This window comes from Peromyscus eremicus, chromosome 9 (genome assembly GCF_949786415.1).
Source record: "Peromyscus eremicus chromosome 9, PerEre_H2_v1, whole genome shotgun sequence".
Lineage (NCBI taxonomy): Eukaryota > Metazoa > Chordata > Mammalia > Rodentia > Cricetidae > Peromyscus > Peromyscus eremicus.
Genome location: NC_081425.1, coordinates 74,393,318 through 74,465,139, shown reverse-complemented (window position 1 = coordinate 74,465,139; position 71,822 = coordinate 74,393,318). Strand labels below are relative to the sequence as shown.

Sequence of the window (71,822 nt, the reverse complement as noted above, 5' to 3'; positions counted from 1 at the left end):
TTAACAACTGACTAGGAGAAGGAAGGGGAGAGAATACATACTTATCTGCATGCATATGAACAAGTACCTGTGGAAGAAAAAATCAGGAACTAGCAATACATGCCACCTCCGGGGACAGAATTGTGTCACTAGACAAGAGATGTAATAGGGAATGCTTACTACATACCCCCTCACATTTTATCCAAATCTATATGCAAATAGGTTATGTGAATAGGTTGCCATTGCTACATTTAAATAAAACAAAAAAAGATTATAAATTCAACAAGAATAAGACGACGTAGCCCGAGCCAGAGCCCCCCCAAGCCAGCTAAAGTGTCAGCAGCAGGGAGATCTCTCCAGAAACTTCCGGTAAGACTCTGAGGTCAGCGGTGCCATGAACTGCTGCTGCCCAGTGAATTCAAGGTGCTCTCTTCAGCCTAAGAAGGGCAGGACTGGAGGGTGTTGTTCTAGGTCAGAAGCGAGCCGGAGGCCATCACTGAGCTGGGGTACAGATGGACTTACAGTGCCTCCAAATGAGAATTCATGGTTGCTTAAAGCCGAAGGTGAGGACTCTTTGGAAGCCTATGAGACATCTTGACCCAGTTGCAGAAATCCTGTAGGTAAGAATGTCATACTTGGTCTGGGGAGGTGGCTAAGTGGTAAAGAACACTTGTTGATCTTGCAGAGCACCCAGGCTGGATTCCCAGCATCCACACGGAGGCTCACAACTGTCTCTAACTCCATTCCCAGAGAATCCGACACCCTCTTCTGGTCCATAGACATATGTGTGAGCAAATACACATACACATAAAATAAACAAATCTGAAAAAAAAAAGGCACACTCAACTGACAAGGCCGCAGGAGGACTACGACATTACATTTCATACAAACCACAAATAAGGTTGGTCTTCTCCATTTACCGCTTCCAGAGCTGCAGATTGAACCAACCTTGAACAAAAGTGTTTGTAGACATGACCCCTGAGACTAGGCACATACAGTCTCTTTGTTTTGTCAGAGTTTCCTTAAAGCAGAGGACAGCAACTATTCTATTACAAGGGAGACACTATTGTAAGCCATCTAAAAGTGGCTTAAAATATACAAGAGGGGCTAGCGAAATGGCATAGTGAGTAAAAGTCCTTGCCTAAGGATCTGAGTTCAAGGCTGGCAGTGGTGGTGCACGCCTTTAATCCCAGCACTCAGGAGGCAGAGGCAGGGGGATCTCTGTGAGTTCGAGGCCAGCCTGGCCTGCAGAATGAGATCCAAGACAGCCACCAAAACTACACAAGAGAAACCCTGTCTCAAAAAACAAAAAACAAAACAAAACAACAACAACTAAAGGATCTGAGTTCAATTCCTGGGACCATATTAAAAATTGAGGTTTGCTAGCTCAAAGCTGTACGGTGGGAGGTAGAGCAGAACCTCCAGGGAGCCTGCAGGCCAGCTAACCTGAGTATGCTGAAATGGTAAGAAAGATCCTGCCTCAACAAGGTGAAAGGAGAGAAGCAATTCCTCCAAGTTGTCCTCTGACCTCCACACAGGAGCCTGCACACACCCACACACAATAACAGCAGCAGCAGTAGTAAAATTACATGGACATGAGGATGTGAGCAGGTTAAATATGACTATTATACCATTTTGTATTAGATACTTAACTGCCTAAGAATCTGAGCATCTGCAGGGGGTCCTGGAGCAAACGTTCCTGTGAGACAGAGAGATGGTTGCAATTTAAAAGGTTTAAGGGCAAGGAGAACGGCTCAGTCAGTAAGGCACCTGCTGTGCAAGGGTAAGAACCTGAGTTCAGATCCCCAGAACCTGTGTAAAAAGCCTGGCATGGTAACATGAGCCGTTAATCACAGCACTGGGGAGGCAGAGACCGGAGTAGTTCTGGGGTTCCCTGTCAGTCAGCCTAGCCAATTGGTGAGCTCCGGGTTCCATGAGAGACCCTGTCTCAAAGAATAAGATGGAGAGTGACTGAGGCCGACACCCCCCAACACACTAAGGCAGACACACACACACACACACACACACACACACACACACACACACACACACACACCAACCTCTGGTCTTCCTACCAAGCGCACATGTGCACAGTGCACACATATACCAACATACGTATGCACACGAAAATGTTTAAGGGGTTTTTGTTTGTTGGAACGTCAAGTCGACCCAGGTGTCCTGAATTACGGTGGGCTAAGGCGCTTCCAGTGAGTGGCCTGGGGCAGTCTTGAGCTAGCAGCGGAGGGCAACAGGGAGGTGGCCTGCATGGGGGTCAGTGGTCACAGTGTACCAGCTCAGAGGACACATGCTCCTGACAAGAAAAACCATGGAGACCAGTGACAAAGTTGCACCAGGTTAAAAATGGGTCTCTGATCTCTCCTGTGGCTCGGGAGTTCCTCCTGAAGGTAAGGTTGGGAAGGCGCTCAACCTGTGGGATGGGGTGAGGAGATGGACAAGCCAGGGAAAATGTTCTCCCACCTCAGGTAATAAACGTGTTCCTTTCCCCCCAAAATACCGTTAAAAGATATATACATATTTTTTTAAATCTTTAAAATAAAAAAAAAATACCTTTAAGTTGACCTCCTGCCAAAGTCCACATCAATTATACAGGTTCAGTCAGGCGGATGCTCAGGAGGGGATAATGTTACATCCAGCTGGGCACTTTGTAGTTAGCACAAATGTAATATAACGCGCAGCGGAGTTCGTCAAGTGTCTGTCTGGATTTTCAGTTTTCATTAGTGCCATAATTAAAACCACATTTTCAGCTCTATTACCTGTAACAAGAAAGGAATGAGAAATGAGGTTGTCAGGGTCAGGCTTTCCCAGCTATTTATCCTGAGGATCTGCAGGCCACAAGCTGTTGAATTTGCTGTAAACCAGAGCGAGTGGCCCAGTGTCGCACCCCGACCCATCCTGTGTGGCTTGGGAGGCACATTTATGAGGTCACTTCCTTTGCGTGGCCACTGGGCCTTGATGTCTACAGTGCACACACAAGGCAGGCAAGCCCACATTCCACCACGGTGGTGGAATTGGGCCCCTGCAACTGGAAGGGGCTTTTCTCCCCTCAACACCCAACTGGAGGCAGGGGCTGAAGTGATGTCTCGCTGGTTAAGAAAGTGTACTGCTCTTGCAGAGGACCTGAGCTGGGTTCCTAGTGCCCATGTCCAACAGCTCATAACCGATGCCACTGAGGTCTCAGGTACCAGCACTCACATGCACATGCCCACACACATATACATAATTAAAAATAAATAATAAATATTTTCCTTAAAAAAAATCCAAAATTATAACAAGAAAAAGAGCGGGGGGGGGGGGGGGGGGAGGACTCAATTGGTCCATATATCCTGAACAGTCCCAGAATATCTAGTCCTCAGACAGACCTATTAAGGACAATATCCTAAAACCATAAAGAGCATCAAACATCATATAGGAGAGGGCTAGACTGGGGTGGGAATGTTAACACACACACACACACACACACACACACACACACACACACACACACGCATCCCACCTGCAACCAGCACACATATGCACACATATGTCCTTCATAGAGCCCACCCTGCATGCGGCAAACCCTGTCTCCTGGCCTTCAAAGCAGACCTGCAAGCAGATGCCGGGATCCTGGCCGCTGTCCACCACTGCACTGGTCCCGCTCGCCCTCACTCCCTTCTCCCCTCCACGACAGCCTGTTCCCGGCAGAGCAGCTGGCCCCTGTCACTGTTCTGTGCGAACCCTCCAGTGGTGTGGCCCCCACAGTGGACGCCTGGGCCCTCACAGTGAGTCTGGAGGCCCCACCCTCTCCCTCTCTACCACGACTTCCCTCATTGTACCGCCCACCCGCCCACAGAGCCCCTTCCTGGCCATCTCAGGTACTCCGGCTGGGACTCCTCACTTCCTGTTCCTCGGCCTGGAATTCTCTGGTATCTGAAGACTGCAGACTTTGCTTTACTGGACATGTCTCTTTCCTTCTTACTGGGAAGCCTCTCTGACCATGTTGCTTCATGGCACAAGCCACCAGCACCCCGTGCACACAGCTGGGTATGGCAGCCTCCATTTCCTCTCTTGCCTTTATTTCTTCCTAGACATTTAGCGCTCTCTGCTCCACCATATACTTATTTATTTATCTGTCTGTCTGTCTGTCTGTCTCTCTACTCCCCAGAAAACAGATTTCTTCCCAACAGCGCTCCTTGGCTGTTTGCTCATTGATATTTCCCCAGTACACAGAGCCTGACCTCGATAAATATCCAACAATGTCACGAGAATGAACTCGAGAGGACTAGTCTCCACGATGGTTACCTTTCTCTGGGTGGATGGTGACCAGTCCTGCCCCAGCCAGTTAGAAAGTGCTGAAACCAGCCTTTCACAGACCTGCCATCCCAAAGGCGGATGGATGTCTGGTAAGCCCTTGTTCTCTGGGTAAACCTCAAGGAGTCTGCCATGTGTCCCTCCCCAAGAGGCCCTCAGTAGCACTTGATGGGAGACACAAGCTGGACTTCCACATCTGTGGGAGGAGCCCTGACACCAACAATACTGTACCGACTTGGATGGTTAATTTGAATTCTTCTTGGCTGGGCCACAAACCCTGAACCATCGTCAAACATGATTCTGGATATCTGTGTGACGGTGTCTTGAGAATGAAACCCGCACTCAAATTGGCAGATTTTGAGTCAAGCCAGTTGGCCTCTGGGATGTAGGCAGGCCTCATTTAATCAATGGAAAGCCTGCATAGAACAAAAGACTGGCCTCTCTTGACCAGAGGGAACTCTGCTTCAGAGGGCATTCAGATCTGACCAGCAGTCCTGCTCATCCCTGGCTCTCCAGTGGGCCAGCTCAGAAGCTTTGGATTCACCAGCCTCCATGACCATGCACGCAAGCTGATTCCTTACAATTCATCTCCATTTTTGTATTTGCATACCCTCCTGCTTCTGATCCCAGAGAAAAGCACACCCATGTACCAGTGCTCACCCAGTCGCTCTGCTTCCGAGGATATCCTGATGACTACTTCCCTTGCCGAAGGTCAAGAGAGAATTGTGTCTAACAAAAACTGTTACTTTCCTGGTTTATTGGTCAGCCTCGTGTTACCTATAACTAAATGCTTGGGTCAATTAACTTGCAAAAGCTCCTTTTGGCGGTGAAAGTTACAACTCAAAAACAAGTGACTTCATTGTTGTGGGCCTCGGGGAAGAGCAACGCGTTGTGGCAGGATAGACAACAGAAAGCAAGCGTCAGAGTGGGCCCGGGAGACAGTGCAGTGAGGACGGGCTCTCGGCCTCAGGCCCGCTGAGTTAGACTCCTGTGTGATGGGAGACCTAGGTCCTGCAAGTTGTCTTCCGACTTCCATGTACACACACGCACGCGCGCACACACACACACACACACACACACTCACACATGCACACATGCATGCACACACATACACACACACACACACACACACACACACACGCACACACATACACACACACACATGAGAAAAAGAAAGGAGGGAGGGAAGGAGGGAGGGAGAGGGGGAAGAGGGAAGGGGAGAGAGAGAGACAGAGAGAGAGAGAGAGAGAGAGAGAAATAACAACTTTTTTAAGAGGCCAAGCTGGGATTCTATATTCAGAGGTATATCCCCAATGACTTGAGGACTAGACCATTCTTCCCAAAGATCCCTTCTGTTGGGGAATACTATTTTAAGGTGTGTTACTTTTGTTTATGTTGCATTTGTTTAACTCTGTGAAGCTGTGTTACTTTGCCTGTCTAAAACACCTGATGGTCTAATAAAGAGCTAAACGACCAATAGAGAGGCAGGAGAAAGGATAGGCAGGGCTGGCAGGCAGAGAGAATAAATAGAAGGAGAACTCTGGGAGTAAGAAGGTAGTCAGAGAAGGAGGACTCCAGGGGCCAACCACCCAGCTACACAGCAAGCCACAGAGTAAGAGTAAGATTTACAGAAGTAAGAGAACGGGAAAAGCCCAGAGGCAAAAGGTAGATGGGATAAGTTAAAATTAAGAAAAGCTGGCAAAAAACAAGCCAAGCTAAGGCCAGGAATTCATAATTAAGAATAAGCCTCTGTGTGTGATTTATTTGGGAGCTGGGTGACGGAGCCCCCCAAAAGAGCAAAAACAAACACCACCACCCTTCACCTCCTATTAGTGCCACCTAGAGGCCGAGTCCCTAACCCATGGACATCTGGTGGACGCTAGTGCACAGCGGCTTCAGGAGGAGGAACATATTTGTTTATGATGCCGTTGTGAGCCATTTTAGTGGGAGCAATAATGTAACTGCAGCTGTCCCACGCAAACACTGCATCGTGGCTTTGATCTCATGTATGACTGAGTTTGAGAGGCTGCAGAGGAGCAGTAGTTGAGAGCAAGGTTGGTCTGTCAGGACTCTGGCCAGGCCAGCTGAGTCAAATGCACCGCCTGGACCTCTGTTGGATGTCTTTTACAAAGGATACAATCGTAGGAACTATCTCTGAGGGTCTTAGCAGACCCTGTGGAGCAACACAAGTGAAGTTCACCTTATGCTTGGGTCTTCGCAGAGAATCCTGGTTTTACTTCCTGTTGCATCATAATCCAGCCCTGAAAGAGTCTTCTAGAAACCCATGCAATGCTCTGTAGTTAGACTCTGTGGGTTGCAAGTAAAAAGCAGAAACTTCCTGGGGAAGAAAGGAAGCGCAGGGAGCTGGCGGTGGGGTGGATGAGAAGCTGTCCTTTTGATGGACGGAAATGAGGATCGCAAGCCCCGCCTACAGACTGGTCTCTTCTACAGTAGCTCACCAGTGGTCACATCCCACGCTGATTAGTTCCTTATGTTACAAGGCCCACTCATTTTATTGCCAGGCAGGCTGTGAGGGAACTCACATGTTATTCACGGAATAAGAGAAAACGTGTTAAGTAAATGGCCATGCCAGAAAAGTAACAAACCGGGTTTCTGGTCTGAGGAGTTAAAGAGAGAAGGAAATGGATTACAAAGAGCAGATGAATGCGGAAACAAGGAGTGAGTCTAGGGATGCCAGGTTGGGAAGAATAGGCAGAAGGGAAGGACTTTTCTTTCAGTTTTTACATCCATTTATTTCTGTTGTGGGGGGAAGTGGGAGTCTGCGTGTCACAGTGCACACACGGAGCTGAGAAGAAAGCTCACAAAAGCCAGTTCTCTCCTCCTCCTCGTACTGTGTGGATCCCAGGGACTGACCTCCAAGTCACCACGCTTGGTGGCAGTTCTCTTCACTGGTCATCTCACCACCCAGGAGTGACTTCTTCGTGTCACGGGGTTACTTTAAAGGGCTTGCTGGCGGTTTGCAGTACTGCCAATATGCTAATCAAGTTAGACATTTCCAAATGGGGAGTTTCATGATAGGTGAAATTATACCATAATTTAATTTTTTAATTAGAAATGTCTGGCTGTGGAGAAACGTATTCAGATGGGATAGACAAAGAGGAAAAAGAATAAGGCATTTCTGAGAGGTTTCTATGAAACTGAAGACTAAGGAACTGGAGGGAGCCATCCAGCTGGGAGGGTGTGCAGGGGAGCTGAGTGCTGGGAACGAGGAGCAAGCGCTGGGAAGGGTGGATTCCATGTTCCTCAGTTGTCCCCAACAGAAAGGGAGAGGGAGGGAGAGAAGTTATAGTGGAGGGAGAAACTAGGTCCCCCACAACCCTGGTAGGTGCAGAAGCGGGAAATACATCCTAAATAGAAGCTCTTGTGGGAAAGAATGCCTGTTTCCCTCCCCCACTTTTGAATGGCCCCTTGCAGTTCCCAGCATGCAACTCATGGCTCCCAAGGACAAGGCAGGTACTATAGAGATCACTCTAGCAGCCCAGCCTTGCCACTTTGAACGGAACTGTAACCAGAAGTTACAAATAACAAGATAACTTTATTATAAGGAACAAGTAATATGCAACAATGAGTTTACTGTCTGTCCAAAAAAAGGGGGGGCACCATATCTTCTCCCCATCTAACTTACATAGTAGTAAAAAGGTACTCCTTTTCCAGTGGCAGTGGTGATGCTATTATTAAAACAGGAGTGCCCTCTAGAGGTGAAAATCTAGATTGCAGCTTAATAATAAACGAAGCCAGGAACAGAATTTATTAACAGTCATTCCACCGTGGCAAGCCAGTTCCTCTGTGTTCCCGAAAGCTGGAGAGAAATATATAAAGGAAGTAAAGTTTAAAGCTTTCTTGTACAATTATAATATAAACAGATTCATCATCTCCCCTCTAAACTGAAAGGAGAAGGGAGAGAGGAAGCGAATGAGGGAAGAGATTACTGACCAATATTCTACCTCACAATGTAACTGTAAGGAAACAAAATGTTGCTGAATGTTGTCTCATGTTTGGCATAATACAAGGTACTTTAGAAATGCAAGAATTTGTTATCTAAACTAACAAATATACAGGTGTCTCGGCCCCGGTGACAGCGGCATGAGACCCAGGTGAGGATCAGGACCCCACCCAGCCAGCCACAGTGTGAGTGTGTTTGAAGATTTGATAATATTTGGGGGATGATCTTGGGGGGAGAGAGAGAGAGAGAGAGAGAGAGAGAGAGAGAGAGAGAGAGAGAGAGAGAGGAGATGGGTGGAAGCATGAAAATATGCTGTAAGGATAAAAATCTCCCCCGGGGACAGATTTTTTTCGAAACAAAAAGTAGCCAGGGGCAAGTATCTAAGCAACACAGACACACACACACACACACACACACACACACACACACACACACACACACACACACACCCTGCAGCTCCCTTGTCCTCAACATCCTAGGGAGGGGAGGTCTATTTGAGACAGAGAAAGAGAGGGAAGATACGCTGAGCCTCTAAAAATGGCACAGGAGTTTGTAATGGATCTCACTCCTCCAAAATATCCAGTCCACCTTAAGTACCAAAATAGAAAACTGTCCCTGAGAACCACGGGTGTGTGTGTGTGAGGGGCGGGGGCGGGGGGGGGGGGCTGTTAAACTCCATCCTGCCATTCTGTATCCACTGATTGATAGCCAATACACACTCAGGTCTACTCACTAGACAGACTATGGTCCAGCATTCCTGCTTGCTCCATCCTTAAGTAGCTTTCAATGCCGGCCTGTCTTCTCCGTGTTTGTTTTGGTTCCCCCCATCCACGTGGGAGTCCACGGGCTTTCTCGCTCACTCATCATCTTGCCTCCTGCTGCTTCAGCCAGGAATGAAGTAATAATTCACCAGCTGCTGGGGTTCCCATCAACCCGACTGCGCCGTGCTGGCTTCCCAGCTCAGGCATTCCAGGCTTGAACTCCATGGCAGAGCAAACCCTGGGAGGGACCTGCCTCACGCTGGTTTCTTTGACCAGTGATAGGCTGGAAATGGAAGCGAGAGAATCCCCAGAATGGCAGCACCTGGTCTTCTTTCTCCGTGTCCATGTTCTTAGGACGCTCGACAGTTTCTAGGCTGCATTTCAGCCTCAGGCTTGTGGGGGTTTTCACACGGCTTAGAAGAAAAGTTGACTATTACATAGAAGCTTGTTAATACATTCCTTAAAAATAAATCAGCAGGATGGGAGTGTGGCTCAGTGAGGCTCTGGGTTCCATTCACAACGCTGAAAATAGGGCCTGGAGAGATGGCCCAGAGGTTAAGAGCTCTGGCTACTCTTCCAGAGGTCCTGAGTTCAATTCCCAGCAACCACGTGATGGGTCACAACCATCTGTAGTGAGATCTGGTGCCCTCTTCTGACCTGCAGGCATACATGCAGACAGAACACTATACAGAATAAATAAATAACCCTGAAAAGAAAGAAACCGAAAGACAAGGCTGTGTGTGGTGTCACACACATGGAGAATTGAAAGTTCAGGTTCTTGGTATGTGGCTAGCCTGGGCAACATAGGAAGAGCCTGTCAAAAGTAGAGAAGAGGAGGAGAGAAAAGGGAAGTGGAAGTGGAGAAGAAGGGAGGGGAGAGAGAACAAACGGTATCTCAGTAGTAAAGCCCTTGCCTAGCACATGGACCATGCCCTGGGCTGAGTCCCCAACATTGCGAAGGAGTTAAGTAAATAAACTATGACTTCTCTTTTCCTAAAAGTAGCCTGCTGTGGTTGCCTTGGAAGCACGGCTTCTGTGTGAAGTTCACGTTTGTCTGGGCTGAAGGGACCCGCAGCGCCCCCTGTTGGTTGTTTAGTGCCAGCTCCTCTTCCACAGAGGACACAGGTTCCGACAGTGGAGCATGTGCTTGTGCCCACAAGTCCCCAGAACAGAAAGGCTTCCAACTGCTTCACTACCATGATATAGTCACAAACAGATTTTCAAATCAGAAAAATCTGCTTATTTTAGAAGAAGAGGCAATCCTTTCTATTATAATAGAAAGTTTAACGTCTGAGATCTAGACATTATCACCCCAAACCAATGAGACGTCATTTCCACGGAACATTCGGGACAAGCCTGTGCACACTGTGGGAGCTGGGTGTCTCCCAGAGAAGACACGATGATGCCAGAGAACACTTTTCTGTTCTTTGATATGATGTGTGTTTTTGTTGCATGGACTTGACGTGGGTCTTGCTTTATTCAGTCTTTGTGCCAAAGAACCGGGCATTTAGTTCCCTTCTCAGAACTATGAACCTCTCCATAATGAGTACAAAAATGATATCTGAAAACAGGAAGAGACACAAGACAAGGGTGGTCAGGAGAAAAGCTACAGCCCATGACTGGAAAGGTGGCCAGTTCCCCGAAAGACTTCTGTCTTAGGGTTTTTATTGCTGTGAAAAGACACCATGACCACAGCACCTCTTGTAAGGAAACATTTAATTGGGATGGCTCACTTACAGTTTCAGAGGTTCAGTCCATGATCATCATGACTGGGAGCATGGTAGTGTGCAGGCAGACATGGTGCTGGAGGAAAAGCTGAGAGTCCTACATCTTGCAGGTAACAGGAAGTCAACTGAGACACTGGGCAGTATCCTGAGCGTAAGAAACCCCAAAGCCCACCTCCACAGTGACACACTTCCTCCAGCAAGGCCATACCACTCCAACAAAGCCACCTCCTAATAGTGCCACTCCCTACGAGATCATGGGGGCCAATTACATTCAAATTACCAAAACATCCCAAAGAATAATTAACAGACCAAAGCCAAGGGTGCCTAAGTATTTAGACACTGACAGATACTAACCACAAGTAGTACAAAACTGTGAGAATTGAGGAAAAATCACTGGGATAGCAATCCTGAAAATGTCCTAATGTGCAAGGTGAGTCTGAGGAAGAGAGCTATGGGCAAAGCCATACCACATACCACACTGGGCTATTAATTCCTAGCAATGGCCATTTGCACTGACATGCTACTATCAAATTAACTAATACGTCTTTTAAAGTGCTACATGGTACCTGCTGATGCCCTCTGTCTGGTGACCTCCAGGCCAAGGTTGACTGAGGGGTGAACCCACATCTGCCTTCCGGTCACAAAGTACACACACACTCACCACAACTGGTCTCTGACCACGAAGACCCTTCATGCCCATCTGCTCTCACACTTCCTTTTGGCTCCCTAGCAAGCCCTTCCTCAGCAACAGGGATGTATCTGCTCCACTGTGACATATGGTATGGCCTGTTGGGGACTTGCTGTATTGATAGGCTCCACCACACTTCTTCAAGGACGCCCCACGGTAAAGGAAGGAAGCCCAGGGCAAGCTTTCCTGTAGTCACAAGCTCCCTCTGCTCTCTGTCCCCACAAGCATCTTCATGTCCCTACACTACCCCTTCTCTCATACATGCTCCTGGGAGGAAGCGGGAGGCCACAGGGGCTGCTTGCTCTACAGTGTCTGACGCCCACCTCTGACCACCTTACTTCTCCCACCATGTCTTTTCTCATCTATGACTCATTAGGGTCAGGGGAGGAACATAGGAATTCTCACATTCCTTCACAAATCTTACTTAGACCCATCAAATGACTTTTGAGCTTCAAGTCAAGAATACGACGCTTGGCATTTACTCGGTCCACACCAACTTTTCCTTAAAGTAATGGTCACTATTGCTGGGTGTCACCCTTGAGGGGAGACTTCCATGTAAAAATGAGGAGATCTAGAAAAGCGTGAAGGAGTAGGGGACAGACAAGTTATTAGTCTAAGACATGGCACCACAGAAACACGGGAAGAAAAGACTTAGCAAGTGATGGGGTGCCGAAGGCATCCACATGTTCTTAGTGTCCAGAGGCTACAACGTCACATGCGTGGGTGGAGTCCTTATAAAACCAGGGGGGTGAAAGCCCAGATCATATTCATACGATGAAATATTCAGCTGTGGGGGAAAATGAAAATCATATTCATACAATGAAACATTCAGCTGTGGGGAAAAATGAAACGCTGGGTTACAATGCCTCTGCGAACTTCCAAAATACTCTGTTAAATGGCACGCAAAGGATGGCATACTGTGTGATTCTATTTATGTGAAATATTCAGAATAGATACATCAGTACAGCCAGGATACAGATTGGTGGTGGCAAAGGATTGTGGGAGCAGTGATAGGCAAGAACACTTAAGGAGGTTTTCGTTGGACTAGTAGAGAGATATTGGAACCAGAAGTGGTGGTTGCACTGTGAATGTTCTAAATACCACTGAAATATTTACTTGAACATGGCAAATTTTATAAGAATTTCTCCCTGAGGCGGATGGTGGTGGTGCACACCTTTAATCCCAGCACATGGGAGGCAGAGGTAGGAGGATCTCCATGAGTTCGAGGCCAGCTTGGTCTACAGAGCTAGTTCCAGGACAGCCAGGGCTACATGAAGAAAAATCCTGTCTCAAAAAATCCCCCCCCCCCGATAAATTATTTTTTAAAAAGATTCGAGGTTGCTTAAGGTGGAGAAATGCTTAATTTTGTACAAAGGGCAGAAAAAAAATCTGGAGGGGTGATGGAACTGTTGTATGCTTGACTTTAGCTATAATCACTCAGCTGTCTTCAGTAGCCCAAATTTTCATTGTGATGTACAAATAAGTATGATTTTTACTGCACGTAATAACAATTTACTTTAAAAATGAAGATCTAGCCAACAGACCAAAATGAAATCAACACTGCTTTCTAAGTTAAGGTTTCTAATCCTGTGATAAACACCATGACCAAAAACAACTTGGGGAAGAAAGGGTTTATTTATTTCAGCTTATAACTCTGTCACCGAGGGAAGTCAGGACAGGAACTCAAGGCAGGAACCTTGAAGCAGGAACTGAAGCAGGAGCTATGGAGGGATGGAATTCCTGGCTTGCTCAGCCTGCTTCCTTATAGAACCCAGGACCACAACCCCAGGGGTGACACTGCTTGTTGAACGGGGTCCCCCCACAACAATAATCAGTCAAGAAAACGCATCACAGGTTTGCCCATAGGACATTCTGGTGGGGACATTTTTCTCAATTGAAGCTCTCTCACAAATGACTCTAGTTTGTGTCAAGTTGACATAAAAAAAAGCCAGCACAGTTATTAACTAAAATGTGCCATGGACCGTTTCACCGGAGAATGGCCATTTCATAGGAAGGACCTTTTTTAAAAAAGGAAAAGAAAAGAAAAAAAAAACTATTCTGAAATTTTACTCTGATGAAATAAAAAAAAAAAAATCACAGGGACTACAGTTGAAAGGAGCTTACACTGCCATTTTTCACTATCACGTATCCACCATTCCCCATGTGAGGATTTGATGTGTGTGAGCTTGTTAGAGAATTTAATTGAAGATTTTTAAAGACAAATATGTAAAAACATCACCAGGATATAACTCCGGGAAAGTGCGGCTTGAAAAGCAGCGTCGATGTTTGTGAAATGAGGCAGCGTAAATTCCCAAGGCCCGCTGTACGAGAGTTGAAAGTATTCTTGGCAATAACTTCAAGCATCATATTTTCTTCACTTCAAAGGTGTTCTGGCTGTCCAATGATGCTTGACAAATGCTATGAAACGTCTTGGCTCAAAATATTATTTTGTCATTATTCCCAATAGCCCTGTGGGTTGAATGGGCTCAGCTGGACAGTTCCCACAGCGGGGATGTCATGGGGTGGGCTGGCTGTTCAGTCTCACACCTCACTCCTGCCATGGCAGTTAATGTTAGCTGTTGGCTGAGAGCCAACCCTGCAGGGGTCTGTATGTGGCCTACACCTGGCCTCTTCCTAAGACCTGTGGAGCACAGCACATTGCTAAATTCCCAGAGGAAGTGTCCCAAGAGCAAGCATTCCAAGACACTCCAGCAGATACTCTGTGACCTCTGAGGAGCCCTGCTTGGAAATCATCCATTGACGTTTCCACCTCATGCTGTTGGCGAAAAAGCAAATGGCGAGGAAGAGCTGGCTTAGCAGTTAAGAGTGCTTGATGCTCTTTCAGAGGACCAGGATTCAGTTCCCAACACCTATATCTGGTGGTTCACGGCTGCCTGTCACTCCAGCTGGCCTCTGGGGACATTGACACACATGGCATGTGCTAACACGGAAATATGCACACATATAAAAATAAAACAAATATTTCAATTTTTTTTTTCAAATGAAAAAACCACAACTCCTTGGGTCAGCCCAGATTACAGGGAGGGAACTATATAGAGGAAAGAATACTTGGGGCATATTTTATTACAGACCTGCTTTGGATAATTTCCAAAAGAGGCATTAATATTCATGACACTCTTGAAATAATACTGCTTTTTTGTTTGTTCATTTACTTGTTTTGTTTTTTTTTGAGAAAGGGTTTATCTGTGTAACCCTGACAGCTCTGGAACTTGCTTTTGTAGCCCAGGCTGGCCTCAAACTCAGTGATCCACCTGCCTCTGCTTCCAGATTGCTGGAAATAAAGATGTGCACCACCTCACCTGGCTTAATATTATATTTTCAACTCTAAAACATCAGCCATCCTGGCAACATTTATAAAAAAAAAATTAAAGTTGTAATTTCAGAGTGTCTAGTTTATTTATGTGACAGATAATGAATTCCTACTGTTCCCGTTGTCACACTATGGATACAAAAAAATACATGGAATCTGTCTTCTTAAAGCTTAGAGTCTAGAGACCGCATTATGGAAAGAAATAATAGTCGGAAAGTTCCGTAGATTGTTTTGGAGTGTGAGGGAAATATTCACACTAAAATGGCATGAAGGGATGTCAAGAGATGCCCAAGAGACTCATGGGAGAGGGTCTTCGCGGGTATTACAAAGTGCACAGCGTATGTTTAGGAGATGGTTAGTTAAAGTGGACTAAAAGGGCTATGTGGAGGAGCAGAGGCTTTCCAAACAGAACAAAGGTTGCCATGGAGATGGAGAGAAGGGAGGAAGCTAGGCATGTGAAAGGAAGGAGTTAAAAAGAGACAACACACAGTCGGATGCCAAACTACATACAGCAGCGAAGGCAGGGATGACCCAGGGGCAGAGCTACAATGACTTGGAAGGAAAGTCAGTCTGAGTATGAGACAGAGTTCCTGTCTTGAACATGTTGATTCTTACCACCCAACAACCGCAAAGATGGGAAACAGTTAGAAACACAGTCTAGGAACTCAGAAGACAGGGAGAGCCAGAGGCAGAGAGGGGTATCGCCAACTGACGAGCCACTGAAACCACAAGAACACTAAGACAGAACAAATGAGGCAAAGCCAGATGCCTCTTAGTTTTTCTTTCTCTCTCTCTGTTTTTAAATCAGTTTTATTTAGGATGGAACCCAGGACCTTGCTCTTGCTTGGCAAACTCTACCAATGATCTATATTCCCAACATACATATGCATGTGTGTGTGTGTTGTATGTATATGTGATATATATATACATTTATATATATATATATAGTATGTGTGTATATGAGTGTGTGTTATATGTGTATATATAACATATATGTGTATGTGTATATGTGTATGTGTACATATATGGACTGGGGATGTAGCTAAATATATGTATATTATATATTTATATATGTATATACACATATATATTTAGGAAAGAGCCTAAATCAACAGAGCTGGTTTTGAACTCTAGCCCAGGCAGGGTTTGAACTTTGGATCCTCCCACCTCAGCCTCCCCAACATCTGGAATTACAGGTTTGGGGCCACACCATACTTGACCATATTGCTTCTCGAGAACTGAGGGAAGAAAAAAACGTAAATTTAAGACAACATTGGTTGTTAGAATAACACATCACAGAGAGGTCACATGACATGCGGATTACAGGAGGTGAATGAAGGTACTATCAGGGTGACCTTCCCTGAGGGTGTTGGAGGAATGCCGGAGTAGAGGCTGACATTCTCAGTGAGACTGGAAGGCAACAGCCAAACACCACATTCTCTGTTTAAGCTTTTGGGATTATGGGGATCAGTAACTGCCAGAGGAGGAGAATATTTAAAATCATTCTCTTCCTGTGGGGAGAGCAGAGAGAAAGGAGAGAGAAAGAGAGACAGAGAGACAGAGACAGAGAGAGAGAGAAAGAGACAGAGACAGAGACAGAAACAGAGAGAGCACGCCAGAGGACAACCCAACCTCCGCTATCATTCCCCTTGCTTTGTTTGTTTGGTTTGGTTTGGTTTTTGAGACAGGGTCTCTCACTGGCCTGGAAGTAGGCTGGTGACTGGCCAGTGAGCTCCAGGGATCCGCCTGTCCAGCTGTCCCCTCCCCAGCACTGAGATCACAAGTGCCTGTCACCATGGGGATCAAACTCAAGTCCGTGTGCTTGCACAGTGTATTTGCGTGTTCATGGCTGTGATAAAACACCGTGACCAAAAGCAGCTCGGAAGGGAAAGGGTTTACTTCAGCTTGTCGTTTATAGTCCATCCCAGAGAGAAATCAGAGCAGGAACTCAGGGCAGGAACCTGGGGGCAGGAAGACCATGAAGGAAGGCTGATGACTGGCTTGCTCAGCCTACCCTACCGTAGAACCCAGGGCCACCTGCTCAGAGCTGGTACTTCCCCCAGTGGGCTGGGCCCTCCCATGTCAATCATCAATCAAGAAAATGTCCCCACAGACTTGCCCATGGGCTACCTAACGAGTGTGCTCTCCCAATCGAGGTTCCTCTTCCCATATGACTCTAGCTTATATCACAACCACCACCGAAGACCCAGAGCAAGAGCTTTACTGATGGGGCTGTCTCCCCAGCCCCTAGGGAGCAGGAGTTTCCACGCACTTTTTCTCCTGTCAATAACGCACCTTAAGAAAGAAGCTCAGCAGCAGCGCGGTGGTGGCACATGCCTTTAATCCCAGCACTCGGGAGGCAGAGCCAGGCGGATCTCTGTGAGTTTGAGGCCAGCCTGGTGTACAGAACGAGATCCAGGACAGCCAGGATTACACAGAGAAACCCTGTCTCAAAAAAACAAAAACTTGTCTCAAAAAAACAAAAAGAGGGGCTGGAGAGATGGCTCAGCGGTTAAAAGCACTGGCTGTTCTTCCAGAGGTCCTGAGTTCAATTCCCAGCAACCACATGGTGGCTCACAGCCATCTGTAATGAGATCCGGTGCCCTCTTCTGGCCTGCAGGCATACATGCAGGCAGAACATTGTATACATAATAAATAAATCCTTAAAAAAATAATTTAAAAAAAAAAGAGAGAGAGAGGGAGGGAGAGAGGGAGGAGGGGAAGAGAGAGAGAGAAAGAGACAGAGAGACAGAGAGACAGAGACAGACAGAGACAGAGAGAGAGGCAAACTCCTATAGGGAGTGAAAGGCAAACTCCTATAGGGAGTGGAAGGAATACAAATGTATTATGCTTCTTGGAATATTAAGGTTTGAGTTAGAAATGCCCCGCCTCCCCGTGGGCTCCCACATTTGAACACTTCATCCCCAGTCGGTGTTGCTGTTTGGGGGTGTTACGGAACCTTTAGGAGCTAGAGCTTTGCTGAAGGAAGCGCATCACGATGGGTTGGTCTGAAGGTTTATACCCCCTTCCCTACTTCCTGCTCCTTCCTTTTGCTTCCTGTGTGTGGTTGAAATGTGATGTCTCTGCTTCCTGATTGCCAGACCAGCCTCAGGCTCCTGATGCCCTGCCTTCCCACCATGATGGCCTGTACCCCACTGGACCTGGGAACCACAATGAACCCTTCTTCCTTACATTGCTTTTGCGTTCTTATCTTAAGAAAATCTAGCTGTAAGAAAGAAAAAAGATCTGGTTCTTATCTCATAAACGGACATATTTCTTATCCTCTGCTTTTGCCTTTTCTTCTAGAAGAACTTATTTTTCTTGTTGAATTTCACAAAGAAGAAAGCAAGCAGAGTGTAGCTCTTTCTATTGAAAAACTTGGCTATGGGGATAACAATGACAGGTCATGGTGCTGGGGATGAGGAGGCTGGTGTTTGGTCTCTGTTAATCTGTCCGTCTGACTATCGCGACACTTCATTTCTTCCGTGGACTCTGAAAAAAAAAAAGCTTAATGGAGAAAAAGAAAGAATTACTGATGTTGGAAGATTCCACAGAAGGAAAAAGCATTGGTCCTGTAGAAGAAACACCTCCTATGAACTAAAGAAAAAGAGGTGAACATTGAGAGGGCAACAACCTAACGCAGAATCAGTCAGAAGGCCAAGCTACCCCCCCAGAAAGCAGAGGAAACGGGTGGCTTCTGGAGGAAGGGGAAATAATATGAAGGGCAAATAAAGAGACTAACCAATGTGTGTACAGCCTTGGCTAAAGTAGACATTGGTACTTTCCTCTTGCCCTATTGAGAGAAATGTGCTTGACTCTTGTCTTAGTTAGGGTTGTATTGCTGTGAAGAGACACCATGACCATGACACTTCTTATAAAGGAAAACATATAACTGGGGTGTCTTAAAGTTTTGGAGGTTCAGTCCATTATCATCACGGTGAGAGGCATGGCAGCATGCAGGCAGACATGGTGCTGGAGGAGCTGAGAGTTCTGTATCTTCATCCACAGGCAGCAGGGGAGACTGTGTCACACTGGACATAACTTCAATATATAAGACCTTAAAGCCCACCTCCACAGTGACACGCTTTCTCCAGCAAGGCCACATCTACTCCAACAAAGGCCACACCTCCTCATAGTGCCACTCCCTATGGGCTAAACATTCACACCCATGAGTCTGTGGGAGACATTCCTATTCAAACTGCGACAACTATGTGTCTAAATGTTTGGGGGTTTTGCTTGCTGTTTGTTTGGCAGCGAAAAAGATCAAACCCAGGTTTCACTCATGCTAGGTAAGTGCTCTGTCTAAATCAAATAAAAAGAAGGAAAAGGGAGAAGGGGGGAAGTGAACAAAATGCTAGTCACTATGTGGTACACCTGTGCTTACACACATTCACTTACATAATGGCTTCTGTAGTCAAAAAACAAATCAATCAACCCCTGTCTTGAGGAGCACATGCCCCCATCATCTTCATGTATACCAAGGCAGTCCTTGAAAACGTTCCTTAAAGTTATTTTTTTTTTAACCAGAGCCCTCATGCTAAATGACAGACCTCCCGCTCCCACCCCGACTCAGTAAAGACCGATGGACAAGCAAGTTTGAAACAGCTCCTGTTGAGACAGGGGCATTCACACGAACCTTCCAGTCAAAGAATGTCATTATTCAGTCTAGGATTTGAACAAGGATGTAGACTTGATGGTCTCTGAGGAATTAGTGTTTTTGAATAACCCATCCAATGGGTTATATTTGAATGTGATTTTCTGATTAAGGCACTATGCATGAACTGACTTCTTAAAAAAAAAAAAAAAAAAAAAAAAAAAAAAAAGGTAGCAGACAGGTTGTGAAATCAGTGCACAGTCTCCCAGATGTTTTCTGCAGAAGCTGAACAGGGCAAAGGGATGTGGCTGTATCCCTTCTGGTCCAGTTTCAGGACAAACAGATGTAAATAAACTGTAGGCAGGATTTGGCCACCTTGGGAAGGAGCGTGGTGGGGGACAGCATCCTCCCCAGATTGAAAGCCGCAGACGTGGAGCATCATTCCAGCATTTGGCAGGCTGGATTACACTAGCAGCCAAGTGCATAATTGCCAGGAACCGACCAGATCCACAGAGACACCAGTCACTTCTGAATGCTGAAAAATGTCAGTAATATACCGTAATAAATGTAAACCTGACTCACTTAATCAGATTTGAGTCCCAGGCTGGGGATTTCTACACGGAAGGGAGATGTTTACTGAAATCTTAAATTTCTGCACCATCTCCTATCCAAGGAAGAACAGAACTATTATCTATGTGGCCTTGCCAGTATGCTTTATATTTCAGGTCATTAATATGGATGCTTATAACACACATGTTCCCAATTCCTTCTGATTTCACCTCAGTGTGAAGTGCTGAAATAATGCTTTTCCCGTTGTCTTGAATCTAAAGTGAGGAAAGGATTGCTGGGAGAGAGATTCTTCCCCTGCTCCTGGCACACGCCCCTGGATCTTTTTTTTACAAGCTGATGAGATGGAGAACAATGTCAGCTGCACTCCTCCATGAGAGCAGTCTAGGCTTGGAGGGCTGAAAAGAGAGGACAGAAGGAACTAGCCGGTCGTCCCCCTAAAATGAAAGTGGGCAATCAGCTTGGTTGGTCCTGGCTGACTTTCCCAGCTTCTTTTACATATAGCCCCATGTTCTAGTTTCACATTTGATGGTGTGATAAAACATACTGACAAAAACAAACAAACCATGTTTGGGAGAGCTCTGGCAACTAATCATGTCACATCCACAGTCAAGAGCAGAGAGAGAATAAACACGTCCTGTTTGGTCTCAGCTAGCTTTCTCCTGTTCTGTTCAGGATCCCATGCCTAGGGAATGGTGCTTCCCACAGTTGTCTGGGTTTTCTTATCAATTCACATTTAAGAAAGCCACCCACCTCCCCCATGGACTGGAGAGATGGCTCAGAGGTTAAGACAACTCTGGCTGCTCTTCCAGAGGTCCTGAGTTCAATTCCCAGCAACCACATGGTGGCTCACAACCATCTATAATGAGATCTGGTGCCCTCTTCTGGCCTGCAGGCATACATGCAGACAGAACACTGTATATGTAATAAATAAGTAAATCTTAAATTAAAAAAAAAAAGCCCCCACCCCACCCCAAACATGCCTACAGGCTGAACTGATCTAGATAATTGCTCATTAAGACTCTCTTTCCAGGTGATTCTAGGCCATGTTGACAGTTAAAGTTAACTAGTTCAGAAGTCTGATTTTCCAAAAAGACTGACCTAGCCTCAGGTAACTGACTCAGCCTGAGCACACTAGGAAATCCTCCAGTGCACAAGTTAATCCATCTGTTCCAAGTAATAATTCCATCCCACACATGCTAGGTGTTAAGATGGCATGTCCAATATCACACAGCTAACTTCCAAGGTAGAATTTGAATTTGGATCTTTTGGCTTCAAAGCCCTTGACCTTTCTGGTAGAACACCCTCTTTCCTGGTGGAACCATGACATCTAAGCACAGCATGCCTTGCAAAGCACAAAGCAAGCACACTGGGAAGACAGCGTGTTGGGTGGGCCTCGAGGGAAGGCCACAGCTGGTGACAGAGGCCAAATGACCAAGACTCCAGGCACAGAGAAGGCCAGGTTTTGGAGAAATGATTAGAAACCATCAGGGCTTCAGTCAGGGTCGGAACTGTCCCGGCAGCACAGCACAGGTCAGGCAAGGAAAACTAAGCAGAAGTGCATACTGGGTAATTCCACAATTACTACTGACCTGGTTTCCGAGCTCCCCTTCCCCGCTCTTTCCAGCTAGGCTATGGAAAAGATGGCTAGAGAGAGAATGGCATCCACATTTTGCTATCCCAACAAGGATTCTTCTGAGAGTGAACAGAAGGGTTAACAATTACTACAGCACAGCGACCATAAGCCAGGACTGACCTGGGCCCACACAGATGCACTGAACGCCTGTGCTTGAGACCAAGGCTGAGAACTCTGGCACAGTTGGGGTGTGATCTTCAGGACTGTTGACAGGACAGGACAGAGACTCCTGGGAGTACCCCACCATGAGGGAAAGGAAAGCCTGAACAGGTAAACTGAGTTCAGTGACAGCAAGACATGCTATAGGGACGGGATTAGAACCATCCAGGGTTGGCCACACCCAACATCCGCTGTCCCATCATCTACAGATTTTAGAAGTCAGTGAAATTTAAAAGAGCTGTCATAGTTTTCAAAGCTCTTGAAGAGGTGGGGTGGGTAAATCGTGTGCTGGCCGTATCCCCAGAGACAGAGAAGAACGGTTAGCACCGTGTACCGAGCAGTAGCCTATGAAGGGGTGGTCTAGAGTGCAGGTGACAGTCAGCTGTAGGACTGCGCAGCCATCCTAGACAATACCCAAGCAAGGGAGAGCAGGAGGTCCAGAAGAAGGGCGGGGCTTGCTTTTGTGCCTCACCATACACAGGAGCCTAACCATGAGTATTCATTGGACTGGTTTGAGGACTATAGAGCTGCAGTACCACGTAGTTCAGACACATCCAAGCTACAGCCTACGGGCCACAGGCATCCCAGGACAGTACGAGTGTAGCCCCACAAATGTGACAACACGTCACGATGTCAGAAGATTGGACATAGGGAAGAGGGAGAGAGAGAGAGAGAGAGAGAGAGAGAGAGAGAGAGAGAGAGAGAGAGGGAGAGAGAGAGAAACAGAGAGACAGAGAGACAGAGACAGAGAGAGACAGAGACAGAGAGAGAAATAATTCACCAAAGATGATTTATTCTGCTTGATTTCACCCCAAGCTGGTGATAGTCAGGAACTTGAGTCATTTTTGTCCAGTGGTGTGGGGTGGTGGGTCTAAACAAAGAGCCTTCTTGAGTAGAGGGGTACTTCCCCAGCCACTCACTTCATATAAGTAGTTTTCTAGTCTATAAAGTAGGCAGAGATATACAGTGCAATGATATTTGCATTTATAAGATCATGCAAGAAAATATCTATACATGTTGTCTTAGAGTTTCTATGGCTGTAAAGAGATTCCATGACCATGGCAACTCTTCTAACGGAAAACATTTCATTGGTGTGACTTGTTTACAGTTCAGAGGTCCAGTCCATTATCATCATGGTGGGACATGGCAGAGTGCAGGCAGACATGGGACGGGAGCTGTAGAGTGTCCTACATCTTGCAGGCAACAAGAAGTGGCCAGTGACACTGAGTGAAGCTTAAGCAAAAGGGAGCTCAAAGCCTGCCCCCACAGTGACACACTTCCTCCAACAAGGCCACACCTCCCAATAGTGCCACCCCCTACGAGCTTATGGGGGCCAATTGTAAGCAGCTCTGATGGAAAAGTATTCTGGCAGTCGGGAGCCAAGGAATACCACGAAATCACTGTAAGTGTAGCAGCTTACAGCCCTGCTCCAGAGAAAGGTTTCCCCATTGTAACAATTCTGCCCTGGCAGGGAAGGGTTTCCCTAGTGAAAGTGTTACCACTCTGCTCCCCTCTGCTCCACTCTGGCAAAAGAAGGTTTCACCCAAACCTCGTTCAAGAGATTTATTGGGAGGGAAGATATCCAGGAAGGTGTCTGCCTCTGCCAGGGAGGGAAAAGGCAGCTCCCAGATGAACAGGTACAGGCCTTATATAGGGCTTCTTAGAGATGGAGTTTTTCAGGGTGACGTTTTCAGGGTAGGAACTGGTCAGATTTCAGTCCCTGAGCTTGGACAAGCTCAGAGATTGGCTGGATTTTGTGCTCAGGAATTGGTTGGTTTTCCTGATCAGGGATTAGTTGGTCTTTGTGCTGAGTTGTTCAGGGGCAGAGTGTGTTTTTTGGCTCTGGTTTCAGGGCCGAAGTATGTTTCTTTGGTTCTGGTTTCAAGGTCAAGGTGTGTTTCTTTGGCTGGCCCTTTTACCCTACATTCCCCCCTTTTGTTTATTAATAAACAACTGGGGGTGAGAAAGGAGGCAACATTATCATTAGACTACTTCCTGCTGAATTGGGGCATCGAGGTTCTTGGGTCAATCTTGATCTTTATCATCAGGATATCACTGGGTGCTACAGGTCTCTGGCTCCAAAGCTAGGGGCTGGTAATCCTGTAATAGTAACTGTTTAAAAGTCTGTTTAGAAATCTTTTGAATCTGTTATTGAAGGAATCTAGACAAGTTTACAAGGCATCACACAACTAGAGGATTAAGAAAAGGAAAAGAGCCGGGCAATGGTGGCGCACGCCTTTAATCCCAGCATTCAGGAGGCAGAGCCAGGCAGATCTCTGTGAGTTCGAGGCCAGCCTGGTCTACAGAGCGAGATCCAGGACAGGCACCAAAACAACACAGAGAAACCCTGTCTCGAAAAACCAAAAAAAAAAAAAAGAAAAGAAAAAAAAGAAAAAGAAAGGAAGAGAGAAAGAAAGAAAGAGAAGGAAGGAAAGAAAGAAAGAAAGAAAGAAAGAAAGAAAGAAAGAAAGAAAGAAAGAAAGAAAGAAAGAAAGAAAAGGAGAAGAGGGGTTACGAAGGGTAGCGTCTGGTTCCATATTGGACTATCAGTGATCCACTGGCCAGAGGCACCAAGTTGTTTCTTACATTTTTGAAGATCCATCTGAAGTTGTTGGATCTCATCTTTTCTACACCTGATTGATTAACATTAGAAGCAATATTCCTCCCCAGGGAAGAGACAAAGACCACCTCTCTCTGCTGTTAGTAAATCATATCCTCACCAATTTTGTAGCACTATGGCAGCCAGAGAGTCTATTGGCCCTGGAGGGTTAGGATGGTCTGAGCCACCCATTGGAGATCCTGGATGGAAATCCAGGAAAGCCGATGGTAACTAGCTAGTGAGGTAGTCAGTCCTGCTGCTCTGGTGCCCAAGGCTACTAGAAGGGGTGTGACCTGAACTGCTCATTTCTCATGCCTTGCCTCTATAAACCCAGTGATGGGAATTGGCAAGGGTTCTTCACCAGGTACCACCCCTAGCTTTGGAAAAAGGAACACCAGGGAACAAGTCCCAGACCCGTAGTGGGTAAGCAGTGGTAAACTTGTGTTACCACAGAGAAATGAGGCATTGTGAATGTTTGGACATAGGGCTGGGTGGTAGTACTAAGGGTTGTGGTGTTATTGCAGTCTTCAGAATCCACGGTGCCCACAAGGTGTGATCCTGAGGAGTTAAAGCGGTCTGTGATACCGAAGAGAGGCATGTGGGAGAGAAAGGGGTGGTAGTGATATTTAGCTCAGAGCAATTAACAAGCAGCGAGGTGAGAGCATCTGATTCTTATACCTTCAGAACTTTCATTTATATAACACTTTCTTGGACTCTCAGAGCTTACTTAAGCTTTCATATTCTCAGAACTTTATAACACTTTCTTGGACTCTTACTAAAACTGGGCTGAATTTTCACCAACAGCCTCTCCTGGGCTCTCCTTGGGAATTCAGTCCTTCCACACAGTGCCAAGTCTCAGCTGCTCTCCATGACCCCTTCATGTCCTTTTAAACTAACACCACCTAAGTGACTCTTACATTAGAAAGTTCGGCTACCAGCATGAGGTAAGTTCCTATATGAGTACGTGGAGGTGCAGCTTTAATGCCTTATTAAAGAAGCATTGTTTTTAAATTCCATCATAAACCCTGTTTTTGTGATTTTTGTTTTCAGGACAGGAATTATCGTACAAATACAGAGAAAACAGGCACGGAGTAAAGCCCCCGTGACGGAGAGATGGAGGAGGAAGTTACAGGGAGCCGACTCAGCCTTTGACAGCCTGTTATAGAGCAATTTCCTGACCCTATTAGGACAAGCTGTTGCTTAGAGGTGGGGGTCTCCCGGACGATAAACCTCCATATGTAAGAGCTGCCCCAGGTAGGTGTAGATGAGAAGAAATAGAGGAGAAAGCAAGTTTAGATACAAGAGAATTTGGACCATATGTTTGTGCAGCGGCAGAAGCTGTCATCGTTGAAGACAGCTTCTTCCTCCACTTCACTTCTTCCTTCACTTCCTCCACTCCACTTCTTCCTTCACTTCACGCCAGTCTTGACCATTTGAACCGTGCTGAAGCCAGAGTGAGGCTATAATAAAATCAGAGTCCATGGAGGAAGAGGGGAGGGGTCTGAAAATGAACTCTGCTGGAGGGAGTTTCTGTAAGCTCCAAGCAGGAGCTGAGAGACAGGAGGGGCAAGGTTGCAGAGGTCCAAATGGGCTTAAGGAAGCTGCAGGGGGCGGGGGGGGGGCGCTTAGCAGGCAGCTCCTAGGGGGAGGAGACCAGAAAACAGGGAGGACTCCAATAAAGGAAGAGGAGCAAGTATCTTAATAAATAGAGAGTGCCCACTAAATGGTGAGGCTCCGGGGTGTAGCAAGCTCCAGGAGCCAGAGAGAGGACATTTACCAAGTAGGCGAGGAGAGATGGATGCCGAGAGCAGGTGGAGGAAGAAGCGGCTGAAGAATTTAGAACCAAATATGATGGACAGCAGACACCAGCAGAAACAAATGGTCTGCGCACATCTTAAGAGTCAAGTCAGCGACTTGAGTCATTTTGAAGTGTTAAGACATGGGCACTACGGGCTGAAGGGGAATTACTGCTGAGTTGATAAGTCGGAGATCCTGAGCCAAGCGGTAGGTTCCATTGGTTTTCATAGCTGCAAGTATGGGGGTATAAAAGAGAGAAGTGGGGAGCAGAAGATTCTTTCTTAGGTCAGAGATGAGAGGCTTAATTCCCAAGAGGCTTTGGAAAGAAAGTGGGTTTTGAGCCTGGGTTACATATTTGGTGGGGTTTTGTGGTTGAATGATAAGGGGGATGAGATTTGGCTATAGAGGGATTTTGGGTGTCCCATACCCAGGGATCTACCTAAGGGGTCAGTAAGGGAAAAGGTATGTCAGATCATGCGGTTTGGAGGAGGAGGAGGAGGAGGAGGGGGAGGAGGAGGGGGATGGCTGATGAGGATGATGAGCGGATGGGGGAATAAAAGAAATAGAGGCTCCCACTTTGGCTAGGAGGTCCTTTCCCAGAAAGGGGGTGGGACAGGGTGGTACCACTAGGAAAGGGGGATACCCCTAAAGATACAGCTAAGTGCTGGGGTTTGGTGAGCCTGGTCAGGCTGTCTCCTTACTCCAACAACAGAAGAAAGAGAAGGAGAGGTAGGTCCCCAGAGCTTCATCAGGACCAAAAAAAAGTAGACCTGGTGTCCAGAAAGAAGGAGGTGGATCGCCCTGATACTATGATGACGACCCAGGCTCCCTGTTGGAGATGGTGGTGGTCAGGCCAAGGGTTGTTCACGACCAAGAAGGCGGAATGAAGGGTCATCTGGGCTTGATAGCCTCATGCCTCAAGGGGGCAATCAACACTCCAGGGCCCTTCTTGATGGCACCTTGGACGTGGTCTGGGTGGTTTACATGCGTTCAGACAGGCCCCGGTCCAGTGGCCCTCCTGTCCACATTTGAAACAAGGACACAGTGGCTCTTGGGCTTTGGGAGACCAGGGAGGCTGAGCGGCCTTAGCCATCATCAGGTATTTTTATTTGGGGGCTTTTTCATATCTCCCATGGTTCACTGAAGGCCACAGTGAAGACTTCTGCCTGTGGGGTCAGGGGTCCTCTCCCTAGATGTTTAAGTTTGGCCCCAGTATCAGGGAAACTCTGGGAGAAGAAGTAGGTCCTAAGTAGTTGCTTCCCATCCGGGGTCTCAGGATCCAGACTGGTGTATTGTAAGAGGACCCTTGTGAGGTGGTCTGGGAATTGAGATGGGTTTTCATGCTTTTCCTAGATGACCCCTTGGACTTTTTCATAATTTACTACCTTAAGGGCGGCCTTGCAGATACCGGCTAGGAGGCAAGTTATAAACCAATTCCTAGCTAGAGTAATCCTAGTATTGTAATCCCATTCAGGTAGTTTGGATGTAATTTGGCTGGCCCTTTTACCCTGCACCAATTACATTCAAACTACGACAGTGATATTCTATGATAGTTCTTAGCATATAGAAACTTTCTTTTTGAAGATTTATTTATTTGTATTTCTATGTATGTATGTGTGCTTGCATAAGTTTATCTGCATCATGAACATGCAGGAGCCCACAGAAGTCAGAGAAGGGTGTCATCAGATCCCCTGAATGGGAATTACAGACAGTTGTGAGCTACCCAATGTGGATGTTAGCACCAAACCAGGTCCCTCTTGGAGAATAGTAAAGGCTTAAACCTTTCTTTGTGTGTGCTGAATCTCTCCAGCCCCTAGAAACATATTCTAAGAGTTAGGACTATGGCTCCACCAACAAAACGTCAAGACACGAGTTCAGGTCCCCAGGCCCCATGTAAGTCCCCAGGCAGCAGTGTACACCTGTAATCCCAGAGCGAGGGAAGCAGAGAAGAGAAAGGAGGACTGCTGGCCAGCCAGCAGAGGGCTCCAGGCTCATTACAGATCAAGTCTCAAAAATTAACGTGGAAAAGTGATTGAGGAGGACCGCTAACATCAACCTCTGGCTTCCATCCACATGTGAGTTTGCACACACACACACACACACACACACACACACACACACACACACACAGGGTGGGGAAGAGGAAGGGAGAGGAAAAAGGCAAGCGGGGAGAGAGAGAGCGAGGGAGGGAGGGAGGGAGGGAGGGAGGGAGGGAGGGAGATTTTTAAAGACATCCTAAAAACTATCAAGGCTTGGTACCTTGGAAAGAATGACATCTGCTGGTTCTCTCTAATACTTAGCTCATGAGTGTTAGTTTTCCTACAATTTGAAATTAATGCTTTGTAATAAAATGACTCACTTGCCCAATGGTTACCATGAAAACACAGGCATTATCAAGTATTAACAAAGATCAGAATGCGGGGTGAAAGGCATCTTCCCTGTTGTCCCAGTGCCAAGTTCCTGGTGTCTCTTTAGTGGCACTAATCTCTTCAAGACTTACAGATGCTTTGCAAAACCTTCCTTGTCTGCATCTTAAAACTCACACTCCTTTTGCTAATTGTCCATCTTAGTGCCTGCGCTCTCAGTGTCCTGTTCAGGAAGCTGTCTCCTGTGCCAACGTGTTCAAGGCTGTTCCCCACCTTCTCTTCTACCAGGTTCAGTGTGTCTGGTTTTAGGTTGATGTCTTTGATCCATCTGGACTTGAGTTTTATGCAGGGTGATAAATATGGATCTATTTGCATTCTTCTACATGCAGACATCCAGTTGGAACAGCACCATCTGTTGAAGATGCTGTCTTTTTTTTTCCCCCAGTGTGCATTTCTGGCTTCTTTATCAAAATTCGGGTGACTACAGGTATGTGAATTTATGTCTGGGTTGATTCTATTTGATCTACATGTCAGTTTTTAAGCCAATACCATGCAGTTTTTATTACTATAGCTCTGGCACTGGCCATCTTTTGTAGCCAGGCAAGGCTTCCAGTATGGGACCGGGTTACATTCAGTTGAGTTGTTGGCCAATAAGTTCCCATTGAGATCCCTAAACAACCCAGGCTAATGCTAAGACAGAAGATCACTCTCTGAAAATTGACAGTTGTCCTTGTTGCCAAGGACAACGTCCACACAGCTCACTGAATGTAGAGAGGTTGAGCTGGTAACGGCTTGGAGCCTTGACCCCTACATTCTAGTCCCTTTGGTATGAGAAGGTACTCTGCAGGTTACAGAAAAAGAAGACACCAATCCAGCCAAAAGCCCTCCACCTACATCTGTCCCGCCTTAAGATGTGCTGGGACAAGGGTGGCGTAGAACTTGTGTTTGGTTTAACTTGAGGCCTACACCACAAGAGGGAGCCCATGCCCTGCACTGCCTGGATGGCCAGGAACCAGAGACAGGATGGCCCAGAGACCTAGGGTAGAACCAAACACAACTGGCAGAGAGAGAGAGAGAGAGAGAGAGAGAGAGAGAGAGAGAGAGAGAGAGAGAGAGAGAGAGAGAAGAAATGATTCTTAATGATATTCTGCTACACTCATAGATTGGTACCTTGTCCAATGTCATCAGAGAGGCTTCCTCCTGCAGCAGATGGTATCAGATGCAGAGACCCACAACCAGACATGATGCAGAGTCTAAATTGGAGGTCTCCATCAGGTCCCTCCCCTCAGAGATCAGGAAACCAAGCAGAAAATGGGAGGAAAGACTATAGGAGTCAGAGGGGATCGAGGACACCAGGAGAACATGGCCCACAGAATCAAGTAAGGCTCACAGAATCATCATAGGCTCACACAGACTGAAATGGCAAGCACAGGGACTGAACAGGTCTGCACCAGGTCCTCTGTGTATCTGTTACAGCTGTTAGCTTGCTGTTCTTGTAGGACTCCTAACAATGGGAGCGAGTCTGTCTCTGACTCTTTTGCCTGCTCCCGAGACTCTTTTCCTCCTATTAGGTTGCCTTGTCCAGTCTCCACAGGGGGCTTTTGCCTTGTCTTGTTGTATCTTATTTTGTCCTGTTTGGCTATTGTCTCTTGGAGTCCTGCTCTTTTCTGAAGGGGAAAAAAGGATGAGTGGATCTAGGGGAGAGAGGAGGTGTGGTAGGGAGCTAGGAGGAGTGGAGGGAGGGGAAACTGTGGTGTGGTTGAGATGTACTGTATGAGAGAAGAATATTTATATTTGGTTTTTTGAGACAGGGTTTCTCTGTGTAGCTTTGGAGCCTGTCCTGGAACTTGGGACTCACTCTGTAGACCAGGCTGGCCTCAAACTCACAGAGATCCACCTGCCTCTGCCTCCCGAGTGCTGGGATTAAAGGTGTGCGCCACCACCACTCAGCTCTATTTTCAATTTAAAAAAAAACCTCATACTCCTTTCCTTGATAATTCATGTATTTTATCTTTTTGTTTTAGGCATGAGTAAGAGTCCAGGGCATGTGGGCCGAAATTTCCAGATTTCCATGTTCCTGGACAAAGAACTGCACCAGGGACACACTGTAAGACAATCAAAAGAGAGCCTTTCTTAAGAAAGAGAAAGGCACTCCACTTGAGAATGGGGGTGGGCTGGTTAGCTGGGGAAAGGCATACATTCAAAAGTGCTTGGCCATGAGTCTCATGACCCTTTATAGGTCATTTACATGGCGCCTGTCTCTCTCACATTTGTATATTTGGCTTTTCCCATGAGTTCTTTTCATTGCCCATAGCCAGGTGAGAAAAGAGATCCAGTCCTCTGCCAACTGACATCCTCTATACGCTAACCCCTAGGCCATCCTCTCCAGTCCCTGCTCTCCTGACACATTTTGCTTTTGAACTGTCACTGTAATTGTCATTCAATGCAGTCATCAACAGCCATTGCACACAGCTTGGGTGCGATGCTGTCTTGAGTTTCCTCCATCAAACAACTTGGTCCATTACAGTTCAGCCTCAGACAAGTTCTCAAGGCATGGGAAGAACAAATCCAGATCCTTTGCCCGAATATAGCCTGATTCACCTGTGCCACCGATCCCTATAGAATGCCCTCAGAAACCCCAAGAGCCTCCACTGGGCACATTTCTCTCAGCATTCTGCTCTTCCATGAACCCACCCAAATAGCCCATTAAGCTCCGCTTCCAGCATCCCAGGGCTCCTCTGACCTACAGCTCCAGGTCTGTTCACATTCCTCCCACAAACCAGTTCCAAAGACCTGGTCAGGTTTATCACAGCCACAGACAGCCTCACTCTTTGGTAGTTTTAGTATTACTTATTTGTCTCATTGCTATGACAAATACAGGACGGACGCAACTTAAGGAAAGAAACGTTTGTTTCAACTCTAAGTTCAAGAAGATATAATTAATTATAAAGGGAAAGCAGGGCAGAGCCCATGGCAATGGGGGAGGGGGCTGGGACCTCTCACATCTTCATAGTTTGGAAGTAAAGAGTGGGGAACAGCAGCAATCAGCCAGCTTTCTCCTTCTCCCCTTTTCATTTAATCCAAGACTGCAGCCCATCAGGGGTTCCACACACATTAAGGACCAGTCTTCCTTTCTGGGTTTACCTCTGAAAACACCCTCACAGACACATCCAAAGGTGTATTCCACCAATGTCTTCCTAGGTACTTCTTAATCTAATGAAGATTAACCACCTCACGCCCAATAGTAGATGGAAAGAAAAAATTACACTTTATGTATACATACAGTGGAATGCTTCATGAGAACACAAGCAAGTACAGCTACAAACAACAGCATGAATGGATCTCACAAACATCCAGTCGAGAAAGAGAGGCCGGATGCAAAAGATTCACCTTCCACAAATGAGTGTGTGATACACAAACAGGCAAATGTCTCCTGAGTAAAAATGAAGATGATCATGGGCACAAGACAGTGAACAGAGGCACAGACGAGGTTTCTGTGACCTGGGAATATTCCGTGTTTTGATTAGTGTGTTGCTTATAAGGTTAGTGACGGTTTAAATATAAAATATCTCCCTCACAGTCATGTATATGAACACTTGGCCCCCAACTGGTGGTGCTTTTTTGGAACATTGTAGAATCTTCCAAACCATGGTAGAAAATCCGGGATACCTTACTTTATTTTTTTTTCAGATTCCACCTCTTGGTGGACAATATCAAAGTCACGTTTCACAAAAGCATGTAAGATCAGCAACGTTAGAACAGCAAATACAACCCATTACGATTATAAACCATAATACCACTTTGCTGTGGATATCACCCTGTATAAATAAACATTGATTGGCCGGTAGCCAGACAGGAAGTATAGGCGGGACTAACAGAGAGGAGAATTGAGGAAACAGGAAGGCGGAGGAGGAGACTGCCTGGAGCTGCCACCAGGACAAGCAAGATGTAAGGTACCAATAAGCCACAAGCCATGTGGCAAAGTATAGATTAATAGAAATGGGCTAAATATAAGAGTAAGAGCTAGACAACGATAGGCCTGAGCTAATGGCTAAGCAGTTTAAATAATGTAAGCGTCTGTGTGTTTATTTTATAAATGGGCTTTGGGACTTGGCGGGACCCGGAGGGAAAAACTCTCCAGCTACACCACTTAAATTTTTAAGTAGTTTGGTAAATAAATCTTGCAATCTACTGCAACCATCCAATGCAAATTAGAACTAGGCGTCATCCTGCAGTAAATCAAAACCTTTAGGATGTCAAGAGGGAAACGAGAGCAAACAAATTGAAGCACATGTCTTCCCTGGATCACAGACTGAAGCAAGAGGAACAGGGTGCATTTGTGGGTTGGTCTTGTATTAGTGGTTCTCAACCTGTGGGTCACGACCCCTTTGGAGGTTGCATAGCAGATTTGCTGCATATCAGGTATTTACACCACGATTCATAACAGTAGCAGAATTACAGGATGAAGCAGCCACGAAATGATTTTATGGTTGGGGGTCCTCACAACATGAGGAACTGTATCAAAAGGTCGCAGTATTGGGGGGGTTGAGAACCTATATTGTAGGTTCTATATTATCTATATCATTGTGAACCAAATAATACTGTTACGACATGGGAGTGAGACAGTTTGCCACAGTTAAAGCAAGGGAGAAACAACAGATGTCTACTGCAGACATCATTTATCGCATTGGCCGTCATCACGGGAAAAAGTCCTAAACCTGGCTTGTCAGTGTTGCGGAGTATTTGTATACACTGTAAAGATGAGTCTCTGCCTAAGGCTCCTTCTGTTTGCTTTAATAAAGAGCTGAATCATCAACAGCTAGGCAGGAGAGGATATGTGGGATTTCTGGGGAGAGAGAGGAAGAGGAGGAGGAATCTAGGCATGCAGATTTTCTCCAAAGACTCTAAAGAAGTTGGACAAATTAGTACAGAACAGAGGTAACTAAGCCATGTAGCAGAATGTAGATTAATAGTGACAGGTTCATTTAAGTTCTAAGAGCTAGTTGGAAAAAAGCCTAAGCTAAGGCCAAGCTTTCATAATTAATATTAAGTCTCTGTGTCATTATTGGAGAGCTGATGGTCCCACAAAAGAAAATCCAACTACATTTGAGAAAGCTTGTTATATGTCAGTCATGAAGAAGTATGTTTTCTCCTCTGCACTCAGCTGTAAGATTCCAGTGTTCTCTCCATAGTCTACAGTCCAAATCCATTAATAACAATATTAAAATATTTTTAAGACATGGACCAAGTTGTAAAACACATCTCCAAGTACAAGGCCTGAGAACAATCAGGTTTAATTTATCTGTGAGCCTTCCTCAAAATACTCATCAAGCTAGGAACATGTGCTAGCACCTTTCTGTCTGGTGATTTTAAAGATCTTCCACACTGTTTGACAATGCACACTTCTGATAACAGCTGTGAGTCACACTTTGGAAACCCTGAGCTGGGCCAGGCATGGTGGTGCACGCTTTAATCCCAGCACTCGGGAGGCAGAGCCAGGTGGATCTCTGTGAGTTCGAGGCCAGCCTGGTCTATAGAGTGAGATCCAGGAGAGCCAGAGCTACACAGACAAACCCGGTCTTGGAGGTGAGGGGGGGGGGGCAGGAAGGGAGAGAAAGAAAGAGAGAGAACCCTGAGCTGCTAATAAGCACCTGCTTCTCTCTAAGGAAGTTATCAGGGACTGGAAAGACACCTGGTGACTGCAATGCCATTGAACCCGGCAGCTCAGCCTGTCCTGGAACTCACTCTGTAGCCCAGGCTGGCCTCAAACTCACAGAGATCCTCCTGGCTCTGCTACCGAATGCTGGGATTAAAGGCGTGTGCCACCACCACCCGGCACTGCATCTCTTTATATGGGAACTTCCATAATGAAACAAGCAGAAAGAGAGAATACTTTAGCCTGATAAGTCCAAGCTAACTGGTTTTCAGGATGGAGACCCAAAGTGATGTTATATGAAGAGCTACATGTTTCTTTTCTGGACTAGTGTGGGCATGGGCAAACTTCTCTGTAAAACATTGCTTGTAAATCCTGGACTCTGTGTTAATCAGCTTTCTGTTACTGCCCAAAACATCTGTGATATTGCACTTGAAAGGAGAAGAGAGTCATCTTGGCTCACTGTTTCATAGTCAGTTGGTCCTTGTTTTGTGTGTATGTGTGTGGGGGGATGTGGGTACTGGGGCAGTAAATCATGGTGGGAGTATGCAGAAAAATAGTTTGTCCCATGGCAGCCAGGAAGCAAAGAGAAGAGAGAAGGAGGGGCCAAAGTGACAACACCAAGTTCAAGGGCACACTTGCAATGACCTAATGTCCTCCTACTAAGGTTCACTGCCTTCCAGTAGGGCTATGGGCCAGGTAGTGGTGGCGCATGCCCTTAATCCCAGCACTCGGGGGCAGAGCTAGGCGGATCTCTGTGAGTTCGAGGCCAGCCTGGACTACAGAGTGAGTTTCAGGACAGGCAAAAAGCTACACAGAGAAACCCTGTCTCGAAAAACCAGTAGGGCTATGGGCTGGGAGACCAGGCCATCAGCAGATGGGCTTTTGTGGGATAGTCAAGGTCCAAACTAGAAGACAGGCACACTCCCTCTGCTGTAAGTACTCAACTGTCCTGTTAGACTCAAAGGTGTCCATGAACAATCTCTAAATGATTGGGTATACTGTGTTCCAGTAACAGTTCACAAAATGTGTCAACTTCGGAAGGTGGGGAGTAGAGGAAGTCCTGCCTGAGAAGAGAATAATGGAAGCTGAACACAGCCAGCATTTCCTGTATCCTAACCCTCTATTCCTTCCCACCCTAGGACCAAAGCTTGAGTTCCTCTCTCTGCAGAGCTGGCAAGAGCTAGGCCAGATTGGGGCTGTGCTCACACTCACACCTGTTGAAGTTGGATGTAGAATCTGCATACCATTCAAAGTGACTCCCTGGGCAGAAGTGGGCCGACATGCTCTGGGAAGATGGGTAAGATACTTGATGATGGAAAACAAGAAAGAAATCTGAGACAACACTGAGAGAAATAGAGAAGGTCAATGTTCTACAGCAGTGGTTCTCAACCTGTGCGTCACAACCCCTTTGGGGGGTCAAATGACCCTTTCACAGGGGTTACATATCAGATATCCTGCATATCCGATATTTACATTACGATTCATAACAGTAGCAAAACTACAGTTGTGAAGTAGTAACAAAGTAATTTTGTGGTGGGGGGGTCACCATAGCATGAAGCGCTGTATTAAATAAAGGGTTGCAGCATTAGGAAGGTTGAGAACCACTGTTCTAGACTGAGGGAATATTAGACACCCTAAAAAAGCACTGAGAGAAATTGTTCCCCACAGTCATACAGAGATATGAATTAGCTGACCTGAAGCCTCCCTTGAATTCCTCAACAGGAGGAAGCTAGGTGGTTGTGCTGTTTGGTGGGGTTTTTTGGTTGTTGTTGTGGTGGTGGTGGTGGTGGTGGTGGTGGTGGTGGTGGTGGTGGTAGTGGTGGTGGTGGTGGTAAGTTTTTTGGTTTTGTTTGTTTGTTGCTTTGTTTGGGGGCATTGTTTGTTTGTTTGTTTTTTGTCTACGAGTTGACACGCTATAGCTCGGAAGCTTCCCACAAAGCCCAGCTTCATTACTTCCCCTCTCCGCCTATGTACACAGTACCCAATAGAAACCCTGGTCACTGACTAGTGGGTTTTTTCAGTTAATGGCTTCTCACATTAGTGTCAAACCTATCACTGGGTATATTAAACATATCCTGTGTTGGAGCTGGAGAGATGGTTCAGAGGTTAAGAGAACTGGCTGCTCTTCCAGAGGTCCTGAGTTCAATTCCCAGCACCCACATGGTGGCTCACAACCATCTGTAATGAGATCTGGTGTCCTCTTCTGGCCTGCAGGGACACATGCAGGTAGAACACTGTATACATATGAATAAGTAAATAAATAAATACATAAATAAATAAATAAATAAATAAATAAATAAATAAATAAATCCTGTGTACCTTCCCTGGGAGAACTTTCTTGGAAGCTTGGACCTACCTTCCCCCAGAGTTTGCCTCATGCACCTTTATTCAAGTCCTCTGCCTTTGCTTGTGGTCCTTTGCTCTAACAGAGCACAGCTACCAGGGCAACTCTGCTACTGAACCCTGATGACCCCAGCGAATCAGCGAACCTGGAGGTGAGCATAGGGAATCCCCCTGACCCAGTTGGCATCAGAAGTGGGATGTGCTAGGACAGTCCTGACTCACTGCAATATGACAAACAGCACTGGAAAGGAAAGGAAGTCTGGAGAGGCAGAAGGTGACAGATGTTTGATGCCAGGATGCTGTCGCATTCCCCAGCGTACTGAATGGCAGCTGTTCTGTGTACATTGTGAACTGTGCGTTCTCTGTGGAATTTTGAGATGACCTATTATCTCAAAACCCAGGAGACGAGGCTCATCTGGCTGCCTTGGGCCATTTAGCCAACAGGGATGGGGAGAGGTCTACAACTCAGATGACATCTTTCAGTTTTATTCACTTCTTCAGTTGGGAAAATGAAGAGGCCCCAAATATCCAAAGATGAATTTCAGAATAAATTAAAAATGTGAAAAGTTTGCATATTGGTTTTGTCTCCAAGTTACATCTGTTTGTAGTGTAAGACCAAAGATTTAGATAAACTGGGGGTGGGAGGGCTGTATTCAAACTTTCTGCCATTTTTTCTTCTTCAACCCGACTGTGCCCTACCACAGTGACTATCATGTCACCCCTCATACTCCGGTCAGAATCTGGCTTGGAAACAGTAATATTCACCCTTAAAGGCTGAAGTCACTGCTAAACATGGGAAATAATTTCCTTAAAAGATACATAGAAAGTTGGGCGGTGGTGGCACACACCTTTAATCCTAGCACTCGGGAGGCAGAGCCAGGTGGATCTCTGTGAGTTCAAGGCCAGCCTGGGCTACAGAGTGAGTTCCAGGAAAGGCACAAAGCTACACAGAGAAACCCTGTCTCGGAAAAACAAATAGTAAGAATAGCCTTATGTTATCTAGTATATTCTAACAATTGATGTAAAATGTTATATGTTTGCAACTTCACCTGAATCAAAGACAGCGGCAAAGGAGAAAGAGCACTGTGCTCTTTTTGCACCAGTTGGTCAATTGAGTGTGAATCTTGAGTGTGGAAAACAAAACCACTCTCCAGAGCGGATGAGATTTACTGTGATTTTTACCCATGGAAGCTGCTGGGAAAAGGAGAGAACATGGAAAGATGAACAGTCACAAGAGACATGCTTAGATTCTTTAAATCTTTTTTTAAAGAATTTTTATGTATGTATGTGTATCTGCATGAGTGTAGGCCATATATGGGTGCCCCCAGAGGCCAAAAAGAGGGCACTGGATCCCCTAGAAATGGAGTGATAGGCAGTTATAAACTGCCTTGATGAGGGTCCTGGGAACTGAACTCAGGTCCTCTACAAGAGCAGCCAGTGCTCTTAACGACCAACCATCTCTCCAGCCCTACTTTTAGAAGTTTAATGAATAGTTTTTGCTTTGCTAATAAATTCTCCCCGATTCAGACATCTAACCCTCAGAGAGACGTTCGGCTTTCTAACTGGTTTTAAGAGGGTCAGTCTGGACCAACTTTTCACTCAGGGGATCTTGGGAAAGCCGTGTTTGTCCCTTGAAGTTGGAACACGTTGCTTGGTCCTCTGGAACCGCCTAAGAAAAGCCTTTGAGACCCCGGTAAAGGGTGGGCAGGGCTGCCTCCATTGCTCACACGCCTGGGCTCCCTCACCATGTGAAATCTTCGCGTGACCCAGAAAGAAGACCTCGCCAGAGTCTGCCCCTTCATCTTATGCTTCACAGCCCCCCCCAACAGGGAGCCCCCCACAACAGGGAGCCTAAGACGTTTCCATTCTTTGTAAATGACCAGTTTTTTGGTATTTGGCTGTAGGCAGGAGGAATCGAAGCTTCTCTCTCAGTCTCAGTTTTAAGGTGAATTTGAATCATTCAGTTAATGATGTCACCAGTGGTGACCCCAGAAGGCCTAGATAGAAGAGTCTGAGCAGCAATTGTGTTGGAGAGAGAGGTGGGCAAGGGAACACATTATTTTTGCTCAAAAAAAAAAAAAAAAAAAAGAAAAGAAAAGAAAAGAAAAGCCTTTGGGTTGTGACTGTTTACTCTTGAATCCGGGAATTCTAATTCTTTGGACTTTAAAGTTAAAATCTCATAGTGGCTCTGCTGGTGAGTTTTGGCTCCAGGACCAGTTATGATGAACTCTCTAGAGTAAGCAGGCTTAGATTTAATGAATAAGACTTTAACTTGGGAGAGCCAGTTCAGATGGGGACAGCCCTCAGGGGAGACATAAGCTATGGAATAGCTGTAGATACTGGCTAGACTTATGTAGACGGCCAGGGAAGAGGCTTCATTTTCAGATGGGACCACCTGAGACTGAGCCACTGCCTGACTCTACGTTTCTGAGGTAGAGACCAGTTGTCTCCTAGCAAATGACCTCTACCAGAAGCTCCACCTCCCAGTGACTTTGCCCTCCACACCTTCCCTGGTAGACTGGAATCTAACCAACTCCGGGAATGTGTGACTTTTATAGCTTGTGTAAACATTAGTTTGTTGTACGGATCGACGGCCCTCCCTCTATTATCTTTTTCTTCAGTACACATAGCTTTGATGGCAGTTTGATAATCAAAGGCAGAAGTTACCAGAAAAAAGAACTGATCTTTTCTAGGCTGCTCACTGGATGCGTGATTAGAACAAAGCAGTGGGGAATGATGTCAACTCAATTTCGAACTTTCTGAAAATTCAGGATTCTGTCCTGACTGATGGTTGAACATGATATGCCTTTCAGGTTAAGTGGTATGTTATAGTTTGAACGGGAAATGCCATTTGTCTCCACCCACCACCCCGCTTATGCACATGAATTTGAACACTTGGTCCAAAAGTGGTTTGCACTGTTGTGGAAGGTTATGGAACAATTAGGAGATGGAGCCTCCCCAGCGGAAATGGGTCACTGGAAGGAGGCCTGGAAGCTTTATTGCCCATTCCTGCTTCCTGGTCACTCTCTGGTCCTGACTGCGGATGAAATGGCATCAGCTGGACTCCTGCTCTTGCTGCCACGCCTCCTTACCTGCTTCATTTCTTCCCTGCCGTGGTGGCTTGAGTCCCAGGAAACGTAAGCTAGAATAAGCCCTCCTTCCCTTCCTTGCTTCTTGTCAGGAATCTGGTCCTAACAATGAGAAGAGAAACTAAACAGAAAACTGGAACCAAGAGGTGGGGCTGTTACTGTGATAAACCTGACCATGTGGTTCTTTAGTGTTCTGAACTGGTTTGTGGGAAGAATGTGGAAGAGTTTGCAGTTGTGGGCTAGAAAATCCCTAGAATGGTGTGACTGGAGCTTAAAAAGTCATTCTAGTAGACGTGTGGAAGGTTAGAATCCCAAGAAAAACGCAGACAGTGGAGGCCTGGCTTACGATGTTTCGGGGAACAAGAACTCTACCAGAAACTGGGCTAAAGACCATTTTAACTAGTTACTTTTCCTATCGCTGTAATAAAATATTAACAAAATCAACTTCAAGGACAAAGAGTTTATTTTGGTTCACAGCTTGGGAAAGTGGTCTGTCATAACAGGAGGTCCTGACGGTGGCAAGAGCTTAAGGCAGCCAGTCTTCTTTGACCCGCAGTCGGGAAACAGTGGGTTAAATTTTTCAGCTCACTTGTGCCATGTAACAGATCGCTAAACAAACATCTAGTGTCTTACCTAAGCCAAAGGAGACGGTCAGATGATTATAAAGCTTCAGCTCAGGAAGAGATTGGCACAGAAACGAGCTGAGGGTGCTGGAGAGATGCTGGGGGTCGAGAGCACATGCTGCTCTTACAGACCCGTGCTCGGCAGGAGGCCACTGGAAGTAGGTAGGAATAATATGCCCACAGTGCCCACTTCTGGGGACCTACTCCCTCAAATGAGGACTTTGAACTCACCACATTCCGTAATGAAAGGAGACAGTTCCTTACACAACATCCCCCAAGTTTCTAGAACTTCCCAAAATAGTCCCCCCAGCTGGGATGAAGCATCCAAGACAGGACCCTGTGAGGGACATTTCAGATTCAAACCATAACCCAGGCTTATGGGTAAGCAAGTGAGGCTGGATGTGGCATGTGGTTTTGTGGGCTCTGGGTGCTTTAGCAACTCCTTAGGTCAGCTCCTCGCCGCCCTTTCCAGCGCTTCCAGCACTGAGCTCCTCATCTTCCTCCACACACAGGGTACTGTTAATCCACATACCTCGTCCTCAGCTTACTATCCCATATGCCCCACATCCCACCCACTTCCTGGTCCTGCTCACCCCTCAGTGTCATGGGAGTTCACAGAGTGTGGCAGATGTTTCAGCCTGACTGACCTCTGAGAGAGTACGATCAGAGAAAAGCTATGAGGAAGCAGACACTAACAGCCACGCTTTACCTCTTTCACAATTTCACACAGGCCATTCTGGTATACTGTGAAATGAATGAAAATTTATTTAAAATTTTGCAAAGCCATTGTACTGAAAGAGCCTGTTATCCAGTCACATATCAGAATACAGGCGCTTACACGCTGGATGATTCTTTGAACTATGTACCCTCATGGAGGCTCTTGTATATTGTGCTATGACCAATAGTAAATTTGTGGTGAGTGGTACCTAGTTTCCTATGTCTACTGAAACATCATCTAAGGAAGCAGGCTTACATTAAAAGAGAATAGCTGTAAAGTAGCATTTATTGCTTTGTTGTTCTAACTTAACTTTTGATTTTGGAGATAGGCAATCAATACAGACAGCACAAATCTAAAAGTGTTCCCTAACTACAGAAAATCCCAGCGGGTCTCTATGTTGACAATTTTGCACATCAACCTAGCTGAGCCGGGGGCTCAGATATTTGGATAAACACTATTGTGGATGTTTGAGGATGTAATTTACTTTTAAGTTGGTAGACTTTGGGCAAAGCAGATTGTCTTCCATAGCACTCAATTGAAAGCCTGACTATTACAAAAGATAGACTTGCCCTGCTTGCACAAGGAGGATTCTTTGGCTTATAGTTTTCACAGTTCATTTAAAACACAGACTTTTTCTAGTCCCACAGGAGTCAGCCCTTGAACTTGAACTATAATCTTTTGAGTCGAAGGTCACCAGCCTCTACAGACCCACGCCCCGCCCCTTGCTACGTCCCCGCCCCCAACTGGCTGAGGGGCGGAGCCCTCCAGCCAATCCACTTTCTCCCGGGCCCTCCTCCCGCGCGTCTTTCAAAGACTTCCTCCGAACCAATGAGCAGTTAGAGGCTGAGCCAGGGCACGGAGTTAAGAAACAGAGCGAGGATATGATTGGTTGCTAGAAGGCACCGCGCCGCCTCCCACGCGGATGGACCAATGGGCTGACGGGGGACGGACTCGGCGCGGGCTGCGACGCGGATGCTGCGAGGGGGGCCGCACTGGTTACGGCGTGCCGCGTCCCGGGATGAAGCCGGTGAGTGGGGCCGGCGGGACCCGAAGGAGCCGCGCCGCAGGGACAGGCGCTGGCCGGCCTCGGCTGCGTGGCTGGGCGAGCAGCGGGGCGACTCGCACAGTAACCGCTCTGCACGCGGGGGAGGTGGAGAGTGGCGGAGCGGGGGCACTGCGGTTGGCTGACGGCCTGCGGGGGCTCACGACATCCCTGCCAGACAGGGCCAAGCCAGTAGGCTTGATACCTCCGATGCAGAGGCTGTCACAACCTGGTTTGTGGGTGGCTTGATGCCTCGAGTGCAAAGGCTTGTCACGGCCCGGTGTGTGGGTGACATCACGACTGCCACCCTCCCTCGGGGTCCTCTTGCCACTGCATCCTGTTGCCTGCAGTCAGAATCCCTGGGCATGGGAAAGCAGGGACGTCTAGCCTGTTAAGATTTATCCACACTTGGCTAGGAGGGATGAAGTGGATGGACCACACAAGCTTAAAGTCTTGGTTTTTGGGTTTTGGGTTTTTTTTTTTTTTGGGGGGGGGGGTTCCTAGCCAGGAGTTGAAGCCCCACCTAACCCATAGTTCCTACCTCACAACTAACACGCTACTTAGAGGCTTCATTTGGGTTCCGCTGGTTTTCATACCAAAGAGCATTCCAAAGAAACCCCAATCCATAGCCTAAGTCAGTTGTCATGCACTCCTCTTGCCAAGACCTTTATAGAAGAGCTCGGAAATCAAGCAGCCCGTTAGTTGGTTACTCTTGAGAGTCCTGTGTCCATGAGATGTCAGCTGTCCTTCACTCCTGCCTCTGACTCCACTGTCCCCAGAGAAGAGGAATATGCCATCTGATCTCTGAGTATAGAGGAACTGAATGCAAGGAGCTAGCCCTCTCTTTCCTCCTCTCTTGAGGTCTGCCTGCTTTCTGGTCCACTCTCTGGCATACAGGAGTCCTGGGTTGTCCAGCACTGCCTGGGAAGTGGTGGATCAGTCACATTCTGGAATGATGTGGGAGTCACTCAGCCACAGCATTCTCCTTTGGCCACTCAATAAAACTTTTTTTTAATATCCACTTGTTCTTCAAATGTCTGATCTCGAATGGTTCCAGCTAGAAAGTGGGAATGGTGTGGTATGTTTTTCTTCCATGTAGAAGTGCTGCATCCAGAATTGAGTTACACCTGCTGAGATCAGCATGTAAGGTCCATCTGGATTCTTCTAATCCAGTGATTCATAAAGATGAGGGGAAGCTGGTTCATGTATGTCCACCCATTTGCTAGGCTGTATGGGATTATTTTTTAGAAGGGGGTGAGCCAAGTTTCCACTGGCTTTGTCTCTTCTGAGTCCTCTCTACTGAATACACAATCCTCCGCCCACCTGCTCTCTTGTGTTTTCTTTTGAGCCAGCCTGGCCATGTATCCCACTGTCCTAGAACTTGTGCCTTAGCGTTCCCCCGACATCAAAGGCTTGAACCATCATACCTGGCTGAGCTCTTGAATTTTCACACTGATTGCTTAACTTCCCTGTCTACTTAGAAACCTGCAGTTTCTTCAAAGCTTGGCTTGATGGTCTCAGTGAAACTTTTTGCTGCTCCCTACATGGCTAGTCATTCCCTCCGCTCTCCAGCACGTGGTTTCTGCTGTTTTAGCACTTTGGCCATTCTGTAATTGTGCACATTGCTGTCACTTTAGCTTTCCTGAAGGTAGACGGTGTATCACAGGGTCTTCAGCTCTCCAGAGCATGTCAGGAGAAGGTCCAAGAAATGTTTGAAAAGGGACGGGCAAATCGCACTTCAGGGTTGAGGAAAACTGAACCAGGGTGAACTCAGGTGCCTTATTGGAGATTATCCAAGGACCAGTTCCAGGAGCCAGATATTCTTTCTCTTGGCCCAAGTCCAATTCTGCCCACCATACAGTGCTGTGATTAATCAAATGGTCAACAGTAATCATTTGTTATTGATATTGCTGGTCTCTCCAATTGTCCAGATCAATGACGAAAAAAAAAATCACAGATATTAATTCAGTGGGTGTTTAATCACGGATAGACTGTGTGAGAATCATATGCAAATGTTCCTTGCAGTGATTTAATATAATATCTCTTTTGAAGCCCATTTCAATACAAGCAAGTGAGTTTGATTCTTCAGACGAAGAGCCTAGTGAAGATGAACAGACTCCAATTCAAATTTCATGGTATGTTGGCATTTCAGGGGTAAGCTACAATATGTGATTGACATCATAGTTGGGCAAGATAGTGCATGTAACTGAAAATAACAAGTATTCTCTATGCCAACTCTACAATTTTTTTTTTTTTTTTTTTTTTTTTTTTTTTTTTTTTTTGGTTTTTCAAGACAAGGTTTCTCCGTGTAGTTTTGGTGCCTGTCCTGGATCTCGCTCTATAGACTAGGCTGGCCTTGCACTCACAGAGATCCGCCTGGCTCTGCCTCCTGAGTGCTGGGATTAAAGATGTACGCCACCACCGCCCGGCCCCCAATCCACAACTTTTTGAGAATCACACTGGCACTTGAAAAGATTTTTTTATTCTGAGCATTTTGAATTTTAGATATTCGGATTGGGATGCTCAGTTGGTCAGTCTATGCAATCATTCTAGAACCCTAAACTCTGAGCTCTGAAAAACACCTGGTCTCAAGTATTTGGGTTGCATACCACTGGGTCACTGGTGCTACCTGTGGGAGATCTAGGAGTCATTACCTTTTTGGTAAACTTAAATGAGCTTGCTCTTTGAAGACACAAATGGCATTGAAGTATGTAAGTCCCCCTTTCCAAACCTTCAATCATTAAAGGCCTTTCTTGCTCCCCACCTGATTAACCAATAACTGGTGTTTTGCGACCTCTGTAAAATGTTAACACACCCTTCCTCTGTGGCAGACACTCTTGTTGAGTAGTCTAAATTTCCATTTCTAGCTTCTTTTTTTTTTTTGGTTTTTCGAGACAGGGTTTCTCTGTGTAGCTTTGCGCCTTTCCTGGAACTCACTTGGTAGCCCAGGCTGGCCTCGAACTCACAGAGATCCGCCTGGCTCTGCCTCCCGAGTGCTGGGATTAAAGGCGTGCGCCACCACTGCCCGGCCCATATCTAGCTTTTTAAAAACTAAGCTTAGTAAATTTTTCTCCACAGGCTACCTCTGTCACGAGTGAATTGTTCTCAGTTTCTTGGCTTATGTGCTCTTCCAGGTAGGTAAGAACACTCAGTTAGCTTCCTATTAATACCAGGCAGATTTATGAGCCGGCAAGTTGCTCGGTGTGGTCCACAGTACGTCTCATAGACCAGTGCTGGGCAGCTTGTCTTTGGAACCCTTCAGGAACACCCTCCACACCCAGGGCTACATTTCTGACTGACCTAGTTCAGTGAGACTTAAAGCCCAGGTACAAATGAGGTTAAGACCATGGCCAGGAGCTCCTGCCTCGGGACTTCCGTCAGTGGAATTTGCGAATTTCTACAGCTCTAAGATTCTAAGAAATGAATATGTACATTTAAAATGGAACTGAAACATGAATAGCCATGTGAAATGACTTTCTACAGTAGCTTGTATGTACTCAAATATGCTTTCTTATACAACCCCAAGTAATTTTTTTTTTACTTGCCTTATCTGTAGGTTGTAAATTTAAAGATGTTAGAAGAAATATTCAAAAAGATACAGGTAGGTTCACTATGAAAAAAGTCTACTACTAGTTTGTTTAAGTCTGAAAATCTCTGTCTAACTCTTCTCCTCTCAATATATAAAATAATTTTTTATGACATTTCTAACTGTGAACTTCTTGCATGTGAAGAGGTATTTGTGATGGGCCTAAGGCCTCATCATTTATCTGAACATAACTTTGTTGTTCACGATTCTGGTTACACATATAAACTGTGTCTGATGTTAGAATGTGTCGGTTCAAGGGAGCAAAGTATGTAAACAGAAAACTGGCATACTGTGGTGCCCGTGTCTTTGAACACACTGTCTCTAGCAGACTTGACCGTGGTAGCATGAACCAAGCCTGAGCTGGGAGCCCCGGGATAGCAGTAAAGTTGTGTACTCCCGGTCAGATGTATGAAGCCAGCGTGCAGGTGGGCCTGGCAGTGTAAGCCATTTTCTTTGCTCATGGATGCTCATGCTAGTGCAGTCTGCACCCTCTAATCATAATCCCAACATTCTACCTGCACGTTTTATGACGGTGACAGCTGTGAAATTGCACAGTATTACTCTGATTGGGCTGGAATATTATAACCTGCTTGTAACACCAAGAGCTTTATCACACAAGTATCTACACTCGGTTTGATTCTGACCAGTACAGAATTTTTTAGGTCACTTACTTTCTCCTACTTGTTGTGGCAGGTTAATGTTCTGGTAGTTGGTTAATGTACTTTCTTTCTTTTTTTTTTTAAGATTTATTTATTCTGTATACAATGTTCTGCCTGCATGCCAGAAGAGGGCGCCAGATCTCATTACAAATGGTTGTGAGCCACCATATGGTTGTTGGGAATTGAACTCAGGACCTCTGGAAGAGCAGCCAGTGCTCTTAACCTCTGAGCCATCTCTCCAGCCCTGTACTTTATTTCTTACCTATCAAAAAGATGAGAAGCAAGTCAGCTGTGGTGGTGCACTCCTTTAATCCCAGCATGTCAGGCAGATCTCTGTGTGTTCAAGGCCACCCTAGTCTACATAGCAAGCTCCAGGCCAGCCAGGGAGACACAGTGAGACCCTGTCTCAAAAACAAAAAGGACAAAAAGAGACTAATAGTTGAATTGACCCTTGTGGTATCTATAAACATGTTATGCTTTAGGTATACATGGTAGGAAATAACTTGTAAGTTCCATTGGGAGGACATAAGCAAATACTATTTAAATTATTGGTTCAAAGCTAATCTTAAACATTTTGAGGTTTCCTATTAATTTAGTGGATTTTATAACAGGAAGGTCCTAGATTTTTTTTATTAACAATGAAATCACACGTAGAATTTATTATATAGAACAGATCGAAACTCTTGTTAGGAGACCTAGAACTTCCTCTGGGAAAATCTGAAAGCCACCATATTTTAGACTCGTCCAGTGTGTATGGAAGACAAATAGAAAATTATCCCCTCTTTTGAAGGCTTTATTAAGTATATTAAGATTATTTTACAATTGTAAAAATGTAATAGTTTTATCAAGATCAGACTCAGCGGGCCTTGATGGTACATGTCTATGATCCCAGCACTTGGGGAACAGAGGCAGGAGAATATCAAGTTTTAGGCCCCTTTAGATTATACAGCAAGACCCTGGCTTAAAGAACAAAAACAACTACTATCTCAGAGAAGTGTCTTCACAGCCACAAATGGAAGCTGTGTATGTGATGACACCTTCTAGCTGCCATACTAAAGAAGAGAAAACATAACCAATGGATGTGGTAGGGCACGCCTTTAGTCCCAGCACTCAAGGTGGCGGGGGCAGAGGCATGCAGATCTCTGAGTTCAAGGCCAGCCTGGGCTACAAAGGGAGTTTCAGGACAGCCAGAGCTGTTAGACAGAGAAACCCTATCTCTAAAAACAAAACAAAAAAGTTAAAACATGCAAAATCAATTTTAATAATTTATCTAATATATCCTAATATATCATCATTATTAAAGAATCAGCCTTTAAGCAGAAAGCAAATTATCATTTTTATCTTGTTTTTTTAGTATACAAAATAATGGGATTTATTACAACTTTATTATATTTGCTCATGTTCTCCTCACCATCTACCTTCCTCCCCCCAGGTAGTCCCCCTCTGATTTCATGTCTGATTAAGTATGTGTCTGTTTAAAATATAAGTTGCTCATGTGAGACAAAACATGTCATCTTTTTCTCTCCTCCACATTCCCCTCTTTCCTCAGTCTCCCTTTAGATCCTTCCTTCTCCACATAATCTCTGTCCTACTTTGCTATTTTACATAATCCATATGTTATATATACTAGGAAGAGCATATATACTATCACATATATTATCTCCACATGAAAGGAAGTATGCCATCAAGCATATTATTAGTAAGATGATCATTTCTATCTTTTTATTCTCTTTGTCTTTAAAATACAGTCTATGTTTTACATCTCAACTGCAAAGGCTTTGTACTTGGATAGATAAATATGCACAGGTTGGGGCTCGGAATTATTTATTGTGAACTAAATAATCCAGAATGAATGCTGCCATAAAGAAGGTCCAGAAGCTAGTGAGACGGCTCAGTAGTTAAGAGTGGGTGCTGCCCTTGCAGGGGACCAGAGTTCGGTTCCCACAGCCCACTTGGGGGGCTTTTACCCACCTGTAACCCCAGGGCCCTCTTCTGGCCTCCACAGGCATCTATACGCATGTGCACAGACCCCACAGAGATATACACAGAGTTTAAAAAGGAAATTTTTTTTTTTTTAAGTTCCAGTATAAAAAAAAATCCTAGAGAAATAGTTCTTGGTTCACACTATTAAAAGAGCTAAACCATGGAAGGTTAGTGCAGTTAATAACCTTATTTTCTCAAGACCTGGTCTATAAAAGGAAATCCACATTGGTGTGGTATAGTGCAGATCCAGGGAAAGAACACAGGAGCTCTAGCTGGAGATAATTTATAATGCTTACCCCCAAAATGAAGGGCAGCATGAGAGTGAACATGGCTGATTTCATGGAAACAACAGCCTAAAAACAGTGTTATCATTCCTTCTCAAGAGTTTAAATACTAATTATTAAAGGCAGTATTTATTGCAAAGAAAAGAACAAGTTTTGTGCTATATCGATACCATCAGCCTGTCTTGAAATTCATTCAAAAGCATTTTATTTATAAATCAATCTGGTCTAATTCTAATCGGCTTTTGGTTCGGGTATTTCCATCAGATATTTCAGATTTACAAATTGTCACGTGTTAATTACTTTGGTTGAAGAACGTAACTCCATATTTTCTCTTGACGGTATTTAAACATGCCCTGTTTTATGTGTGCGTCTGTGTGTGCCTTGGTCTGTTGGCAGAGGAACTAAAGAGCTACGGGATCCAAGATGTATTTGTTTTCTGCACCAGAGGGGAGCTGTCAAAATATAGAGTCCCAAACCTTCTGGACCTGTACCAACAGTCTGGAATTGTCACCCATCACCACCCAATCCCAGATGGAGGGACTCCTGACATAGGCAGCTGCTGGGAAATCATGGAGGAGCTGGCCACCTGCCTTAAGAGCAACCGGAAAACCCTGATACAGTATGTGCTTCTTTCCCTGGACACCACACCCGCAGCATGCCAGTCAAAATGACTCCTCCCACTGGCCAGCCATGGCCGCCCTCCTGCTGTCAGGACTAGAGAGCTAATCACGGAGAGTGCCAGCACAGGCCCTGGGGGAGGGAAGTCCTCGCATACTTCCGTTACTGCACTGAGTGGATCTGAGCGTTTATGGAGGAAGCATTTTCCTTCCCCCTCCACCAAAAACGTGTGCCATTATTCTTGCACTGCCCCGTCTCACTCATTTATCACCTCAGCCTATCAGTTGTTTTCATAGCAATGAAGTCACTTGTCTTTTAAAATTCACAGAAAAAAAAAGTCCCGACAGTAAGCAATCTTTTAAAGTATGACTTAAGGAGCTAAGGAGGTAGACCAGTTGATAAAGTACTTGCCACTCAGGTGGGAGGGCCTGAGTTTGATCCCCAGCACCCGAGTAAAAAGCTGGCATGGCGGAATCTCCTATAAAACAGCCGACCCATCTCGGGGTAATGCAAAGGCAAAATTTCAGAATACACAACTGTGTCTAATTTCTTTGTAAGTATATGCAAAATAGCATCGGTGCAGCTGCTAAAACGTGACGTTTAGGCCCATTTTTCCAACAGATCCTAAATCTTTTTCTCAAGTTTTAAAGCAACCTCTATTTTGTGGAGATCTAAGTAGATGGGTGGGTGGATGGTCCTGCATTGGGAGAAGCTTCAGGCTCCCATAAGATCAAAGTATCTGATGGCTAGGCTTTTCCCTATTTCCCTGCAATACAATTTTTAGAATCTCTGAAACTGACGAAAGCCAGTGTTGTCCAGCTTTGATAGTTGACCGTTGTTTTCCTGGAAAGTGTGGTTTTGTAGAACTGTTGGCATCTTCCCAGTGCCAGGTCATTTCCACTACCATTCACTGGCTTCTTACTCTCTGCCAGCCTGTGTTCTAAGCCCGTTATAAACACTGCCTCATGCAACCCTCAGTCTGATATAGGTTCTATGATTAAGACATTTCACTGGTAAAAGGTTTAAAGCAAGCCCAAAGACCTTGGCCAGTTTCAAGATTCCAACCCCTCTCTAACCCTCTGTGATCTGAGACCTCTGTGCTTGAAATAGATGAAGGATCATTGTGTGGTTGGCACTTGGTCCAGAACCACTCAGATTTTACCTAAAAGATAAAAGCCTTGATTCCGGCCGGGCAGTGGTTTAATCCCAGCACTTGGGAGGCAAAGCCAGGCAGATCTCTGTAAGTTCGAGGCCAGCCTGGTCTACAGAGCGAGAGCCAGGACAGCCACCAAAACTACACAGAGAAACCCCTGTCTCGAAAAACAAAACAAAAAAACAAAGCCTTGATTCCTGTTTGTTTAGTGCTCCGTTACTCAGACGTAGGTCGTGGGGTTCAGCAGTCACTACCGCAGCCTTCTTTGGCCCTTACAGGTATTCAGAATACCTCCCCACCTGAGTGAGCACACACTGCTTTGGGATGGTTAACTCAGCAATGCTACTCTGTGTGTGCAAGGTGCTGTGCTGGGTGTCGGAGAGGTAACAGTAGGCAGAGGAGAGTAGGTCTTGAGCTGTAACTTGGGATAGAGTGAAAATGGACATACCTCAAAACTCTCTTTCCCTTTCAGCTGTTACGGAGGACTTGGAAGATCCTGTCTTGGTAAGAAATCTATTTTCATTGACTGTTTAACTTCAAAGTAGGCAGACTCCTTTTGGGGGACCTTATCTCACTTTATATTTAAAGGAAAGAAAGCACGATGTAAGTTTACCAAGACTCGGGGATGGAGTAAAGCCTTGACCTTGGTTTTTCCTGGGAAGCCTGGGTGGGCTTGCCGGCTGTCCTCGGCTGGCTCAGGAGGGTCACTTGCAAGTCTTAGCACTGGTGTCTTGTTTTTTCTAATGTTCTTTCCATGGAAGTGTTATGATACTGACAGAAAATGCTAAATAATATCTGAGTGACCTAAGTATAAAAATCACCGCACTCCAAAGACAGAGGTAGGAGGATCGGGAGTTCAAGGCCATCCTTGGCTATATGATGAGTTCAAGGTCAAGCTGGTGTACAGTGAGACTCTTGCTCAAACTCCAAACAAATATGAAATAACAGCAACAAAATATAGTTACTTACTGTGTATTAATTTTTTTAATTGATTTATTTTGTGTATAAGAGTGCTCTATCTGCATGTACGCCTTTATGCCAGAAGAGGGCATCAGGTCTCATTATAGATGGTTGTGAGCAATCATGTGGTTGCTGGGAATTGAACTCGGGTCCTCTGGAAGAGAAGCCAGTGCTCTTAACCACTAAGCCATCTCTCCAGACCCTGTGTATTAATTTTAAAGTGTGCTACCAAAAAATTATAGAAATGCCTCACTGTAGTAAGTTATTTTTATTGTAAAACAGGATAAACAATATCCAAATTAACAGCCTTTGTAGATGAAAGGATACTGTCAAATGAAAAGACTGTCCATAGAAAGGGGAGGGGGACAACGGCATGTATTTGGTAAGGGAATACATCTAGAATATATAGAGTACTCCATATAGACAGACCACCATGGCAACCAGTGAGCAAAGGATCTGAGTAAATGTTTCCCCAAAAAACACATGAGAACGCTGCCCAGCAGTGTCAGCCAGCCATGGCTGTGATGTGTACAAATGGAAAGAACTGGTGAGCATCCGAGAAACAGGAACTCTGCACTGCTGTTGGGGATGTAAGACGGTGCAGCTGCTCCTTAAAATTATTCTGTTTCTCAGAGTTACCATGACTCAGAACTCTACTCCTAGCCCTGTACATGAGACATGGAACCCATGTTCACACAGAAACGTGTAAGCCAATGTTTGCAGCAGCAAAGCAGTTAGTATGAACCATGTTAAAACTCAAGATCAGGCTAACTCTCAGGAGTGCAGGATAAAGGGTCTTTTAGTCCCGTGCAGCAATCACACTGAACAGTTTGCTGTGACAACAGACATCTGATTGGCTAGCTAGTCTCTTTTCCACAGACCCAAACCAGTTTCTTAATAATCCATTATTTTTCGGTTATGTTCTCAGTAGCTGCCTGCCTCCTCCTATACTTATCCGACTCAGTATCACCACAGCAAGCCATAGACAGCCTTCGAGATCTCAGGGGATCTGGGGCGATACAGACCATCAAGGTAAGAGCGGGACTGTTCTCGTCTGCTGCAGTGGCCTCTTCAAATACAATGTAATAAAAATGAGTGCAAGAGGGCCTTGAAGCCGATATGCCAAAGCCGTGATGCACATAAATGGGTTTCTCTTTTACATTTATATTTAAATGCAGCCCAGGTGTCTGCACAAGCCACTGAATTTTGAACAAAATAAGGATGTTAAAGTTTGTGTTTCACTCTCTGTGGGATCTGTGACTGTTCAGCTCTGTCCCAGTCAGCTCTGGGGCTGATGCTCACACTCGGTCAGGAAATGGCTACTGTAAACATTCATTTTCTTGGGTAGACTTGCAGCCCAAGCAATCCAGAGATCCTACTGTGCCACTGAAATGTTGATGAATGGTATCAAAACTGCGCAGCAGTGCTTATATTATTGCCCGTTGCCATGGATACCAGATGCCTTCCGTTCTCCCGAACACTTCAAAACAAGGCAGCAGCAACATGCAGGTGTGACAGATCACAGATGGCGCTGTTTGTGCACATCTCTGAAGTTCATTTGCCTTCCTGTGGTACTCTGTCTCAGCTTTAGGCTGTCAGCAGCGTGGGTACTTAGGAATCCTCACCCTTAGGCTGCCTGTGGTCTGAGTCTGCCTTCCCAGACTCAGCATCAAGTACCGTGATTTACTATACTAACTCATCAGATCAAGCAACCTGCTTCTCAAGGTTTAAATACAGACATTCGTAAAATAAACCTTAACTGGATCTACTTTTCTACACAAGTTCTGAAAATAGAACTCCCTTTATTCTGTTAGCATCAAATACTTCAAATTGAGGAAATTCAACTCTCCTCTTTCAAACAAAGCCATGGTCTGATATGTGTATGCATTATACATGTGTTGCATCTTCTGGGTCGCTGAGAATGCAGCTCACACTAATGTGGGTGTCGGCTCATCACCTGGACATTTTGTAGCTAATGGGCCCCCCCCCACCTCTCCCGAGGAAAGCCAGCACGATCAGGTTTCACTATCAGCAATGGTGGCTGCCAGAGCTGGCTTTTGGGAAGACATTTAAACTTTAAAAAGTCACCCAAAGCACTTACTTATCTGTATAATGATGTTTGGTTTTTAAATTTATTTATGAAAATTATTCCAAATGGACTGTCATCAAAAGCACCAGGAGCTTGGGCTTCTACCAACAGGTACACGTTATACTATGTCACTACTGCTAAAAAGAATGCCTTCTTCCATATTCAGTAGGGAAAAAAAACACAAGCAAAAAGTAGGCCCTTCCACACTGGCCAGAGTCTTTGACTATTAGTCCCAGAAGCAAAGGAAACATTCTATAGACTTAAAATAACCCTCTTGTGGATTCCATGCTGCCTTTTGTCAAGGGCAGCTTCCTTACTCAACCTCACCCCTGCCCCTGCCCCTCCCACCTGCCCTCGCCAGCACCTCCTCCTCCTGTTCTTAGCAAGTATGGGGTCTACTCCGGTCCCAGTTTTCTGCAGTGTATTTCGACATCTCTCTCCTCTTTTTTTCAGCAATATAATTATCTTCATGAGTTCCGGGACAAATTAGCTGCATATCTATCATCAAGAGATTCACTATCAAGATCTGTGTCAAGATAATGAAGATTTCGAATATATGACTAGGTGTGACGTTTCCAAGTTCTCCAGCATAATTTGTATTGAATTACCAAACTTCTAGTGCTACCATCCTGAATATAAATGTTCTGTGCGGATACCCCGAAAGCTCTGAGTCGTGAAATCGCCGTTTCAGCACAGAGAGGGCAGCAGAGTTGGCATACAGTTGTCTTTCTAGAAATGCACTGGCTGTCCTAGCTTACCTAGAGAGGACGCCAGGGAAGGAAGATGAGAGACACTGGGGGGTCACTGTTTACCATACTTGGGCCTCATCTGACTGTCACTAAGAATGAAGTGTTTGTATGCATACCTATACTTAACTTTAATGTATGTGTGTGGGCACAATAATGACAGTGTGCATGTGGCGGTCAGAGGACAGTGTGCAGGGGTCAGTTCTCTTCCTTCACATGGGTGCCAGGATCAAACTCAACCATCAGGATTGGTGGCAAGTGCTTTTATTCGCTGAGCATTTCTCACACACTACTACTTTTAAAAAGCTTTTTATGCCTCCTCCCCTGAAAATTTTTTTTCTACTTCACTGCTTATAGAATTATAAGGGACTCTGTCAACTCCCTCCCAGAGCACCAGCGCACCCCACCAACATGGGGACAACCTAGTGCTTCTATACACAACTAAGACTTTTCTTTTAATTTTTTGAAACAGGCTCTTACTATGTAGACCAGGCTGGTCTCGAACTCTCAGAGATCCACCTGCCTCTGCCTCCCAAGTGCTGGGATTAAAGGCATGTACCACCACAACTAACCAGCTTCTAGAATTTAAGATTCATATGAAAATACTGAGAAAGATGGGAGAATCATACACTACTAGTATCAAATGTTTAATCCAGGGACTTTTTTAGTACAGGCTGCAATTACAACTAATTCTGGTATTACAACCAGTTTTAAAATCATAGCACCAGAAAGTTTTAGACAGTTGCTGAAACTGACATGCAAATCTCTTTGTGTGGTTATGTGTGTGGAGAACAGAGGTTCCTCAGGACCTGTCCACTGTGCTTTTTGAGATAGGGTCTCTATTTTCTAGACCTTGCCAAGTAGGCTAGACTGTTAGTGAGCCCTGGGGGTTTTCCTGTCTCCATCTTCCCAGCACTGGGATTACAAGTAGACATCGGATTCTTCGGTGGGTATCGAGGACCAAACACAGGTTCTCAGGCTCGCAGGGCAGCACTCTATCAACAGGACTAGCTCCCCAGCCCGACACTGGCAACTCCCACAGTCACTCCGTTCCAATAAAAAGCTTATTCCTGAGTACTTAGTGGAGGGAACCTGGGAAAACTGGAGGAACCTCTTGATTCCCACTGTAAGTGTCTGTCAAACTTCTACATTCAAAATGCTTGACTAGACTATTTTAACACCAAGCAAACAGGAAAACTTTTAATTATTCACAACAGGGAAACATAGGTATTGGTCTTGAAATATACTTATGCACTGAAGTTTAAAAGCATGTAATGCGGCCGGGCGGTGGTGGCGCACACCTTTAATCCCAGCACTCGGGAGGCAGAGCCAGGTGGATCTCTGTGAGTTCGAGGCCAGCCTGGGCTACCAAGTGAGTTCTAGGAAAAGGCGCAAAGCTACACAGAGAAACCCTGTCTCGAAAAAACCAAAAAAAAAAAAAAAGTGTAATGCTAGCTAAGTAGTGGTGGTACAAGTCTTTAATCCCAGCACTCAGGAAGCAAAGGCAGGCAGATCTTTGTGAGTTCGAGGCCAGCCTGGTCTACAGAGTGAGTTCCAGGACAGCCAAGGCTGTTGTTACACAGAGAAACCCTGTTTTGAAAAACAAACAAAAAAGTACAATGCCAACATTCTTGGGAGAGTATTTTCTCTGCCCAAAGTATATGATCTATCTAAAAGCACTGGGGGCATAATGGCAGACAATCTAGAGTCCTGGTCTTGTGCATACCAAAGCTGGCTGCATTTGAAATCAGCACCCAGATTACACGAACTCAACCACTACCCCCCAACTACACAAGGAGTATCTGAGGCAGTTTTTTATTAAATATACAAAAGCAAAATGAGCAAGCTCTAAGGAGTCAGGGAGGGCTACGTGGGGAGTTTTCTTTGGACAGTGGCACAACACTATCCAGCTTAGGTTTTAACAAACCATGAACTACATACATGGCTAACTACATTTCATGATTTCATGTTTTTCTTAGTTTTAGGATCTACTCAGCCATCAATCCATTTAAGAAACTCTCATTCCCCAGAATGCATAAGCATAACCAAACCAATTTAAGTATTTAGAACAAGCACTGTATGGTAACACTGACATCTGGGAGGTACCGCTGTGCATGTCCAGATGCTCATGTCGTCTACGGTGTGTATCAAGAAAATGAACGCAGAGCAGAACCCTCGCTCTACCTCAGACTCACCGCCTTGTGGCTAATACTACTTTCCAAAGTAAACGAACAAGCAGCTGTTACACACTCCTTTCAGACACTAGCTGGAGATTTCTGAATTTCAGTCTCAGTAAAAGGCTCTAAGAAGTCCAGTCAACAAATCCAGCGACAGAGGATCTTTTTCTCTAGGCATCGCTTTGGAAGATGCGTTCAGAACCACCTCCTAGGTTACACTGGCAATATCAGATACGCTTTAACTGCTCTCTGGTCACAAATCAATCGGTTTGGGTAAAAGAGCTTCAGGTCGCTCGGAACTACCGTCATCAGTAGCTTCCAGCAAGGATGAACGAACACTCGTGAACAAGGCTGGGCAACGCAGCAAGTTTCCTTTCCCCTCTAAAATAGTTTTTCTTGTGCAAATTTCTGACTTGCAAGTGATTACTGAGCTGTACACCTGTGGATATTAAGTGACAAATGGTTGGACGTACATACTTTTTAATAATGACCAGTTGAACAAGCTGGATCAAGTTTTATAGTCACACTTACAATGAGAGCTTACCCTGCAGGGAGAGAGATACACAGAAACCACTAGTTATACTCCAGTAATATCTAGAAACTATAATTTTAAAAAAAAAGCACACACAACTTTATGTCCTTTCTATGCATTAGATATATCTTCACAATATGGGGGGCAGAGGTGAGCTCCGTGCCAGCTCCTAGCCTGAGAGGAGGCACATCTTGCCAATGACCCATCCTTTGGTTCCGGTTGAGATTGTTACTCAACATAGAAACCTGAAGGAAAGGCCAGACAGTTCGTCTCGTAAGTGAAACTTCAGTTACTAGTACTCAAATACATGTTAAAAGTGGCTTATCAGGTCATTTCCTATTACTCTTCCTTTAAAAATCAACCTCCAGGGGCCTTCGGGCATGCTGCAGCAGTAGTCAACAATCATGGCTAAGTTCTAACTCAGAGCAATCTACAGCAACAAACATCTGCTGCTGAAAATGTGTCTAAAGGTTCTACAAGATGCAATAAAACAGGCACAACTCGGGGAAATGGCTTTGGCAGGTTAGAGACGAAATGCATCACAAGGAAGCACAATGTGAGCATTTGACATCAACCACAGAAGATTCCGAATCACGCTAACTGCCTCCGCTGAGCCCAGGATGACAGAGGCGAGGCCAGCACCATTCCCAACAGATTAACCTTCAGTACAAATCAGAACAAAGAAAATGACCGGTGGGATCTGTCTTCTGCTTTCTCCTTGTGAAAATCGACTGAAAAGGAAAACCCTGAAAAGGCAAGTGAGTCTGGACCCGAGCACTGACCCTTCTGATCACAACCATGTCTGGACGCTAAAGTCAATGAGTGACATTGTGAACCTCACTGCTCTCTGAAGAATCAGCTGGAAACTGTATCTGATTTTGGAAGAAAACCAATAAAATCTCAACTAATCCTAAAGAAGATCAGAAAGAAGAGGACGTTTCTTACGTTATAAAGCAGTGTCTGTCCGCATTTTAACCTCAGCCAGGTCTCTCATGGCCAATGTCCTCCTCGTGAACAAGAAAGGAAAATGCGGAGCGGCTGTGACGTAATTAGAAAGTTTAGAGACAAAATGACTGACCGTGCCATCCTCTAAGCACGAGTCCTCAGGGTCCAGGAGTACTCAGTAATTCCCGCACAAACTGGAGAGGAGGGAGTCCCCAGCAGGTGCCCTGCAGACTGGTTAGTCTGTGAGGCTTTCTTTGTAAACGGCCTGGCCCTCCCCATACTGGTTCTTCATGCCCTTCTTCCACATCTCTACCCTACCACCTAACACCACCCTTCCCACCCCACTCCACCCCCCCATGGCAGCGCCTCTCCCCAGGCTTGGGAAGAGTTATTGCAGTACAGCACAGAACAGCACAAGAACTCCTTGGAGTAGACACAAGCACACATCTACACACTGCCCTGATCATTAGGGAATCCCTACAAAGTCTTGGATCAACTGCTCAAGACACTTCTAAACTATTTGCGGTACTTCCAACTTCCTTCCCCCTCATTCTAAGAATGCTTATGGAAAGTCAGACATTCAAGACTTCCCACACCCCAGTATCTTAAGAACCAGTGAGAGAATGGTGGTGCTGTGTGTGCCTGCAGCAGGTAAGACTCTTCCTAAACAGTAACCGTGATGGCTGTCTGTTCAAAACTCTTCAGTCTTTAGAGCCAGAAGTGTGGTAAGAAAAGACACGATATAATGACTTACTTTTTAAAATGACACATTATGTCTTTTATTATGATGGGCTGAGTGAGGATGAGAAACGGCTGTTTGTAATCTTTAAAACAAGGCACCGAAAAGCATCTTCATTTCAGAGTTTTATTGTGTTGCACTGAAGGAACAGCAGGGTAGTTACACAGTTCTCCCCTTCGCTTTTGAAAATCTAAAGTACTTGCAAACTCTTAATACCTTGACCACTGGATTAGAACAGTAAGCATAATATAACCAATTTCTTAGTAAATAATGTCTTACAAATAAAAACACATTTAAAATAGCTTTAAATGCATTCTTTACAGGTAATTCAGCATATGTTTATATCACTTATGCTTAAGAATTAAAGCAAGTGTATTACTCTGATGGAAATGAGGGAACTCCCTCTCTCATGCAGTATATAGGGATAATATTCAAGTCGACAGGGAAAGAAATCCCACTCTTCTTACTGTCGTGTCCATACATAATCATCTACAGTGATAACTGAGGAAACCTACCATGTTTCCCACAAGTCAGATACACATTTTCAGTTCACCAGAAGCACCTCGTATCTACAGCTAATTTATATTCAAGCCCATCAAGCCCTCTAAACAAAGCTCCCAATGGACTCAGGGCAGTCAGTAATTAATGCAATCACTCGGAGGGTTATGGCTGTTCCTTAAGAGTGCAAGTTCAACCTGTCAACACCAGAGGTAATCATTTTATATTAATTTATACGTAATTCCATTTAAAGTCTTTATCCAAGTATAACATATGAAAACAGTCTTTCCACAAGCAAAAAATGTGGAAACATTTAAAAAATAAGGAGTCATTTTTTTAAAGTAACTGATCAGATTCCATAGGCTACTCTTGGAAACAGGACCTTGCTGATAGAATCCCTTCATTAGTGGCGTTTTGCATGCACTTAACTGGACCGATTCTTCTGTGTTGTTCTATGAGCTCACCAAAACATAGATCATGCTGAAAGGAAGAGAGAAGCTGTTAATTCAAACACTCCTAATCACAAAAACCAAGAGCACAACAGAGCTGAGCCTGCTTTATACAGCCTGCTCATACATGGCATCATACATCACAGAAAAGACCACTGGCAAGTTCAGAGTGTGATTTTAAGTTGCATTTATGGACTTTTGCCTATTGTCCCCTATTTCCTTTCCAGTTTTAGCAAGCAGAACAGTGCGACTGAACACTCAACGAGGACCACAGCGGAGAGAAGCAGTCCAAACAGCACTGTCTGGAGCAGCATCACAGGAGGAGCATCTCTGGAGAGCCGGCTCAGGGCTGCAGCGGTTACTCCTCCACAGGCATGACCTCACTCAGCCCTCCAAGCACGCTCGGGAGGCTGGTGCTGTTACTGGTCCCATTTCAGGCAAGGGAACGGTGGGGACAGTAAAAAGGTACACAACCGGGAGCGAGGAGCAGTAATGTGTGATTTAGGCTCACAAAGTGCCAAGGGCAACTCTACATCAACAGTGACAACAGAAAGGCACTGGGAGGAGCCAGGGGAACAGGGGAAAACATAGTGCGTGTAAGTCTTAGAAACAAATAAAAACAGTAAAAAAAGAAAAAGAAAGAAAGAAAAGAAGGGAGGGAGGGAGAGACAGAGACAGAGAGAGAGAAAAAGAAAGAAAGAAAGAAAGAAAGAAAGAAAGAAAGAAAGAAAGAAAGAAAGAAAGAAAGGAGAGAGGCACCGGGGATGGTGCAGCATGCACATTCTTATCCCCAAACAAAGCTAGAAGCTGAGCACACATGAATAATTTAAAATAAAACATGTCCTGGTGAGTATTCCCTACAACTGTGCAACTCCAATGCAACTATTTACTCATGTTTCCTCTTTCATCAAGTATATTTTAAATGCCTACTACATTCCAGCAATATCTAGACATCTAAAAAAAATCTAAGAACACAGGGTGTGGTGGCACACGCCTTTATCCCAGCACTGGGAGGCAGAGACAGGTGGATCTCTGAGTTTGAGACCAGCCTGTCTACAGAGTGAGTTCCAGGACAGCCAGGGATACACAGAGCAATCTTATCTCAAAACAAAAAAATGAAGGTGAAAATCAGCAAGAAATTGGAAAACAGATGGAATTTCACCATTCAGGACCTAGTCATAGCTGGAGATGGCGCAGCAGTAAAGCGAGGGTCACAACCAGAGACAGAACCTACTCACTGTACTTCATCTAGACAACATCTCCAGGTGCATACACGACAGCCTCTCAACACAACCTAACACTTCGTTTGCCCTTTTCTATAATGGAAACTCATATGCTATAGAAAGAAATGTGAATAGAAGCTTAACAGACAATAAATGCAAATTAACAGATGCTTAATTATTTCAACCTAAAACAGCTCATTTTTAATATTTCCATTATTTTATGTATTGGGGGTTTCGCCTGTGTGTCTGTTTGTGCATCACATGTGTGCAGTACCCTCAGAAGCCAGATGAAGTCGTTGAATCCCCTGAAACTGGAGTTACAGATGGAGTTATAGTTATGAACTTTATGTGGTTTCAAACTTACCCATATAGGTAGTAAAAAAAGGCTAGAAGGTAAAAAGCTAGTTTGCACCATCCTTCCTTCTGACAGTAGGCCAGAATGTCTGCGTTCATGATGGTTGTCGGGTCGTAGAGTCCAGGGCCGCTCATCACTGGTCTACTCATATACCTGAAATAAACACAGTCATTACAGGTAGGTAGGGGTTTTCTTTTCCAGCACTGGCTACACGGAGTGGCGCTCCAGACACCTTTGGTTGCAGGCCCCATTCCTTACTTTTACCATCTAAATCTTAAAACTATAGACCCTAAATAACAAGAATGGACAGCTACATCTGGTCTCCTGGATTTCAGAAACCCAAAAATAACAGGAGTGATTGTAAAAGAGAAAATTAAGTGTTTGCTTTCTTCTTCTAAGATTTCTTTTTATTTTATGGGTATGAGTGATTTGCCTGCACATTTGTATGTGCACCATGTGCATGTGTGTGCAGTGCCCACAGAAGCCAGAAGAGGGCGTCAGATCCTCTGGAACTAGAGTTATGACAGTTATGAGCCACCACGTAGTGATGGGAACCGAACCCAGGTCTTCTGGAAGAACAGCTGGTGTTCTTAATACTGAACCACCTCTTTAGGCCCCCAGTGTTCCTTTTAACTTTTTATCTCAACACAATTTTACACTCCCAGAAGGAGCAGGGCCCTTTTCCCAGAGTCTCCAAGTGTTACACTGTCCACACTTGCTCTGCATCCCTTCTCTTTCTACCAGGAACCAGGAGTAGTTTTTCTAAAAATTTCATTCAGTTATAGCCATAAAAGCACTTTACACCAACATTCCTAAACATATTTGCTAAAAGTGAGAGATATGAGATTCTGACATGCCCATTTAAAACAAAGCTTTCAACTTGCGGGGAGGGAGGGGGAAAAAAACACTTATTCAGGTCAGGCATTAACTATATAAGCTTATGCAATCTGCTTTTCATGTTTTAAAAACTATAAAATAAGAAATGAAAAATTATAGTATAAAACAGACAAATATTGTACATTTTGGTTCATATGACATTTTTTTTTTTTTTTTTTTTTTTAGATTTATTTATTTATTATGTATACAGAAGAGGGCGCCAGATCTCATTACAAATGGTTGTGAGCCACCATGTGGGTGCTGGGAATTGAACTCAGGACCTCTGGAAGAGCAGTCAGTGCTCTTAACCTCTGAGCCATCTCTCCAGCCCTCATATGACATTTAAAATGGGCAAAACTAATCTCAGCTGATAAAGGTTGAAGGTCTGGGAGAGACAACTTGATTCAGCTCAGAAAGTCTTCCGAGGGCCAGAAGTGCTGTATCTTCATCTGTGTGAGTTCATGCGTACATATGTGCATGACCATTCACTTACTGCCCATGTCAGACTTTGTGTGCTGTGTCGAAGCTCCTCTGAGGGCTAGGGAAGCAAGTACTGTGAGGGCAGTGTCCTGAGCTGAGTGATACCAGCTAACTGTACTGTCACGTAGACATACAGTATCAGAGATGACCTGTCCTGAGCTGAGTGATACCAGCTAACTGTACTGTCACGTAGACATACAGTATCAGAGATGACTGATCAACCACAGCAAATTTCAACTTTAATTACGGAAACATTTGAAGTGTATTTAAGTATTACCTCCAAATATGATATGCCAAAAGGGGCATATTGAGACCCAGTGTGAGCCACTCTGCTGCACAAAGAAACATGACACAGAAGAAAGCGTGGATGAGGTACTCTGGAAGGACAAGCTGGAAGAAAAACAGAAGCCATTAGCTAGCACAGGGCGGGCCTTGTCGCTGCTTATCTGGAAAGCAAGTGGCAACCAAGTTTCCACTTAAAAACCACTGTTTTCTTAGAATTGGAAATCAAAGATGCTACTGAGTACTATCTCCATATTTGACTTTTTACCAAAAGTATGATTATAAGCAAACTGGCCAAAAGCTACGAAGCTTTCACTTCAACAATAAGATGAGAAATTTAAAACTCAAAATTCTCAGAGCAGCAAGTTAAATTGCAATTACCACCCAGATTGTTCAATTACTTGTGAATCAAGTAGAATGCTTTTATTTCCATCATTCAGCATTAAAAATACAAAAAATGAAATAATCTGAGCACATGCAACATGATTTAAAAAAATCTATAAAACAAACTCCCATTTGTAAGTTTATGTTAGTGTTTTTAAGCCTTTAACAAAACCAAGAATGTTACAGGTACAATATTTAGCAAGTCACATCACTTTCCCACAAGTTGTTCAATGGAAAGCCAACCAGCCAACATCTCAGCACAGCTGGGGAGAACACTGAGGCACACAATGCAAGAGACACACTTTCTGCAATGTAGGAGGGAAAAGACGCGATTCTTAACCATCAAAGAAATTGCCAGGTTCCAGAGTTCCCGTTAGCCTTTGTGTTCCCTTGTGCCTACCTATCAACAAAATGCTACATGGCAGAAGACCAGTAAAACCTCAGCCCTCAAAAAGAAAATAAGACTTTTGATAAGTAGTAATGAGGACAAATTAATTCAAACAACATGAATTTATAAAATGACCAAGACTTAATGGTATGTTTTAAATCCTTTTTTATCCTAAATGGTTCAGTCTAATCTAATGAATTATTAAATAAAATATCAAAACTATCTGAGGCTAATTCTAGCCCAAACCCCTAGGTCACAGCTGCAAAGCCTAAGGTATCAACTAGTTTCACACCAGGTTAAAACAGTGTTCGAGTCAGGCCTTCCTGTGTAAGCCATGGAATAGTAATAGTAAACTCATCCTGTATACTCAAGCACATCTTTAGTACTCCCACATTACTTTTTCCAGCTCAAAGCCAGATAGTGAACTAACTTTCCCCAGTGCTGGAACTCAAATCCAGAGCCACACATACTGAGCAACACTACTCCACTGAGCTAGATACCCAGACCCAACGTCAGATTTTTAATGATTATTTTAAATAAAATCCTAGTAGAGCCAACTAACCTAAGTCACTAACCAGATATTTTCTGCATATTTAAACAATATGATAAGTAACTAATATATGCTCCACACATGCATGCATATGCAAATATTTTATATACCTTGATTTAAGGTCAAATTACTATAAACAAGCTAATGTCCGGAGGACATCTCTGAAACTCACTAACCACACCCAGAACAGACCAAGAAAAGCATGCACTACCAGCACCACTGGAACTGCTTCCCAACCCCAGTTTAAAAGACAGGATGCTGCTTTAAACTCTGACCAGCCTACTTCAGCCCTGAAGGCACTGAGACCTAACAACGTTAATTACTGTCAACTACACTGAGACTGAGGCGAGCAGAGAGGGGCTGGCATGGCATGGCCGTCCGCTCTCAGGCATCCTCAGAGAGAGTGGTACCACTGCACTCGACCTGCAGCCTCTACCCGGTCCAGTACGCAGCAGCCTGCACTGTCGCGCCTCAGAAATGTCCAGAAACGTGTATTATGTGCTTCTCACAAAAATCAGAGCTTTCCAATCACTCCATTACCACTAAACTCATCCTATGTTCCACCCAAAGCTCATATTAAGACTAGTATCCAGCAAACACCACCTCATGCAAACATGGCTGAAATGAATAGGACTGAAACATGTGGAACTATATATGCTCTTGTTAAGTTTACATTTTTAATGTAATACTTGTCTTCCCCCATACTTTGGCAGAACTGTCAAAACAAATTTCAATAGGGAAAACTGTCAGATGCACTGCTGTTCAGCCAATTCTCGGCACCCTATCCAAAAGGCAGCTCGGGCCTAGGACAATGGCCTTGCCCTCCTGGAGCTGCAGGCATCCAAGCACGTGTCTTTTCTCAGTACGAATTTCTTTCCATTGAGAAAAGCCAGAAACCACACCTACATTCTATGATGAAATCTGTCCCTCTTAAAGCTACAATAAATTAAGAAAACACAGTTTGAGCTTCAAAAATCAGGCTGTCTAGCTTGTACCTGTGGTCTCTGCCTTAACCTCTGACCTTAGCCTTGGTCAGAGCACCCAGACCTCATAAAGCAACTCAACCAACTGTCCTACTCCTGAGAGTAACTACTCACCTACCCGAAGGAAAAACTCCAGGGAAAATGCTTCTGTGTGGAGCCTGACACCCAGGAAGTGGTCATTCAGTTCTAGCTAGTACCCTCATCATTTGAGTATCTGAAACAATAAACTGCCGAGGAACACAAAATACTAGCAAACCAAAAGAGATTCCAGCTTCCTGACAACTGGTTTTAACGACCAAGGCAAAGATGTTCTAAGTTACTTAGAAAGTAACACCTGTTACTTTCCAACCAAAAGAGGCATCCTCTCACATTTGACTTCCTACAAGCAAAGGAGGCAGTAAATTAAAACCTGGGATTGAACCTACCCAGAGCCTTACTGTAAAGGTTCTCTACGGACAAACTAGAGACCTACGCCACTCACATTTACCTGGAAAACAAGAATTCGTAGCAAACTGGCTTTTCCAGGTAAGAGCCTGGGAACGCGACTGCACTGGTCTCCTCACTGTCCTGAAGGAGCTTTGAGGGGTAGCCCTGCTTTCTACTGTTTGTCTGTGGCCTTAACACAAGCAACTCTTTAGTTTCTGACCAATGAGGCCAAATCCCACCTACAGTCTAGAGAAGAATCTTCCTTCAGATGCCCAGTATGTATCTAGACTCAACCCAAAACACCACGAGCCACATTATCAATAAATCTGTCCCAGGAGACTGTTTCAGAAATCTGAGGCTGATACAACAGATTAGGAATAACCACATAGACATCTGTATACAAGCTGCCAGCTACAAAATCCTGGCATCTTGAGGCCACAAACAAGATTCTGTGATCCAAGCACAGAGCTGAAACAGCCACTACATGCACCCATTTATTCTACCAGACACAGAACCAGAGATGAAACTAGATCCCACAGCTAAGCCCACACTGGAGTCCATGTGTCCAAGTCACAGCCTGAGAATAACTTCCCCACGACTAATGTCATTTATATTGGCCACCTTCCAAACACAGAGCTAAATAATTTAATATAGATGTGCCTATGGCTATAAGATAAAAAATGCATACGCATTTAACAGCTTTCCCTACTTGACTGGGCCAGCAAGCAAACATTTGCATAAAATATGGTGTTTCATGAAATCATAACCCTCGACAGGCGTATGAACAAGCACACTGAGCGGAACAATACAGGTACAAATGCCCTAGCCCTCCCCACGAGATGATGTGGCATCGAAACATTCAACTTTTATAAAAAGCAGTACACACCTTTAGTGCAATTTTGACTCTTTTTATCTTTTTGACCTTTTCAACTGTCTTTGGCCGACAATGTAAAAAGCAGATTGGAAGAATGTTAGTATGGCAGCTGACAAGTTCACCAGCAGATTAATAACAACAGTTGAGTGTGACAGAGAGAATACTTTTATTCTGCCTACTTCAGAGACATTCAGAGATAGCATGCTACCGAGAATACTGGCCAATTTCCAGTTACAGCAAGTTAAAAGCAAGTAAGTTTTTAAAGTCTAAAGATAAATGTTACGTCATAACTTACAGGATTCAGGGTATTACATTGGTCTATAGGATTCTTGTAATCAGTCTTCAGCTCATCAAATGCTATGATCTAAAATAAAATTAGAACAGTTAGGACCACTCACTTTAATATAAAGTAGCAACAAGCCTGCCCCAACCATCAGAACATCAATGAATAAAACAGAAGTGTACCATTTCAGCACCAATTTACACAAAACCGAATGTAGTAAAAAGCACAAGAATTGAAGACCTGAAAACATGTCACTACGACGACAATGATCTGAGCCCACTGTGACCTTAAATTTCAGTTCCCCCCAAGCTTCCAGTCAGGTTGTTTTCTCTATGCGATGAGCTTTCCCTACCTACACAGCTACTTACACAAAGTCTTCCTCAGCCTGAAGACCCCTCTTCCTGTTCCCCTCCTTCCACAGCTGTGCCCCGACTCATCCGGGGAGGAGTTACTGTGTCCCTGTCAGCACCTCTCCTTTTGTGACCTGCCAGTACAGCATCTCTCACTCTGGAATCCTGTATTTGCATGCAGGTGTGTCTGCCCCAGTGGACCGTGTGGGCCTCGGGGAGAAAGACCATTTTTAATTATCTGTGCAACCCTCTCCCTTGGCACGGTGCTCTGGGACTCCAGGATGGACTCAAACAATTCAATTTATTCCCAATCACACACATTGCTAAGGCTATTTTTGCCCACGCTTCTAAAAGAACGCAGCTTTAAACCTAAGTGTCTTAATATTCTTACACAAAGAATCAAAGCTGGGGATACAGACCACTTTGTGGCATTAACTCGGGTGTCAGACGGAGCTGTTTTGTTGGTGCCACAGGTCCTAGCTGCCTCTCTGGTCTTTAGCTGTGTATGGGACCACTTGCTATCATCCGTGATCAATGGTTACATATTTCTAGCTTCCACTGTGCTCACTTTTCAGTTAGAGGTCTTAGTTTCAAAAGAGCACAGGTTTTTCTTAATCTCTAGACACGTATAAAACACCCTAACCTTCTGTAATCAAAACCCTAACTAAACAGGAACAGGAGGAAAAAAATCACTGAAATATTAAAATGTAATATCCAAGGAAGCCAGAAGTTTGAGAGGAGGAGGGGCATGGGAGGAGCTGGAGAGAGAAAAAGAAATGGAGGGAAATGATATAATTACATTTTCATTTTAAAACGTGAAAAAATAATTACTTAAAAAACTAAAATTAAGAAAATAGATGACTGCTGGGTGGAGACCTCCTGTTCAAGCAGAGGCTACATGGGCCTCCAGAACTCCAGTGTCTAGGGCCAGCTGGGGACCTGCAGGAAAACCCCGGAGATTTTATCAACAGCAGAAATGCGGCCTCAAACCAGGTGTGGAGTCAGCAAGAGAATTTACATGTCACCTTTTCACTAGCCTGAAAATGAACCTTACAGAAGTTTACAACTCACACACAGTGGAGGAGAAGAGAAGCAGAGAACGATACTAAGCCACAATAAAACTCCCAGTTTTCATGTAACTTTCAAGCACACCCTTCTAAAGTCCTAGAATTACAAAAATAAAATCATCTCAAGTTCAAAAAAAAAAAAAAGATAAAAAAAATGTAATATTCAGGGCAGCAAAGTTTTCATTGTGTACATTACTATGGCCCAGGGTCTAAAATATTAATTAATGTGCATTGAATGGAAGGGAGCCATAAAAAGTAGGGAAAAAAACCTACTAGACTAAAAATTTTAAATGTAGAGAACTCAACAAAAGGGATTTTCTTTGTCAGTGATTTGTGATAACACAATAAATGTTAAAAGCATAAATGTGCAGTTTGAAGGAAATAATCTTGATCAGTTATGAATATTAACAGTCAGCTACATCACATTATCTGGGGATACATTCCCAATCTACTTTAGTAACAGAAGTTCAAGACAAGGATCTCAACCGCAATAATATGATTACTTGCATTTAGCAAGACTCAAGTTAATAGCAAATTAACATAAACCATTTCTGGAGGCAGGACTTCATGTAATTCAGCATCAAATGCAGCCAAGAAGGAATTGGGGACTTCTGGTCATGCTGCTACCACCTCCCAGCGCTGGGATCACAGGTATATGGCACCCTGCCCAGGTCATGTGGGATTTATACAGAACTGAGATGTGTAGGGTTCGATTCATATTAGGCAAGGACTTCGTCAACTGAGCTACTGAGTTTTGACATCCCTGTCAAAACTAACTTTTTTTGATCAGACAGTTTCTTTCAGTTGTTTTCTAGGGATCTTTTGGTAAATTGCTGAATGGGTCTCTAATAGAGTAACGTACACCAGACATAAACTTGAAATTATTTCCAAAACAGTACAGTAATTATCTGCACTAAAGAATCCCTGAACCTAAAATCTAGCTCTCCACTGATTTATGGCACAATTTTTTTTTCTCTTAAGTCTGTAACAGTACTTAAAATTATCCACTTCACTTAAGACACCTTCCTTTCAAATGAAATTACCCATTTATTAAAAGCGCAGTTCAGGCGTTTCTTAAACTAAAGCATAGAATGTGGAAAATGTGGGGAAAGTGCCCAACACAACTCTCTTCTATGAATCACCACCATCTCAGAGGACATTTGTTTAAAAAAAAAAAAAAGAAGCAAATGACTTAAAGCCACATCTACAGATAGATGGGAAGGAGCCAGACTTAGCTTCATCAGAAGCCAAGGTGGGGTCAGCTCACATTCCTAAGTTATCCTACTGTTCTTCCACCAAAGGGCAGAAGATGCTCCAACAGTTTTTGGTTCCTTTAAGGAGAGTTTTGAAGTAGTAGTTATTTCTGACTCAGTAAACAGCCTACACCAGCATTCCCCACTCCACAAGCAAACAGGCTCTAAACAGCCTTAGCAAAAGGAAAGGGACCTTTCCTTCCTTCTCTCGACTTCTGAGACTTCTGCAACATGTTACTGCTGGCCATTTAGTCATGCACACGATGGTGATGAAACCTGACTTAAATTTTACATGAGGCTGAACCCGCTCCTTCATTCAACTATTATTCCAGAAGGTATTGGAAGGGTAGAAACAAATGAGATCAACTTTTGAGGATTGCTGATCTCCAGAGAGCTCTCAGTACTAAGCGGTAGAGAAACTCATAATTTTCTATCTCAAAGAGAACTGTCACCAGGGCCGGGCACGGTAAGAACGTACGCCCACCCTACAACTATATGAGGAGGTGAAGGTTTCAGAAGATTTTCCAAAATAAAATTAAAACATCGTCTACTAAATCAAGCAGCCCTGACCACAGAGGTGCCTTGGAAGGCTGTCTCCTGAAAAGCTCCCGCGATCCAAGTATGACTTAAGGGGAAAACTCGGAGATGTGGCCAACTTAGTAATCAATCCAGGCTGCGTCAAAGTTCACCAGGAACCAGTATCCGAACCACGGCGTTCTGCTAGAAAAGCGCCCATCAAGTCGTGCTGCAAAGCAGAGTTGGAAATGCAGCTAAAGTAGCTTCTAACTGTCTAATTTTGGCCGTGCTCCAAGGAAGCCTTAAAAGGCAAACTGTAACTGGAGGATAAAAATTCGGAAAACTTCACGCCGAAGAGTGGCCGCTCGGTGCGCACTGGGCATCCTCCCCGATGGAGGACGCGGGCAGCCCGGCGCACACACGGCGCCGCCCGTCCGCCCCGCCCAGCCCTGCTCGCGGATAGCGGAGAGGGGCCTGGGCCCGCACGCGGCGGCGCGGACACCGGGATCCCGCACGCCCGGCCCTCCGGACCCCTGGCCCGGGAGCGCGCAGCCCCGCGTCCACGGCCCCTGCAGCCCGGCCACGTCCTGGCGCGCGCGCCGGCCGCCGGGGCCCCGCTCAGCCGCGGGCCCGGAGTGCAAGAGGCTGCGCCGCCGCTAGCCCTCCTTCCCCCTCGCTGCCCCGGCTACTCACGTGCCAGATGGCGAAGAAGATGAGCGCGGCGGTGAGCAGCAGCGCCAGCATATAGCAGAAGGCCGCGAAAGTGAACGCCATGGCCGGGGAGGAGCTGCCGGGCGCGCCGGGGCCAGCGGAGAAAGGCGGCGCACGGCCCTCTGGGTAAAACCATTCACTTCCCCGGGCCTCAGCCTCCACCGCCACCGCGGCCACCTCCCGGCGCGCCTGCGCACAGGGCCTCCCGCGTGAGCGCCCCCTGATGGCCGGAGTCTGCGTAGCACGTCTGTTGTCTGCACAGTTGATTTGGTTTATTTGAGTAGACGTTGAATGAATGCCTAGTTTGTTCCACAGACTGTTCCTCTGCTTGAGATGCAAACATAAACAAGTGCCTGTATCGAAAGGATTTAATCTCCTGCCAGAAACGAGCGACTCAACAATAGTGTTATAACCTGTAAACAGGTACCCGTGCGTGCTATGAAAGGTCAAAGAAGGGTATCCATCCCTCCTCCAAGCACCTATCCCTCCTCGGAGCTAATCTGAGGCTTATATGACGATAAATCCAGGCACAGAGAAGGGAGCGCTGGTAATACAGGGAAATGGTTCGAATGAGCAAAGGCAGAGATGGGAAAAGGAAAGAAAAGCTGTGTCTTGGGTGCAACTAGCAATGGATCTGTTAGTGGAACTTACGTGAAATAGCACTGAGAGGTCAATTCATAAACAGCAAACTGTGTTCAGTTCAGGAGCTCAGGTTTACACACAGACCCCCAGGTGTTTTGTGTGTGTTTTTTCTTTTCAACTTTTTTGCCTATCATAGGATTTCAAAGATTTTGTTTTTCTCATTGCAACCCTATGACATCATAAAGACCACAAATTAGAAAGCCAGTGGTGGAGAAAAAGAAACAAAACCAAAATAAAATTTCTACAGAACAGCACTTGTTTCACTGTTAATGGTGGCTGCAACCCACAAAAGCGATTCCCCACCTACTAGCTGCTGCTGATGGAAGTGAACATTATTCAAGGCTTTTAAGCAAGAAAGATGTGCTATATTTGCATTGAAATTTGCTGACACTAGCAAATTGTATAGAATGGTTTAGAAGGTATATCCAGTCTGTGTGAGAGACTTTCTGCAGTGGCAGAGATTTGCTCTACTGGAATCCATCCAATACAACAGTCACTGGCTACTTGTGGATACAAAGTAGCTTAGAGGGATAAGGCATTGAACTTTTGCATCACTTTAATCAATTAAAATTTATTTTAAAGTTACATTTATTTATTTATTGTGGGAGTGCACACCCACTGGTCTGTGGTGAGTGGAGGAAAGCCTCAGATCCACAGGAAAATGGCAAATCCCCCTACACCCTCAGGCTCAGGGAAATGGCAAAACCTTTCTGTGGTCTGTGTGTGGATGTGCTCCTACTGAGATTTACTAAACCTGCCTCCTTGTTCAGCTGTATGCACTTCTCCCTTCTCCCTGTTCACTATGTAGTAAACA

The 71,822-nt window shown here is 45.1% G+C and overlaps 2 protein-coding genes across 2 annotated transcripts; one reads left to right on the top strand and one right to left on the bottom strand.

Annotated features, from left to right (window-relative positions):
• Nucleotides 1-41,747: 41,747 nt before the first annotated feature.
• LOC131920086 (cyclin-dependent kinase inhibitor 3-like) lies at nucleotides 41,748-53,942 on the top strand. The gene is made up of 8 exons (XM_059274504.1): nucleotides 41,748-41,932; nucleotides 44,000-44,082; nucleotides 45,026-45,081; nucleotides 45,504-45,548; nucleotides 48,856-49,078; nucleotides 50,703-50,734; nucleotides 52,119-52,222; nucleotides 53,733-53,942. Exons 1-8 carry the CDS (start codon nucleotides 41,828-41,830, stop codon nucleotides 53,817-53,819), a joined length of 735 nt encoding a protein of 244 aa, XP_059130487.1. The 5' UTR covers nucleotides 41,748-41,827; the 3' UTR covers nucleotides 53,820-53,942.
• A 4,588-nt stretch (nucleotides 53,943-58,530) lies between these two features.
• On the bottom strand, nucleotides 58,531-70,519 carry Cnih1 (cornichon family AMPA receptor auxiliary protein 1). The gene is made up of 5 exons (XM_059273760.1): nucleotides 70,349-70,519; nucleotides 66,482-66,550; nucleotides 62,577-62,689; nucleotides 60,953-61,096; nucleotides 58,531-59,396 (listed from the first exon to the last, which is right to left on the bottom strand). Exons 1-5 carry the CDS (start codon nucleotides 70,427-70,429, stop codon nucleotides 59,369-59,371), a joined length of 435 nt encoding a protein of 144 aa, XP_059129743.1. The 5' UTR covers nucleotides 70,430-70,519; the 3' UTR covers nucleotides 58,531-59,368.
• Nucleotides 70,520-71,822: the final 1,303 nt, after the last annotated feature.

Coding starts and splice junctions, on each gene's coding strand:
- LOC131920086 (XM_059274504.1), top strand. CDS start 41,828: ATGGACCAATGGGCTGACGGGGGACGGACTCGGCGCGGGCTGCGACGC. Junction 41,933..43,999: donor CGCGTCCCGGGATGAAGCCG/GTGAGTGGGGCC, acceptor TCTCTTTTGAAG/CCCATTTCAATACAAGCAAG. Junction 45,082..45,503: donor TGGCTTATGTGCTCTTCCAG/GTAGGTAAGAAC, acceptor CCTTATCTGTAG/GTTGTAAATTTAAAGATGTT.
- Cnih1 (XM_059273760.1), bottom strand. CDS start 70,429: ATGGCGTTCACTTTCGCGGCCTTCTGCTATATGCTGGCGCTGCTGCTC. Junction 66,551..70,348: donor TCTTCTTCGCCATCTGGCAC/GTGAGTAGCCGG, acceptor ATTTTATTTTAG/ATCATAGCATTTGATGAGCT. Junction 61,097..62,576: donor TTGGCATATCATATTTGGAG/GTAATACTTAAA, acceptor TGTTTATTTCAG/GTATATGAGTAGACCAGTGA.